Source organism: Cupressus sempervirens, chromosome 9 (assembly GCF_028749045.1).
Source record: "Cupressus sempervirens isolate cs-2001-9-10 chromosome 9, ASM2874904v1, whole genome shotgun sequence".
In the NCBI taxonomy this organism is placed as follows: Eukaryota; Viridiplantae; Streptophyta; class Pinopsida; order Cupressales; family Cupressaceae; genus Cupressus; species Cupressus sempervirens.
This window is the reverse complement of record NC_143126.1, coordinates 657,870,524-657,942,612: the sequence shown is the minus strand read 5'-3', so window position 1 is coordinate 657,942,612 and position 72,089 is coordinate 657,870,524. Positions and strand designations below refer to the sequence as shown.

At 33.5% G+C, this 72,089-nt stretch overlaps 3 protein-coding genes and 1 pseudogene across 16 annotated transcripts; 2 read left to right on the top strand and 2 right to left on the bottom strand.

Moving 5' to 3' along the window:
* Nucleotides 1–14,571: 14,571 nt before the first annotated feature.
* Nucleotides 14,572–17,962, bottom strand: LOC149540457 (uncharacterized). The gene is made up of 6 exons (XM_089799604.1): nt 15,869–17,962; nt 15,686–15,763; nt 15,514–15,584; nt 15,255–15,389; nt 15,073–15,123; nt 14,572–14,970 (listed from the first exon to the last, which is right to left on the bottom strand). Exons 4-6 carry the CDS (start codon nt 15,384–15,386, stop codon nt 14,842–14,844), a joined length of 312 nt encoding a protein of 103 aa, XP_089655730.1. The 5' UTR covers nt 15,387–15,389; nt 15,514–15,584; nt 15,686–15,763; nt 15,869–17,962; the 3' UTR covers nt 14,572–14,841.
* Nucleotides 17,963–28,918: 10,956 nt separating this feature from the next.
* LOC149540454 (uncharacterized) lies at nt 28,919–55,514 on the bottom strand. Of its 14 annotated transcripts, XM_089801565.1 has the most exons (5): nt 54,853–55,493; nt 53,231–53,385; nt 52,812–52,975; nt 51,036–52,642; nt 50,424–50,738 (listed from the first exon to the last, which is right to left on the bottom strand). In XM_089801565.1, exons 1-2 carry the CDS (start codon nt 55,154–55,156, stop codon nt 53,327–53,329), a joined length of 363 nt encoding a protein of 120 aa, XP_089657691.1. In that variant the 5' UTR covers nt 55,157–55,493; the 3' UTR covers nt 50,424–50,738; nt 51,036–52,642; nt 52,812–52,975; nt 53,231–53,326. The 14 variants fall into 14 exon arrangements, with proteins under 14 accessions (XP_089657688.1, XP_089657695.1, XP_089657683.1 ...); XM_089801570.1 differs by having other exon boundaries at nt 51,036–52,975; nt 53,231–53,415; nt 54,853–55,506; XM_089801563.1 differs by having other exon boundaries at nt 51,036–52,975.
* Nucleotides 46,127–47,596, top strand: LOC149540456 (uncharacterized; annotated as a pseudogene).
* LOC149540455 (uncharacterized) lies at nt 47,144–49,536 on the top strand. Its single transcript, XM_089801571.1, has one exon. The coding sequence runs from the start codon at nt 48,604–48,606 to the stop codon at nt 48,997–48,999; it is 396 nt and encodes a 131-aa protein (XP_089657697.1). The 5' UTR covers nt 47,144–48,603; the 3' UTR covers nt 49,000–49,536.
* Nucleotides 55,515–72,089: the final 16,575 nt, after the last annotated feature.

Genomic DNA, 72,089 nt, shown 5'->3' with positions numbered 1-72,089 from the left:
CTATTCTCATCAAGAAAACCTAAATCATTTAAATCGTAACCTACTTCTACAAAATCACCAATTTTGTCATGAGAAAAAATTTGAGGGTTTGCAGACATGCCTTTATTGAATGTTTGATTAGAGTGTGCACCTGAATTTCTTTATATTGGGTTCTCTTCTTCAGCCTCTTCATCCATCATGGTATCCTCAATGTCTTTCTCTTCTAACACATTGCTCAACTCTCTAATTCTTTTTCTTCTCTCTCGTTGACATTGTGCTTCATTCTATTTGGTTTTTGCAATCTCCTCATTTGTCAAAACTTTTATTTTCTTCTTTCTTTGTTGTTTTGATCCCATGTTTGCACTAGTTTTGAATTCAAATCAATAGCTTGCAAATTGTAGAAGATGACAAGAAAATAGAATAATTGTGATAAAAATTCATTTTTGCAGCTCGAAATTGTCATTCAATCATCACCATGATTGATAAGTGCTTTGTGGGGCATCTTTTGGGGCCCAATAGGTACTTAAGAATTGGGTACCCAATTTTAAATCAGGCACCCAATTTTTAAACAATCGGGTACCCGATTCTAAATCGGGTACCCGATTCTAAATCGGGCACCCGATATTTAAATAATTGGGTGCCTGATTCTAAATCGAGCACCCGATATTTTAATAATTGGTTACTCGATTGTTTAAATATTAGGTGCTCGATTCCCATAACGGTTAAATAATTGCAAATTGGGTGCCCAATTCTAATGCCATGGATAGGAATTTCCCTTTTGCATCAGGTTTTTCCTCGGGGAAAGGCATGGCATAGGCTTGGTAGGACCAAGCCCGTGTCTTTATGAACCAAATTTTGACTAAGGTAATTAATCGACAATTTCAAGGACTATCATAATTTTTATGCGGTCTTCCCCATTAAATTTTTGACAAAATGAAAACCCATTATAGGTCTTACTATTTTAATTTCAAAAATGAAAATTTTATAGTGTTATGAGTTCATTTTCTATTTTTGCATTATTTATGAATAAAAAAAGTCTATTAAACATAAAATAGTGAGATTCACTAAAACTTTAATAAATTTTTTAATTTTTCATATTTTTTAAATTAATTTGAATGTCATCAATCTTCGCACAATTCTTTTGAAGTTTTAAAAAAAAATCAAAAAAAGTTAAATTTTGATTAAATTATGGTGTCTATACACAAGAGGTTTTATAAATTAACTTAATCATCAATTAATAATTAATAATAAAAAATATTCATTAGAAAATTTAAGAAAATTATTCTCATCAATCTTTGGTGTGTCAAGCAACTTTTAAAAAAAGGATTCACAAAAATTCATTTATTCATGTCAAATTATGGTGTCCGTACACAAGTGTGGTATGGTCCTGAAATAGACACTTTGAAAAAGTGTTTTTTAAATATCCATACCAAAAAAAAATCTATCATATGGGTATACAAATAAATTACATATTCATAAAGGATATTCTAGGCACTACAATTTTCATTTCTGAAGTTTTTAAATATTTAATCTCTAAATGCCTAAAATGTTGGCATCAATTGACAATATATTTCAAAAATGGGAAAACCACTTCCACTTTTTTGCCAAAAATGAAACCCAACTTCTTGCACTAACCCTATAACTTTCAAACGGTATAAGATTTTTGAAATCCAAAAGTTGCATCACATTCTATGCTTCGCCTAATATAATAAAAAAAAGAGAAAAAATTAATTTTGTAAAGTTTTCAATTAGTTAAGGTGGTCAGGCATAGGAGTTCTTTTTTCTAAAAATTATATAGTAGAAAATTCATAGTTAATTATTTATTTGGAATAAACATACCCAAGATCTGCATCACATTCAAGCACGAGTCTACTTTTTATATGTATAATTATATTAAAAAATATTATCATTTGATTTTGATTAAGGTGGTCTGACATACACCTACTTATATTTTCACCCTAAAATTTTTGTAGTGCTCCATTAAAATCCAAAATTGTGACCAATCAAAGAATTTTTTCTTGAGATAAGGCCTAGTAGTTTAGAAACTACATTCAATTTCCTATAGAATCTTTTCTTACAATATTTTGATATAAAGCCCATAACTACTTTAAAATTACATATCAAGTTAACATAACCTTGATTTGTTGATTTTTCACTACCACTTAATGCCATAGTTTGGTTGACCATGATCCTACGCATACTGTAGATCAAGTGTAGAAGTGATCATGTGTGTGCATGTAAAGATGAAAGAGGAGAAGATCAAAAGTCATTCAAGGGTTTTGTTATCATCTAATAGAACAAGTGACATATTCATAAGCAATGAAAGTGGAAGGGAAAGAGAAGAGCATTAGATCATAGGAGAGGATCAATTAGAAAGGAGAAGACTTGATATTAGCTTGTAGAGAAAATTGAGAGTCAGGTACTGAGTCAGTTTTAACATACTTAAATTAGGGTAAATCTCTTAACAGAGTGGTCTTAATAGATCTTTGTAAATCTCCTAATAGAGTCCTTAGTTATAATTGTCAAATCCTCTAACAAGGTGAAACCTAACAGTTTCTTAAGTCTTTAACATGAAAATGTCCTCACATAGTAGATCATATATTATGGTCAAACATTGTAGCCTTGACTGGTTAACTTTATTACTACAGCAATGAATATTTGTGAGTGTCATCCCCACTCCAATTTTACCTTCACCTTAAAGGGTTTCTAAGTAATAAATACTGTGTTATGTGTTATTACTTTCATGCATGTGATTGAATTGATTTTCATGTTACAACAAGTTTACATTTATATATTTTCATGTATAAGTTATTATTGGATGTGGATGAATATGTGAAAAGATCTAAATTTTTATAGATTTTGATTCACCCCCCCTCCCCCTCAGAATCTAGTTTACTCCTCCATAAATCAACAATTGGTATCAAAGGTTAGTTCTCTAAAGGAAGTTTAAAGGCTTGGAGATTAGGTCTTGGAAGATGGAGGCTTTCAAACTAGACAATTCTATTGAGAATCAGGTGATTAACATCCAACTCACACTGTAGAAACTAGAGTAGGCAAGACAAGATCTGAAGGATTGCTTAAAAAGGAGAAAGGAAATTGCCATCCAGATAAAGTAATTCTCTTATGAAGAAGTTGAAACTAAAGGACTATTTGACCCAATCAACCCTAATGATAAAGAATCTATTGAACTACTTGAACAAAATTTTCAATGAAGAGATAAGCGTACTCAAAAGAGAACATGAAATATCCAATCAATAAGACTATGTGAAGTGATTGAACAAAGAAATAAAGTTGAAGAAGACCAAACTATGGCAGAAGATGACAATAGGGTAATGGCTACCAGACTTGAAGAAAGGATATCAGATGTGTAGAAGCTCACAAATACACAAATGGATCTGATGAATCAACTAATGACTGCAAATCAGATATTGAATCACAAGGATGTGGATATTGCCTACCTAAAATCTCACAATGAGATACTGAAGAATGAACTTAGGAATGGGAAAGAATCTATGGAGAAATTCAACAAACCAAAGTAAGCAATAAAATATTTTTGAAGAACTTATGAAGTCATCAAGTTGTTCTAATGGGTTAGGAAATTTATGCACTGAGAAAGGAGAATCATCCAAGAATGGAGAAATGAGAAATGTAAAGCCAAAAGACAAGCCAACTTGCTATCACTATGGAAAAATTGGTCATACTACAAATATATGTTGAAGAAAACATGGTATGCAAAATTCTAAACCTAAGTTTATTGGTTACTATTTTTACTGCAACAAACAAGGACATGAAATACATGAGTATAGGTCAAAATTGAGATTTAAAGGATATTGCTACAGCTGTTAGAGATATGGGCATAGAGAATTTGAATGCAAATAAGAGATAAAACCCTACTGGCCAAATCAAAGAAAGAAGAATTATGCACCTAATAAAGCATGTTCCAAATGTAACAAGTTTGGACATCAAAGCAAGAATTTTTGGACTCAAGTACATTCAGACAATCAAAAAAAGGGCAAAGGAAAAGGCAAAGTAGACATTGAGCAAGTGAGGAATGAAATGAACCAGAAGTGGAAAAAGAAAACAAAACATGGAAATAGTGGAGGTAATCGAGCTAAGGTCACCCAATCCCATAGAGAAGGTGATCATGTCATCTCTAACTGAGCAAAAGAGGTATGTATGAAACTATATTCTTAAATGATACATCATACAATAGTTCCTTACATAAATGTGTGCCAAAAGTTCATATCTACATATATAAGATGCATGAGAAAAAAATTTGTGAAAGGTTGCCAAGTATCAATATATTGTATGTGTTGACCAAGTGTTGCAACATAGATCGAGCATTCTAATAAAGATCAAAGGCTATGGAACAGATCGAGTTGTTATGCTTGTTGGATTCCACTCAATGAAAGACACAACATTAATGACAATCATAATTGATCAAAATATGAGGTATATAATAGATTTCAAATACATTATTTCGTACCTTGCACCCAGATTTTAGAAGAGCTCTGAGTGATTAAGAAATCAAGTGATAAAGAGAATGCAAGAAACCAATAGAGATTTCAAGGAGCAAATTGAACAAAAAGGTTGAACAAGAGTGTGATCAAGGGCCAAGCATCCAGAGAAAGAAATACATCAAACCCTAGTTATGATCATGGCAGCTTCATTGACCACTGGAATGAGTCAAAGGATTAATAAAATTTAACTGGTGAAGAGTGACACCTATCCTCCACCTAAATTTTGTGCTATTCCAAAAATTGTTGTAAAACGAGACTCAATGGTTGTGTTATCCTTGATACCACCTAAATTCATCATGATTCATGATGTCAAAAGTTGCTACATGTACAAAATTGGAGAAGTAGGAGACTATGAAATCAGAGAAACTTATGAGAAGTTGTGTGATAAAGGAACCTTAAAGGATGAATTTAAAATTGTTGAAAGGAAAGGGTTAACTCGAGCCCTATAATTTCAGAGAAATTTTAGAGTGGAATGGATCAAAGTCATCTTGAGCAGAATTCATGATATGAAGTACTAGCTATAGGAAGGACCAGTAGAAATCACAAAGATGACGATGCATAGGGTTACTAACTATCCATCCCTAGATAGGAAGAAAACCATACAATGCTTGAGCCAACAAGAAGTTGAGACTAATATAGGAGTCGAGTGGAATGGGCATAGTCTGTCCATTATAGGCATTTTTGATCCACTTATAGAATTTTTAGTGAGAGTCATTTCTTACAAGTTCTATCAATCTAGAAGATTAAATAGTGTGCCAAGTATGGTTGTGGACCAAGTGTGGAAGATTGTGGTGAAAGATCATGAGTATGATCTTGCCAAGCTACAAATGTTACAACTGGCAGAAAACCTATCATCCATAAGAAAGGCAAAGAATTTAATGTGTAAGTTTGGTTCCCTAATTGTTTGTACATTATTTTATATTCAGAAGCATTTTCCTAGCATAGAAAATATTGTATGGGAAGAAGGCAAACCAATTACAAGGAAAATCAGTGAGTTTATTACTCAATTGGGAGACAATTTTGATAATGAAATGAATACATATTTTGATGAATTCAAGTTGAGAATGAAAAGGAGAATGAGAATTCTAGAGGAATTGGTCACAAAATATTATTGTGACATTTTTTTCTTGTTGATATAGATAACACATGTTTGCAAGTAGTAAAGCCTAGGAAGGCATGGCTATAAAGTTTTGGTTATGAAATAGAGAGTGATGATGTTTGTGCAAACATTGACGCACTATTAAAAGAAGAGATAGATGTCGAGGTAGAACATTTTGGAAGATATGAAGAAGAAAAGGAAAGGATAACAATAAACATAAAGATGGCTTCCAAAGAAAAGAACATGAAGAAGATGATTCAAGACCTAGAAGATAAATTAGACACCCTAGGCAAGGGAAAAGAGTCATTGCAATTGACTCAAGGTCATGGTGAAGATGAAGAACAAGAAAGTGGTGATGAGGAAGATGAAGAAGTTGACAAGGGTAAAGCCTTAGTTATTGTTATGCCATTGAGAAAGAAGACCAAAAGAATAGAAGAAAACAAAGCAATGACATATCCACCACCAAATAAGCCAAGGACTAGGGTAGTTGCTATTGCCGAGTAGTCTATGAAGCTAAAAGTAGAAAAGACTACTGATTCAAGTGAACCTAGGACCAGGAGAAGGAGATTGGTCAGAGGACCACTTGTCAAGAAGATCAAAACTATTGAAGAGGTATGTGACAGCCTAAGAAGATCTATAAGGTTATCTATTTTCAGATATGTGAGATATGACACACTAGATAATGATGATTGAAATACAGTTGAGGAAGCTATGGTAGAAATGATTGAAGATAAAAAGATAGCTCCTAGTGCAATAGAGAAGAAGATACCCAAGGATCTATATGATATATTAGAGAGAAGATGACAGCAGGCTGAAGTAACAAAAAATCAGATAAGAACTGACACACTAGTCAGAGTTATCCCTGATCTATCTCAAGAAAAAAAGGATACATTTTTGAAACAAAACAGGAGAAGATTTGTTCCTAAATACAAAAATGTTCTTGATAGTACAAAATAAAGAGGAATTTGTACGACAACAGAGCTAATTGTTGTGGAAAAGCATTTTTGGGCTAGCTACAAAGGAGGTAGAGACTGTGAATATTGATGATGAACACAGTAGTGGAGAAACCTTAGGTGTGCCGAGTCCACAAGGCAGCGTGTCTCCTATACATGTCAACCCCCCTGACACTCTAGAAGCTGAGTAGTCAAGGCTTACAAATAAAGAGGAAAATGGTGAAGATAGAGAAGTTGATAAAAATGATAATATTGTTTCAACACCTCAAATTGAGGAAAACAAAATTGAATAAGGTTGAACTAAGAATTGTTGCTATCTCAAGCATCGATGCACAAGCAAGACTGAGTGGTGAAAACCCCTCACCTACTCCTAAGGCAATGTCAAGTAGCAGCACCCCTTCACCAAATAGGAAGAGAAAAGAAATAAAAGAGATTTCACTAGATATTGAGGTTAGTCTGGATGAACATATTGAGATGCCACAATTTGATCTGGAAAATCTCACCTTGCAGCAAAACTTTTTGCTACAAGAAATCTTGAAGAAGAAAAAGAGGCAAGAAGAACTCAGGAGACAGCTAAAGTAGCAAAAGACTCTACAAGATGTAAAGCATTTTTTTTTTGATGCTTTTGAAAGTGTTATTATAGGGAAAGGTACAAGTAATGATGAATCTGATATAGAGGGTACAACAGGTGTACACAATTTTGTCAGATGTGCCTAGATTTACAGATATTATTTAGGCGCAGGTAGATAAGACTTAGGCTAAGATGAAGGCACCCAATAGTGTTATCTCATAGTCAATAGGATCTAGCATAGATCACTACAATATTCTACTAAATGCTCAAGGAAAAATGGTTGAGCTTGAGGAAGCTAAGATCACTATGAGATATAAATTGATCTCAATTAAGGCAATGTTGATACCTCATTTGGAGGTCATGCAAAGAGAACTGAAAATAGCCCAAGATTTTATCCAAGAAGATCATAACTTATCAGTGGTTGAGATTTTGATTGATTTAGCTGCAAGACTACAATTGCAAAATCAAATTTTGGAGGCAACAAGGACCACATGGAATTAGAGTTCATAAGGAATTCATTGAAACATATGGATTACTTCAACCCTTTCAACCCCAACAATAGTGACATCAAGTGTTCAAAAACAAGGGGGAAATGTATACAAGGGAGAAATGTATATAGAAGGAGTATCATGTACAGGTAATGAATAAAGGTTGTAATGAATTTTTATATTCATTTTTCACAAGTCATAAGACTTAGGGAAGAAGCTCATTTTTGTATTGATATGACAACGTGTAAATATGATAAAATGCTTTTTCCACTAATGTCAAAGGGGGAGATTGTTGGTATCTCTAACCACTATTGTCTAGGTCAGTGCAAGAAGTTGGGTCTCACTTTTGGCCAAAAACTAGAAGTGTTTTTCCTGTTTTTGAAATATATTATCAATTGATGCCAAAATTTGAGCCATTTAGATATTAAATATTTAAAAAAATTAAAAATAAAAATTGTAGTGTCTGTGATCTTCTTTTTGAATATGTAATTTATTTGTATACCCATATGATAGATTATTTTTTTGGTATCGATCTTTAAAAACCACTTTTTCAAAATGCCTGTTTCAAGACCATACCACGCTCGTGTACGGACACCATAATTTGAAACAATTAAATGAATTTTTGGGAATCCTTTTAAAGAAAGTTACCTGACACACCAAAGATTGATGAGAATATTTTTCTTGAATTTTTTAATAATTTTTTTTATTAACTTTAATTGACGATTAAGATAATATCTAAAACCTCTTGTGTACGGACACCATAATTTAATCAATTTTTTTTAATTTAAATTTTTAATTTATTTAAGTTTAAAAGAATTGTGTGAGGATTGATCACATGTAAATTAATTTACAAAATATGAAAATTTAAAAAGAAATTAAAGTTTTAGTGAATGTCACTATTTAACATTTAAGAGATACTTTTGATTAATAACTAATGAAAAAATAGCAAATGAACTCATAACACTATAAAATTTACATTTTTGGTCAAAACAGTAAGACCTATAATGGGCTTTTGTTTGTTCAAAAATTTTAATGGGGACGACCATATAAAAATTATGACAATCCCTAAATTGTCGATTAAATGCCTTAGAAAAAATGGTTCATAAAGGCATAGGCTTGGTGGGACCAAGCCTATGCCATGCCTTTCCCCAAGGCAAAACCCCATGCAAGTTTGTAGCCATTCCAAATTCCTGCCCATATCACTAGAATCGGGCACCCGATTTGTAATTCAAAAATTAGGTGCATGATTTGGTTTTAGCTGTTAACCGAAATGGGCACCCAATTTTTAAATAATCGAGTATTCAATTTTTAAGAATCAGGTGCCTGATTTAGAATCAAGTGCTCGATTTAGAATCGGGTGCCCGATTCTAATCTACCCATTGGGCCCCAAAAGATGCCCCATAGACCAATTTTCAATGATTGCAATGATTGAATGATAGTTTCGATTTGTAACAATGAATTTCTATCATAGTTATTCTATTTTCTTGTCTTCTTCTACAATTTGCAAGCTGTCGATTCAAATTCAAAACTGGTGTAAACATGGGATCAAAACAACAAAGAAAGAAGAAAATAAGAGTTCTGACAAATGAGGAGATTGCAACAAATAAAGAGAATGAAGCACAACATCAATGTGAGAGAAGACAAAGAATTAGAGAATTGAGCAATGTTTCAAAGGAGAAAGACATTGCGGATACCACGATGGATGAAGAGGCTGAAGAGGAGAACCCAATACAAGGAGATTTAGGTGCACATTCTAATCAAACATTCAATACAAGTGTGTCTCCAAACTCTCAAATTTTCTCTCATGATGAAATTGGTGATTTTTTAGAAGTAGGTTACGATTTAAATGATTTAGATTTTCTTCATGAGAATAGATTGTCAAATGATCATGCACAAAAAAATCCAATGAAAATGCATGTCCCGAAATAAATACCAAGAAAAATTGAAAATGAGATTGAAATTCCAAATGATAGTGAAAATGAAATGCCAATTGAAAATAACAATTGTATGAATGTAGACATAGAAACACCAATTATTGAACAAACATGTTAGAATGATACTAAAGTGCCTGAAAATAATTTTCATATTCCTAATGATGTGCTAGATAATCTTGAGGGATTAGTTTCATGGAGACAAATTAGGATGCATGCTAATAGATTATATAGACATTTTTTTTATAATAAGAAATTTGGGTTTCAATGTCAGTTGATGTTGCAACTAATTAAAATGTCTAAAATGCAAAAAGTAACGAAAAGGTTAGGAATATATGCAAAACCTAAGAATAAAAATGAGTCTTTAAAACAAGTTTTATCCAATATTGCTAGTTCCTTTGATATTATCGGAAAAAGAAGTCGCTCTAAAGATAAGAATGCAACACAACGAGCAATAACAACTTTAGTTAACAAATCAACAACTGATAAAAGATTGATTAGCAACATAAGTGGATATCTTAATGTGAATCATAAGACTTTAGAAAGAGCTATAAAGAGAAGGGTTAACTTTGAATGTGATGCAACAAATATTTTGTGAACTTCTAGTTGTGGACTCCCAAGATGTGATATGAAACTTACTAGTGAAGTCAAAAGTTTGGTTGAATTTTTTTGGCATTATAATACAAGAGTATCACCTAATTCAAGAGACATTTTGAAATTGAGAGTTGGCTCAAAGATACGTGATCCACATCCTAAACACCTTTTGGACATGACTTAAACTGAATTATTTAGAAAATTTGTAGATGGTAAGGTGTTAACTATTACCATTAGTCAAAGATCTTTTGAAAAGTGTAAACCATGGTATGTAAGGATTAACAAGGAAAGAATCACATGTTGTTGTAAAACTCATGTTCAATTTCATTATCATTATGATGTATTTCGATCTATACATCGTAACATGCATAGTAAAGAAATGTTGTAGGAATGTAGTATAAAAATACCACCTCAAACTATAAAGGATTTCATATCAGGTTTGTTTTGTAAGCCACCTAATGATCAATACTTTCTTTTCAGTACATGTCTTTCTAGTACATGTGATATGTGTGGAAATCTTTATTTGTTAGATGGATGTTTGCATGAAAATAGTTTGACTACTTTTGGACAAAAATTAGTTGATGTAAAAAGATTCAAAACTATTGAATATCTATTGAAGTATAAGAAGATTGGAAGAAGGTGTGATCTAGTTAAAGATAAAGTTAGTTGTCATGCTTTTATGGATGATTTTAAGAGTGTGATCATACTAAAATATGTTAAACACTCTCAATATGCTAGATGGCTTGATGGACAATTTCACATATGTAAGAATACATTTCCAAATGGTACTATACTTTCAGCTGTTGACTTTGCAGAGAACTACACACTTGCACCACAAGATGAGGTACAACCACAATATTACAATTCAATGCAAGTAACAATTTATGTTCATATAGTTTATAGGCATGCACTTGATAGTACATAGGACAATCAAAAAATATTGAGAGAGTACCATTTCTATATGAGTGATAATAAACTTCATTCATCTGAATTTGTTCAATATTGTTTCAAGTTCTTTTATGATAATTTAAAATATAGACAAATTCAAATGACATAACATTAGATATGGTAAGATAATTGTACATGACAATTCAAGAATGCTAGAATGTTCTATTTGTTGAGTAGGACACATAGGCAAACTAATATCCAACATGTGTGGAGTTTTTTTGAGGCTGGACATGGTAAAGGAGAACATGATGGTGTTGTGCATGCATGAAGAGAGCCCTTAGTAGAGAGCAATTAAAATTCAAAAATGCACATGAGATTGTCGAATGGTGTAACAAATATTTATACGCAGGATCGAGTCAGAGCTCTACAATCAAACATTTCTTCTACCTAGTTGAAGAGAAGAATATCCTTTCAAGATATGACTATGATACAATTAGTGGGTCAACTAAATGGCATTCATTTAGGAGTTCAAATTTTAACACTTGGACTATATGGACTAGGGAGGTTGCTTGTTTTTGTTAGTTTTGTCTTGCAGGTGAATGGGAAGAATGTGAGAATACAGAATGGGTTGAAGATTGGAAACAAAAATCATTAGCACCTACTAACACACATTTTCAAGATGATATAGTAAATGAAGGCTGGAATGTTACTTTTGCATCAAAAGACTATGGTCGTATTTCAGACCTCATACAACCTGGTATGCACAATTAAATTAGATTTTGTTGTGAACATGCTTCAATTTATATTATTTATTTATGTACATGTCATTAATATAATTCAAGTACATGTCTTTAATATATTATTTATATATGTACACATGTGATTAAAGTGTTTATGTACTTTATCTTATCTTGTAGGGCATGTTTGTGTTGTTATTGCACCTAATGATAACAATGAACATACTGAGTATTGGCTAGCTAGATGTGTGGAACCTAAGAAAAAATTGATATGTCATCAAGTAGATTATGATGGTTTTGAGTATCCAATTGGGTCTGTCGTTGTAGCTGGCACCTGGCTACGTACATACCTAACAAAAAGAAATGGTTTACTGGCATTTAAAGACTACCAATCTAAAAAGAAGATTTTACACTATTCGGATTTGGTTGTGGCAATGAATATTAAATTAGAAAGACACAAAGGGAGACCCGCCAATAAGGTATTATGGATAATTTCAATGGATGAGCATGAGACAATCATAGATGCATTGCAAAAGAGAGAGGGTGCAGATGGTACAGTAGGATGACTACATTTAAATCAAACACATATAAGTTTTTTCTTTATTGTACTATTTTTATTTATGTACTTATATAATTTAATTACATGTATGTATGCATTGTCAATAGCAAATCAAAGAACTTATATATACCTCTTATTCAAGTCTCAATTACAATTTATGAAAATTTAAATGTTAAGGTGGATCGAACATCAACATCTTGTGTAATTACACATAGTGAGTACATACAAATTACAAATATTTACATAGTTTAGATAGCTCATATTAATTTATGCTTTTATTAACATTTTTTTTTGTTTTATAATTTTATTTTACAGGACCTCATTTGAAGATATGTGTTGAACCAATTTTATATTTTGAGCTCACTTCTATTTATGTCATTGACATTGTCTTACATATATTGTGAAACATGTTGTAAACATTTCAAAATAGGAGTTTACTTCTATTTGAAAGTTAAAGGTGTGCACTTGATATTATAAATTAATTTTCAATTCAAGTAATGACCTCCTTTTTTTTCCATTACTTTTACATTCAAACATGTTTAAATTAATGTTTGTATATAAATAGTTAAAATTATTAAAATTATTGTTCATGTACCATATGTAGACACCTAAAAATCTTTTAGAAAATAATATTTTTATTTTCTGAAAAAAAGTCCCTAATGACATCATCATTTATTAATTTATTTATTTATTTTTATGCCATTAAATCCCTTTATCTTAATTAAAAATATTTGATTAAGGAATCCTTCCCAAAAATGTTTAAATCTTATTTAAACATTATTTCTTTATTTATTAATTATTTAATTAATAAATTGACCAAAAAAATTCAAAATAAATAAAAAATTTATTTTTTGCCCAAAACTTGGCCAATTTCCTTAAGACCACTAACCTCTTCCAAAATCTTCAATCCTTCTTTAATTTTGATTAAAGGCTAATCCCATCATTTCCTACCCCTAATCCCAACTCAAAATATTTAATTAAGATTAAATATTAATCCTCATGTTTATTAAAAAAGTTTTAATAAATATCTCCTCAACCCAAACCCTTGAAATAAATAAAACTTTATTTATTTCCTAAAATCTAATTTATCCTCATCCTAAGAAGTTCTAGACTCTTCTAGAAAGTCTTCATCCTCATCCTAGTAAGTTCTAGACTATTCTAGAAAGTCTTTATCCTCATCCAAAGTCTAGACTCTTCTAAAAGATGTCTTTAAACCTAATCCTAATCCCCTCCTAACCTTGTCACATTCCCTAAAAATGGGTTAAGACTTACTAATCCAAGCCAAAGTTAACAAATATCTCCTCCTTCACCCACCCTCATTTATTGCCATCCACTTGCCCATCTCTAACAAGCCTAATCTAATCTTAACCCAAGCCTAATCTAAGCCTTAATCATTTGCACATTCTTAAGTCAAGCTTAAGACTTTTTTAATCCAACCCAAGTCAAATATCTCAATTCTCTCACAAATATCCCAATCATAAAACTTTATGAAGCCCACAAACCCATAAATGACTCTTACAAGCCCATTCATTGCTCTTACAAGCCATTATGAGGGTCTTTATGAGCTTTGAGCCTCCTTTGTTGACCCCTCAACCCCTCTTGCTCTAACCAATGACCTTGTGACATGTGGCACCCCCTGATTGGTTGTAAAGAAGCACAATCCATGTGCTCTCCTCTCATTCAATCTAAACCTTCCATAAGCTTTCTCCCATCCTTGCATCTTAGCCCTTGATCCCTCAAGCCCTTTGCCTATTTAAAGAATCCTCTCCCAAGCCATTTTAACACAATCCATGAAGTAAAGTCATAATGTCATTTTAAGAAGCCATTTTACATCAAAACCATACACTCACACCCAAATTCCAACTCCATTTGAAGCACTTTTTGAAGCATAAGCTTGAGCATACATCCTATCTATTTAGACAAAGCCACTCAACAAGAGAGCTTATCATTGAGAGAGCCCATTAATGGCTCATATTCTCAATTGAGAGCTCATCTTAGTCTATCTTGAAGTTTATGAATTTTGTTTAGTTTGTAGAAGCTTTATTTAAATTTGGTTTCTATTAGCATACTAACATTGCTAATATACACCATATACTTACAAAATGTGTCATAACATGAATAAAATATGTCGCAATAAAGAAAACAGTTCATACTTACAACATGATAACATTATAATATATACTACATACACTAGCATGATAAGAAGTCATAAAAAAATAGTACATGGTTTAACATGTCATAACATGATCTATGAAATCAAAAAACACATATAATATAGTTAACTGTCCTAATACAAAGTGTATTAAAATAAACAATATGTGTCATAAAAGCACAATCTAAAGGTGCCAAAAAGACCTAATCTATCTTATCTGTAGTCCTCTTTAGTCCACGCGAAGAGGACTCGAATGGATCATCTTGTGTAACATGAGTTGTCTCATCATGTGAGACACCCCATGAGGCAGATGGATCATCTTGTGTAACATGAGGTGTCTCATCATGTACGTGCTTAATTGAAATGGGTTTCAAAATCTAGCTTGCAAATAATTTAAATATTCACTACATAATAAAAATAATACCACATGAGATGGATGTCCCTCTGTAATGGGAGGAGGTGCACTATGAAAGCTACCAAATGTGGCAGTGGTGAGGTCCTGTAATTTACAATACATACATTTTTAAAATTTGATATAGAGCATAATGAACTATGTATGTACTTGAATCACAATACTGATCTCAAAGGATGATGTAGGTACCTCCATCTGGCTTAGTCCCATACTCTCAACAACACTCATGGCGACATAGTCCTAAAATTATGGATACATAAATGTTGACTCAAAATTATATATACATGAATTACAAAGTATGTAAACTAAAAAGTACATAATTTGTACACTACATTTTTTATAAACTATAAAAACATGTATATGTATCATACCTGAGTAGTAGCTAATGTCACAGATGTGTCTAAAGATATGCTACCACAATGATCATCAGCATGTCTCACATGGTCAAAAGATGGAGTTGAAAATAAACTATACCGAGGCCTATATGGATAAGTATGATCCATCTCCTATTCGTAAAACCAAAACACATAAAATTATACACATGAATCAAAGTTGAAGATTATAAGTTGATAACAATGTACATACATAAAAAATAGTACAAATTATTTTTCTTGAGTCAAAAGTTCATACTGTAAATATTTGAGGCTGTGCCTCAGTGGTCAATGGATCATGACCTGTACTGACATCAAACTGTGTAGCAACTGACATTCCGTACAAAATCAGATAAAAAGAACATATGAGCACATGTTATTAAATTCAAGTTCAAATGTACATTATTTATAGTGTAATTCAAAGTGCATACCGTATGAGGTAAGCCAATGTCTTTAGGTCTTGAAAAAAGACTATACTGCCTCCTAGGACGAACAGTATCATCCATCCTCTGTTATTTCAAAATCAACATACATTAATATGGTTAATACAATTACACATGTATGTAGAAAGTAAATAATTATGTAGTTTATTTAAATTTTAATTAAAATTTTACCTGCTACTCCTGACTGTCTCCGGGCTCTCCCTGCATGAGCTCAACAAATGATGCCACATCAATATCATCACTACCATCACCATGGGGAGAATATGTGTCATCATTCAAATCAGCACCCTCAGCATAATGCTCATCATGTGCTGCATCAACATCGCTCTGGGGGCCTCTGCATATATCTCCACAACTAGTACAAATGTGTCCAAGTGGATGAATATCTCTCACCTGTGTCCACTACTCTGCTAAATTGCTCGAAAGGGCTTGCTCGAAAGGGCACTCAATGAGGTAAGAGTGGATGACACTACTGGATGATGGTGTGGCACTGAGACAACTAGTATGGGAAGAGGTACAAGAGGATGAGGCCATATGTGATTCCTCATTCTATGGCTCAGCTTTGCCCCAAGCCTACCCTAAGGCATCCCTCAACCAACCCCCTGAAATGATCTAATATCAAAATAATTAGCTTTCAAACCCAATTCAAATTCATCCCATAGCTTCCTAAGGAAGTACATAGGCACCTCTTGATTTGCGTGTGGTGGATGGTCAAATATCATCTACCAGCACTCCCAAAAGTGTGCTGATATACATGGATGCGTGCACCATCTAATAGAAATGTGAGGCTTCTTCTCGCTAATCTCATCACCCATCTTAGGGTTTACAAAATATCTTGTAAAATGTTGTTTAACTATTTTCAGCTTATGGACCTCTCTATGGGATAGGCCATCAGAATAAAATGCACGCATGTTTTGCCTCCATAATCTAAAACTATCAATATCAGAATCCAAATGTTGTGTAAAGTGAACGACACCTTGCATGCTATCCGTAAGGTGTAGTAGCTGAGGAGGGGGGTGGGCCTTGTGCCTAATATTCTCAATATCTCACATGAGGTTGCTAAGATTACGCCTCATGCTCTCCCGTAGATCCTTTGTGGTAGGTGCTGGAGGAGGACTAGGTGGTCGTGGAGGTGGGGGTGGAGGTGGAGGTGGAGATGAAGAGGGTGGAGGTGAGGGTGGGGGAGGGGGAGGGGGTGGAGGTGGGTCCATCAAATATAATCTCCATATATGTTTAAACAACATAAAAAATCACAAAATTACTATTTAATAAAATAAATCTAAAATATCAATTATATAAATGCACAGATCTTTAAAACCATATCAATTAAATAAATAAAGTTAAACACTTAAAAGTAAACTTTATTGTTAAGGCTAATTGAACATTATACAAAATTTAAGCCTAATCTTAAAATAATACTCCAAAAAACTATATTAATAAATCAACTTAAATGTGAATTCTAAAAATATCTTATATAAATATGTTTATGATTATGCCTTAGCAAATTTGTTCGATTAAGGTTCAATATTAAAACAATTAGGATTGAACATATAAATAAGATTGTGGTTTGGGTTAGGATTGAACATATTATAATAACACACATAATTAGCCTTTCAAATGGTGACATTTATAGGGAAATGTGTTGGTTGCCAATAATTGAATAAATAACTCTTTAAGTAGACTTAAATAACTCTTTAAGTAGTTATGTTTTAAGTAGATGTAGATGGTACATTTTTATCTGTGTGTCTCTGTTATAAGGAGGAACTAGAAATCTGGTTTTTATGTTACATATGAACTTGTTTTGTCTATGCAAGTTCAAGGGAACATGTTTTTGATATTAAAAGGAAAAGGATGTGAAAGTGCCCAATAGTTTAACCGTTGTTTTGTTATGCACCAAGTCCCTTTATATTAACTACTTTAATATAAAAACTGTAAAGTTTCTGCTAATTCCTTATCTCTGAATCAAACTTTTAACGCAGTCTTTAAATTCTGAGAATGGTATTCTAAGAATTCTGAATATTGATGAAGTTGATGCCTATTTTAATTGCAAATCCAATAATGAATATTCAACCTTTGATTGTGAGGGAGTATCTCTAATATAGATCACAGGATATAGATGCTTAGGGAGCAGACTTTGTTGTAACTGTGTGTCCTTAATCTGCATCTATAACCTCCCTATATATCCTTCCTAAAGGGTATGTCCCTCAAAGGGACTTAACCCTTCCTAAACTAGCACTTAACTAAACTTCCTCTATGTCGGCGATTTTGGGAAGACAAATTAATAACACCTAATTAACTATGTGTTAGTTTAGTTAAGCATCATATTATTGCTTCATGAGAAGTCACTGGCTCCTAGAAAGAGTTATATATATAATATACTACTAGTTTAGCTTGATATATAATCATAAGAAGAGGAAGTACGGGCTGTACTATCAAACCTATAGGTTATCTGGCTAATATTCATAACACTCCCTCTTAACTTGATAATCCTATAGAGAGATATTATATCTAGCAACACCATTATAGATGAATAAGCAATAATTAATACTCTATATCTATCTGTTTCTTCTTAGTAAGTGTTATCATAGAACACATCATACAAAGTCATATTACTAATCCTGTGATATGACAAGTCACTACTACTAGTGATATTATACAGGATGAATTTGAAGAGTAATCTCTTCATTTATCCAAGGTGTGATTTCATAGAACCTGGTATTTCTATATCACAACAAGATCCTGAGTTTTAAGATCTACCAGAATACAAGATAAACCCAGAGAATACTAAGATTCTTCCTTTATCCAATTTGTGACCCATGAACATAGCAATGTCAACATCACAATATGATCTAAAACTCATCTAGATGTTACAGTAAAATCTATTGTTTAGAACATTATCTAAAAGATCATCATCTCTCATAATGTCTTCTATGCAAGTGTTCATTATCTCGGAGATCGTCACCTCTTAAATAATGAATACAAATGGTGAAGCCCATAACAATCAATAGCCTGACAAATAAAATCATTTTATTAATAATTTGAAAAATACAAATGAATTACATTTCAACCATACCAAGCCTTCTCCTGAAGTGGTCTATCTTTACTCTAGACAGAGGTTTGGTGAGAATATCTGCTGTCTGATTTGCAGTGTAAATGTATTCCAATTTTACAGAATTCTTGTCTACATATCTCTGACATAATGGTAAGGAATTTCAATATGTTTGGACCTATCATGGAAAACTGGATTCACTAAAAGCTTGAAGGAACTCTGATTATCACAATGAATAATCGTAGGATTCATGGCTTGCCCAAATAATCCTACAAGTAACTTCCTTAGCCAGACTACTTGTTAATAGGCCATTGCTATTGCAATGTAGTCGACTTCTGTGGAACTCTGAGCTACTAAAGACTGCTTTCTGCATGTCCAAGATATCATAGTTGATCCTAAACCGAAACAACATCCTGAAGTACTTTTTCTATCTTTAACACTTCCACTCCAATCTAAATCGGGGAATCCATGAAAATCTAAAGAAACTTTCTCATATTTGAGTCCAAAATTAAGATTGCCTTGTATCTCGTAAAGTGTTTAACCACAATTATGTGAATCTCCTTTGGTTCACACATAAACTGACTTAAGGCATTAACTACATAGCAAATATCCGATCTTGTATTTACTAAGTACATAAGGGACCCAATCATCTTTCTGTAGAGAGTAGAATCTATAGAAGGTGATTTTGTTGCTGCTTCTTTAAGTTTATGTAAATTAGTTTCTATTAGAGAAGACATAGACTTGAAATTCCACATTCCAAATCTCTTTAAAATATATCATGTGTACTTCCCTTGATTAAGTATGATACTGTCAGAATTCTGTCATACTTCCAATCCTAGGAAATAATGGAGAAGCCCCAAGTCTTTCATCTCAAATTCTCTAGTTAGATCTTTCTTGCACTGATCTATAAGATGGTCATCACTTGTGATTAATAAATCATCAACATACAATATCAGAATTACCATATCATCTTTATCTCTTTTATAATATAAGTTTGGATCGGCTTCATTCTTGGAGAATCCTAAGCCGGTGAGATATTTATCAATTATTTCATACCAAGCCCTGGGAGCCTGTTTAAGCCCATAGAGAGCTTTCTTGAGCTTGCAAACAAAAAGGTTAGGATCATGAGTTTCAAATCCTTTGGGTTGCTCTAGATATACTTCTTCTATAATCTTTCCATTTAGGAATGTTGTTTTTACATCCATTTGATGTACCTTCCATCCCTTTGATGTGGCAATTGCTAATATTGCTCTTAGGGAGGTATATCTGGCAATAGGAGCAAATGTTTCTTCATAATCAATCCCTTCTTTCTGAGAAAATACTCCGGCTACAAATTTGGCTTTATACTTCTCAATACTACCATCAGTTGCATGCTTTATTTTATATATCCACTTGGAAGAAACAACAGATTTTCCTTTAGGTCTTGGAACAATTTCCCAAACATCATTTTTCATAATAGATTGGTATTCTTCTGTCATAGCTTCTTTCTAAGCTATATGTTTAATAGCATCAAAAGGATTGGTTGGTTCTTATTTGGATAAATCACTCATGTTTACTGTATAATTAGAAAATCTTTTAGGTCTTTTGCTTTCTTTGACTGTTTTGGAAGGTGCAGCAAAGTCTTGAGCTGCCTCGACTATTTTAATGGCCCAAAGTGGTCTTTTCTTAGAATTTTGATTTTCTTCAAAATTTAGGTTTTGAATTTTATGTTCAATTTCTTATTAGTTCTCCCTCTAGGACCTAGATTCACTATTTTTTTTAGAACTAGATAAAGAGGAAAGCTCTTCAGAACTTAGGGCTCTTTTGAATGCAAGATCTTCTTCAAAAATCACATCCCTACTAAGTTCAATACTTTTCTATCCAGGTATGAAAATATTGTATGATTTAGATGTTTCACTATACCCTAAAAAAATACCTTTCCTCCCAGAGGGTTTCAACTTGGTTCTCTTTTCTTTTGGAACATGGATATATATGAGGCACCCAAAAATCCTAAGATGACTTATATTGGGTTTGACCTTAGTAAAAACTTCTTCAGGAGTTTTATCTCTAAGGTAAGAGTGAGGGCTTTTATTTTGAATATATACAATAGTACAAGAGGCTTCTACCCAAAGATAATATTCTAGATTTTGACAAAAAATCATAGCTCTAGCAACTTCTATAATTTTTCTATTCTTTCTTTCTGCTACCCCATTTTTTTTCTAGATTATAAGGAATAGTGTACTCCCTCTTAATCCCTGATTCTTTACAAAAAAATTTAAACAAGTCTAAGGTATATTCCTCTTTGTTATCAATTCTAAGGGTTTTAATCTTATGTCCTGAAAAGTTTTCAGTTAATGTCTTGACTTCTTTGAATCTCTTTAGGATTTCTTCTTATTCTTTTCATTTTAAGAAGTAAATCCATGTTTTCCTAGAGAAGTCATCTATGAAAAAAATGTAATACCAAAATCCTCCAAGAGAAGGAACAGACATAGCTCCACATAAATCTGAATGAATTAATTTTAATACATTATTTGTTTTTCTATTACTATCATGAAATGGACTTCTGGTGTTCTTACCCAGAGCACACCCTTTGCAAATACTTGAGTGGTCTTTATTTATTTTAGGTAACCCAGTAACCATCTTCTCCATAGTTGATAGGGTTTTGAAATTTAGATGCCCTAATCTTATATGCCATATCTCATTTATGTCTGCAGCTTCATGAATTAAGGCTTGAATAGGTCGGCTTGATTCAGTATTTAGTTCATATAAATATCCTTTTCTTTGACCAATTAAGTTTTCTTTTTTGATGGAGGAGTTCTTAGCCCAAGTTAATGCTTTTCCATCCATGAATGCAACATTGTGCCTATCATCTTCAAGTGTTGTAATTGAGATTAGGTTTCTTTTAATTCTTGGTACATAGAGTACACCTTTAAGAATAAGAGTATTTCCTAATTTTAGTTTCAAAGTACAATTTCCAATTCCTTCAATAGAGCATGCTAAGTTATCACCAATGGTAACTTCACCATTAACCTTCTCTGATAAAGAATCTAAAATTTCTTTATATCCTGTTATATGTCTAGAAGATCCACTATCAATTACCCATGCTTTATTTGAAATTTCATTTGATAGAGAGGAATACAAAACACGGTTCTCAGGATCATACGTATCTTCTTCTCTAATAACATTTGTACAATTTGCTTGTTGTTTGGAATTTTTAGGATAATTGGATCTATAGTGTCCAAATTTTTCATATTTGAAACTCTTTATTTTAAATAGCTCTTTCTTGGGTTTTCCATTCTTTTGATTTCCCTTTTTCTTCTTGCCCTTATAGGAGTTTGTATTAAGGACATGAAGTTCTTCATCTTCTGCTTTCGATTTCCCTCCTTTCTTTAGTTTTCTGGATTCTTCTTTAAGATAATCGTTCTTCAATCTGTTGAAGTCAAGAAGTTGATCTCTTGCACTTATTCCTTGTGCAAAAGTCTCCCATGAATCTGGCAATCCATCTATAGCCATTAGTGTTAAATCTGAGTCACTAATAATGGTTCCTATACTTGACAGTTCATCTCTAATGCCGACAACCCTTACGAAGTAGGAATTCATTAATTATCCTTTCTTTATCTAAATGTGATTTAGTTGTCTTTTTAGTGCGAGAACCCTTGTTGTATTGTTGACCTCATATGCATTTCGTAATGCATTCATCACATCAAATGCATTTTGATGTTTTGTAAGCATGGGTACGATATCATTTTTAACTCTGTCTAATATGATTTGAATTGCCTTTCTACTTCCTTTGCTCTAGATAGATTTGTGAGGTTCAACTAAAGGTTGTTTGGATGCTCTCTCAACAAATTGTTTTACATCATTCTCTTCAAGAATCATCATGATTTTGAATTTCTAAGCATCAAAATGTTCCTTCCCATCAAACTTGTCCTTAGGTCTGATTGTGTATGCCATTGAAGATAGGAGATTGTTGTTAGATATATACAAAGTTCGATTACTAAATTTTGTAGAGCCTAGGTTTGACTACCAGAGCTCTGATACCATGTAAAGTTTCTGCTAATTCCTAATCTCTAGATCAAACTTTTAACCCAGTCTTTAAATGCTAAGAATGGTATTCTAAGAATTCTGAATATTGATGAAGTTGATGCCTATTTTAATTGCAGTTCCAATAATGAATATTCAACCTTTGATTGTGAGTATCTCTGATATAAATCGTAGGATATAGATGCTTAGGGAGCAGACTTTGTTGTAACTACGTGTCCTTAATCTGCATCTATAAGCTCCCTATATATCCTTCCTAAAGGGTATGTCCCTCAAAGGGACATAACCCTTCCTAAACTAGCACTTAACTAAACTTCCTCTAAGTCGGCAATTTCGGGAAGACAGATTAATAACACCTAACTAACTATGTGTTAGTTTAGTTAAGCATCATATTATTGCTTCATGAGAAGTTGCCAGCTCCTAGGAAGAGTTATATATATAATATACTGCCAGTTTAGAGATATATTATCATAAGAAGAGGAAGTACGGTCTATACTATCAAACCTATAGGTTATCTGGTTAATATTCTTAACAAAAATAATATTATTTAGATGTTAATTTATTGAATAATTGTATAATATATTATTTACGTTAAATTTAATTTATATTGATCAGTAAATATTAATTATTAACAAATATATATTATAACTTATAGATTAATATTTCCATGTACACTAATTATACATTCCACAGGTGAATTATATTCTAGCTGCTATCTCTCTGCCGAGTGTCCCTCTCATGGGTTGCCCGATTTCTTTTCCTCCTGTAAATACTCCCTTTCCTAGTGGAAGAATAATGGTCCCATCTAATAATGGGACTTTAGAAACCAATTTAATCATTATCAAGTAACATATAGTGAAGGTTATAAATATCATGGGCCAGGTAGAAATATTAATTTTCCTTTACATTCCAGTAGTGACACTCTACACTTAAGGTGCCATCATATGGATATGTTGATTAGGATTAAACTCATTTAAGACAAAAAAAAAAAATTTCTTTTCTTAGGAGTGATTTTGGAGAATAGTATTAAAAAGGTTGATTTTTAGACATGACCTAGTAATTTACATACAATGCATGTGAACACTATCATTGCCACATTTTTTGTAGTCCTATTGGATCTTAGTAAACCAAAGGAAATGACATGTGCTCTATGAATTAAACTATTCAAAAGGGTTTCTCAAGAGGTTTCTAAAGAACTATCATGTGATATGTAGAAAATAAAAGGAGGTGAATTTTTTTCCCTTCTCAACTAGGTGATGTTTCAAGAATTGAATAGAGGTGTCCATGGTGGTGAGATTTAGTGCCCTTTTCTTTAAGAAATTGTTGGACCTATTAATGGACGATAGAAGAAGGTGGTCCCAAAAGTAATGGTTTCAGAGGTCTTTTTATAGTCAAAAGTAACCAAAATATTGGTTCTCCCTCTAGTATAAATTTTAGTAAAGAGGCTAAGTTGGAGACTCATGTAGATCGTGACCTTAGATGTTCAGTGAAGATTTGTGTAACCAAGAATGTGTATCAAAAAGTGGTGTTTACTTATAGGCAACTTCATGTTTGATTACTAGATCACAATTATGTTTAGTGTAAATGTCATAGTAATAGTTAGGGTGATACAAGATCTTAGTTGGAAGATATTATTGGATGTCCATGTATTTTTCTTTCTTATGGAAGATTGGATTCTTTGTCAAATTTATGACACTCTAGTTATGTCCAATGCAAACAAACCTCGTGCTAAAAGAATTAAAAACAAATCTAAAGATAAAATCCATATCAATTGAAATGCATTATCTACATAAATTATGGTGAAAAGTTAAGTCCTACATATTGTGTGGAGAAATTAAAAGAATATAAATCATATTTAAATATCATTATCAAGAGAAATATTAACAAATTAATATAATTAGATTATAAGTGTACAAAATATGTTTTTCTTGAAGTACTATTTTATAGTTTATCATTTAAGATTTTAACATTTCTTCAACCCAATTTAAAATCATTAAATAAATTTTTCAAACCTAGGATTAAGATTACTTTCCATTATGGACCTACTGTTATGGTTACCTGGCTAGGGATCAAGTGTTAGGTTTAAGATTTGAAGTTACAATTAGAATTAGGGCTTAACATTTAGGGTTAAGTTTATTAATGATTAGGGTTAGGTTTCTCAATTTTAATTATATAATTTGGTTAAAATTTTAATCAGTGTTAGAGGTAGGCTTAGAATTATGGTGGGAGTGAGATTTTACATCAAGGTTAATACTATGTTTACAGTCAGTGTGTAGTTTTATTAAAAAAGATATGGTTTTAAAGTAAGGGAACACATTATGTAACGCCCCACCAAGGGATCCAAAGAACTAACCTAAAGTTTTACTAAGTAAGCAATAACATATAATAATACATAAGCAAACATAACAGATTACATGCCTTAAGGATCCCAACACGCTGAGTCACATTTAATTTTTAAATAATACTAAGTAAAATAAATAACACATCCACATCAAAGAATAACTACAAGTTCAACCCATTTAAATAATATAAATTTTATTCTGAATGCCACTTGGCATTAATTCGGAATGCACAATTATCCACTGTACATGTCACAGGGTATGAAGGCTGAAAGAATATATATTTATAAAATAGATTACATCATCCCTTTCCGATCCATGAAACAAAGTACAATACAATAAGTAAAAAATCATTAAATACTTAGTTTTGCACGTTTGGATCCCTTGGCGAGGCGTTACACATTAAATACTTAATTTTATGTTTAGGGTTTAGATTAAATTATTGTACAATTATGGTTAGATTGAGGTTAGACTTAGGAATATAGTTAGTTTTACTTTCTTTGTTATATGGTTTACAAACTAATTTATAATTAATTACTATTTAGTTGAAATAAATATAAAATATTGAATGTAATTACATGTTTAAACAATCTAATTTACATCTATCCAATCATTCAACATTGTAATTTTTATTAAATACATTGAAACATCTAAAATAGTAATTTTTAAATGAACATCTACAAATTTAAAAAATTAAAACATATGAAATTATTTAAATGAACAGATACAATAATCTAAAGATAATACTATTAACAATTGAAATTTATAATTTTACATATTAAAAATGAAAAAAACAATAATAAATTGATGGAATTATAAAGCATAAAATTGAAAGCAATGAAATAAAATAGTAGAAAATAAAGTAAAATCCCTGGTATGCCGAAAAAGAGCAACATGGGGTCAATAGAAATTCGAAAATAGGCTCTCGTATCTAGCTAAAATTGAGCTCACATTTTGCAAACAATAAAAATGGACCAAAAAACCCCCCAAAATTGGCTTTTGTAGTTTTCCACAATTGGGTATCCAATTCTAAAAAAAGTCTCATTCCGCAGAATTGCAACTCAACATTGTGCTCTTACCCATCTATTAGTGTCAATCACTTAGTCATTTACAAGGTAGAGTCAGAAGGTCATCACTACAATCGAGCTACTCTACATAGGCCGAGTCACATGTGTATAAGATGGTATGTACCGATTAATTCTATAGAAGTCAAGTAAGTACGGTCACAGAGCAATTTTTGATATGGACCAAGCTCATTCAGCGACCGAGCAAGTCATCACCAACCAGTGAAATTCCAAGTATATAAGTACCGATTAATATAGTATGTGCCAAGCACAGTATATGTTGAGCATCAGGAAGTTAATAAAGGTCAAGCAACATCAATGTCAAGCACCAGTAATAGGTTAGGCCGAGCAATGTAGAGTCTACATAAAAGTTAGGAATGGAACAGAGTTTTAGGCAAAATGATTATCAGGTTGACTTGGAAGGATTTGTTAAGTTTTGAAGAGGTTGTTATAGAACATTTACATGGCATGGATCACATATCCCTATGTGTATGTTCAATGATCAGGATGAAGAAGAAAAATATGGAACCCTCTAGAAGACTGTTCATGGAATTTGTATATAGTGATGATCTTAACCTAGATCAAGTGTGGAAGTGATCGTGTGTGTGCGTGTGAATATCAGAGAGGAGAAGATCAGAAGTCATTCAAGGGTTATGTTATCATCTAACAAAACAAGTGACCTATTCATAAGCAGTGAAAGTGGAAGGGAAAGAAAAGAGTATTAGGTCAGAGGAGAGGATCAGTTGGAAAGGAGAAGACTCAAAATCATCTTGCAGAGCAAACTAAGAGTCAGGTACTAAGTTAGTTTTAACATACTTGAATAAGGGTAAATCTCTTAACATAGTGGTCTTAACAGATCTTTGTAAATCTCTTAAGAGAGTCCTTACTTAGTTGAAGTGTCAAATCCTTTAACAAAGTGAAACCTAACAGTTTCTTAAGTCTTTAACAAGACAAACCTTTTACAGAGTAGATCATATATTATGGTCCAACATTGTAACCTTAATTGGTTAACTTTATTACTACAGTAGTGAAGATTTGTGTGTCATCCCCACCCCAATTTTACCTTCACCTTGGAGGGTTTCTAAGTAACAAATATTGTGCTATGTGTTATTACTTTCATGCATGTGATTGAATTGATTTACATGTTACAACAAGTTTACATTTAATGATTTGCATGCATAAGTTATTATTGGATGTGGATGAATTTGTGAAAAGACATACATAGTTATAGATTTTGATTCACCCCACCCCCCGCCCTCAATATCTAGTTTACTCCTCCATAAATCAACAATGTATACTTTTTAAAATTATAATCACATTTAATTAGTTAGAGAATGATATCATAAAAAATAAATCCTTATAAATACAAATTTAAACACGATAAAAAATAATTTAAATATAAACTAAAGTGACAATACATAAATAATTTGGGTGAGAATGAGTATAATAAATAATAAAATAATTTAAAACTGTTTATTTTATTTTATAAATGAAATAATCAAAATATCCTTGTTCTGATCTTTTTTGTAAGTATTTATTTTTCCCTTCCTATTTATAATTAGTTAATAATTTATTTTTCATTTAGATTTAATTTAGACAATTTAATAATAGGAAAAAAAAACCTGCATGTTCCACTTCCACTAAACCTAATAACAATTTTTATATTATGAAAACAAAATGTATATGAAAATACATAAGGACTAATTAGAACTTTAAAACATAAATACTATTGAAAGTTCTTTAGAGACATTTACCCAAAACAGAAGCCTACTTACTCAATCTTTGATTAATTCTTCAACCAAGATTATCAAAAACCCAAATTGAAAATGATACTTAGATGACACTCATATAATAGCCTGATTCTAAATGAAATCCCATCAATCATTTATTACATATCTCATCTTTTATAAGAAATAACCATATTATTGTAATTACTTCAACTAAGAAATTATTTCAAGCAATAATATCTAAGTATTTTTATTTTTATTTTATTTTATTTAGCGAATTTCAAGGAAGCACTACCGCAATATTTTTTTTGGATGCAACTTATAAAACATATTCAAAAAAATTATTCACTAGAATTAAAAATGAATACATTAAATACAATAATAGTAATTAAAAATAATAATATGATAAGTTAGCAAGTATTTTGAATTATAAATATTATGCGTATTTTTAAAAAATGATAATTTTAAAAATATTTTTAATTTTTGTATATAAAATCTTAATCTAAAAATATGAAAATGTTAATTAAATGTTAAATTATTAACTACTTGTAATATTAAGTATTATCAATTAAGCTCACTCATTTTATACTAAAATAACTATTATAAATATTCTTATATAAACAAAAAAATATTTTTCAAATAGTTATATGTATGTATTTTAAATAAAAATGATTTAAAAAATTAGTTTGTTTTAAGAAATTATATAAAACTTTCATTTAAAAATATGAAAATTTTAATCAAAAATTAAAATATTAATTAATTAATATTAAATATTATCATGAAATTTAATTCAATTTATTTTACTATAACCATTAAACTTTTATTTTTACTACTTTATCAAATTAAACTACTATAACTTTAAAGCAAATACAAGTTGGCACTTGTTATTTGTATAGTTCTTAAACATTACTTATGTTATGTAATTAAAGATTCAATAGAAAAAGTATAGCAATAATAAACATATCTTCGATTCTACTATATGTTAATTTATCTACACTTATGACCATTTGGCAACCAGAATATGAGTGGAATAGGCATATGTAAATTCTTAAAAATTTAAATTCTCTGTTTGGGTGCACCAAATCAAAATTATGAATAGGAATACGTATTCCAATTTTGGCCAAAAATGAGCATTTACAATTCCACCTAAATAGGTGGAATTGAAATATGTATTCCTATTCCAGTTTTATTTATTTTAGAAAACATAAATTTTTGGGTCTGTGAATTTCGCATCAAATTCTGACTGAACCAAACAAGAATAGGTAATTCCAGAATACGTATTTCTATTTCCATATTCTTATTCCCACAGCCAAACATATGCTTAATGCAATACTTTTCTCATCCCCAAATAAATTGTTGAAATTGATGAAAGATCAACCCCACAGCGCCCAAGAATCACCTGCATGCAAACACCTATCATGGAAAGAGAGAAGCAAAAAGCTATGGAGACAGAAAATGTCAGATGCATAGATGAGACATTCTTGATGAGCAAAAAAGAAGATTGCTATAATCAACAATGAATTAATCTCAGTTCTCAAGTGAATTTACAATGAGAGATTGTCCTTACAAAGGAGATTGAAACCCTAAAAAGGTCTAACCTAGGTTACATCAAATAATTAGTAAAAGAATTAATTATTAGATGCCTAAAGTTTAACTTAAGAAACTAGAGTTAATTAGGACATATATAATTACTCTAACTCCACCCCTTAAGATAAACTTAGGGGGTAGCTAAAAACCTAGAAACTACTACTGAAAGTAGAAAATGGGTCCCGACAAACAAGGTCTGATGAGGTACTTAAGCATAATCAAATCTCTGAAAAGAGGAGAAATAGAGAAAACCACATGGGGAAAAACCCTACTCCAAAAAGAGATGGAAAACATGCTAAAAAGACTAGTGAAGTACTGAAGAATCCTCCAAACTAGGGAATGTCCCAAAAGATAAGAACAAGAGATGATCATGAAGAACATCACTAAAGCATGTAGAAGCTACAAAGCTCTGTCAAAAGTAACTACTGATATGAAGAACCTCCACTGAAATAGAACCTGACCAGGTAGAGAAGACTGTAATTTGCATTGAATCAAGAGGCACACAAAGACAAACAACTGAACTCAAAAATACAAGTGGCATGAAACACCAAAGCTTGAAGAGTTGATCAATCAAACTAAGGAAGCATGAGAAACAATAGAAGAACCAACAGAAGAACCCCCACCCCCCCTCCAATGCAGACAAGGGTGAGGTGACAAGCAACTGGAAAAGTGGGCAAAAGAATTACATGTCAAGGAACCATGATCAAGATGCACAAAATAGTACATATGGGTGTACTGAGGTGATCAATCCCAGACATGTCATGAGGCTAATGTCACGAAAGGGACACTCACTGGACAAAAGAAGATAGCAACCAAAGGCTTTTAAAACATCAACCCCCCATGGCACCTTATCAGAGTAGTGCATGTACAATAAGGCAGAAGATACGATACCCAAGAATACAATAATCTACACGAGTGTTCTTAGATGACACTGCTCGAATCAAAAGGCAAAACAAGACAAACAATTGAAATGAAAATATAAATGTAGTAAGACACTTTATCTTTGTGCATGTGCAAGAATGCATAGAAATGATGTCTAAATAGACTAGAAGAGACATAAGACTAATACAAACGATAGTACAAGTCATGACGAATCACTTGAAGCAAAGAAATTGATCCTCGGACCTGAAACAACCAAGTTATCCACCAGAATGCAAAAATATAGAAGACTAAATAGAATGTGCCTAGAGCGAGATCTGGAAGAACAACCAACATCACTGGAAAGAGCTCAGAAAGAGCTTTCTAATGATATAAAAATTTCCCAAATTGGAGATCGGATGCTCAAGATATGTCTCGTAGAGTGCAAAAAGGAACTCCAAACTTTGACAGTAGGAAAAACCATAAAACAACAACAAAACTGAAAACTATCAATACCGTTGTGACAGGCTCGAAACCAACTTTCCAACGATATCTCATTTTCATTAAACTAAGTCCGTATGTCCTAGATATGAGCAAAAATGTGAAGGTAAGTCAAAATAGAACTCGAGGAGGTGACAGGAACGACGATGCAATGTTGATGTGGTGCTGATATCAGCAAGTGACGAGCTCAAATTTGACTGTCAAACGACTGTCGAGGAAAAAAAAATGCCTGAAAATGACCCCTATCAAAAAAATTATGCGACCGCCAAATACAATGCAGGATGGCAAAAAAGTCAGTCACCGGATCAAAGGGCCGGTGCCGGATTAAAAAACCAGTGGCCAAAAAATACCCATGTGTTTGAAAAATACACCGTGCAAAATCATGGTGTCGGCATGACATATCATGGCAGAGGCATTCACGCAGCCTTAAAAACTATTCTTCCTCCAAAAAGTTGCCAAAGTGGCATGGAGATTGATCACAGGCCGACGTGGGAGGAAGCACGGGCCCACAGTGGTGAAGTTGGAGGCGACAAGGGAGCGAAACTAACAGCGCTCACCACAAAACCACCGTCTCTCCCCAAAATAAAATTGGCCAGTCTCCAAAGTCGAATGAGCTTCTCCTCACAACCAATGAAATTTCACTAGAAATAGGAGATGATTGTGCCATCCTTCCTTGTTCGCTCTATGTCTCTGTCTTTGAAAATGCACCATGAAGTGCACTTTTAATGTAGCCACAGACCCAGAGGGGGCCACTTAGATACCCGAGGTGGGCCGGAGGAAGGAACATTCAGATTTGGCAGGGGTCGGCCTCTCCACAAATTTGCTTTGTTATGCAGGCCGACACATGTAATACATTTGAGAACACGTCTTCAAATGATCTTCCCAAAAAACACATCCTCGTACAGCACCAAGCCTTCCTCCCTCGTGATGGATCGAAGTTCAATTAGCATGCTGACGTGGGAAATTTCATGCGCAGCCCCCCAATGAAGTGCAAAGAGCCAAAACATTCGTAAATTACCAAAAATTGAAATAGAGATGGCATTGACACCCATAAATAAAGACGTTGAAATGGCGAATGGGAGTTGCAAGAGTCTTCAGTGACATAGCTGCTCAGAATTTGTAGCACCAAATCTAAGACGTGGAAGACACTTGTTAGAAACAGAGGCCGGAGAGAAGAAAAAGCCTGAGCCATACATTGAAACCTGCAGCAAACGAACTCCAAACCGCCCCCAATCAAAGGCATGTGATTGAATGAGGGTGCGCGATTAGTGAACAAGATTGCCATCAATCCCACTGACCATGGAGGAGGGGTCGATGATTCCAAACAACAAGAATCGGCGTGCCCCAAGATCAACGCATGACGAGGGATCACTTGGTGTTGACAGAAGTTGTACAAGCACGCCAAACACTTGTAACCACGACCTCTCCAAATGTTAAAGCGCACCCTCCAATATTTTAAACGCAACACCGAGGCAAATAGAGGACTGCGATTAAACCTGCAGGCAGATGCCAAAGAAAATTGTGCCATCCAGACAAATAGAGGCTAATTCACGGATAAAAGAATGCTTGCAAACTATTGGGCACATATCATGCCAAAAAATGGTGTTGATAGATATCCACACAAATGCGCTGTCATCCACAAGAAGTCAGAGGGCCCACTCCAAAAATGTGGGCTTCAATCTTGTGTGAAGGGCTCGAGAAAGAAAAGTTTGTGGATCAAGTAAAAATGGTCCATAAAAAATGGACTTGCACCAAAAAAAGAGCATCCAAGCTTGATGCAGAGATGGTACACATATGCGCGAGCACCTTCAAATAAAAAAGAACTCCCCTCTCCACATGCACCCGAGAAACAAAAACAAATCACCGCAGTCCATTAATACAATAAGCTTTCAAACAAAAAAACAATATTTTGATTAAATAAAATTGCTGCCTTGATTTGCGTGCTCAGCTTAGTTGTAAATTTTTTTGGCCCCAGATTTCAACAATGTCCCAATTAGACGTATTTTATATGGAAATGGAGGTTTTTGAGCATTCTAAGCTCAACAGTGATGTCTGTTTGGGCTCACAGTGCCCCGAAAATAGGTCCCCTCCAAATCCAATATAAAATCCTCTAAAAGCCACATATCTGAAAACTGATGCCAAATCTCTCAAGAATAGAACAAGGGCATGAATATCTAGAGCTCCTATACCATGTTGAAGTTGATGAAAGATCAACCCCACAACTCTCAAGAATCACCTACATGCAAACACTTGTTAGAGAAAAACAGAAGCAAAAAGCTATGGAGACAAAAAAATGTCAGATCCATAGACGAGACATTCTTGATGAGCTAGAAAAAAGATTGCTCTAATCAACAATGAATTAATTTCGGTTCTCAGGTGAATTTACAATGAGAGATCGTCCTTATAAAGGAGATCGAAACCCTAAAAAGGTCTAACCTAGGTTACATCAAAATAATTAATAAAAGAATTAATTATTAGATGCTTAAAGTTTAGCTTAAGCAACTAGAATTAATTAGGAAATATCTAATTACTCTAATATAAATGACTTTTTTTCATACAGAAAATTGTGTGAATCTGCATATGACATCCACATAAATACTTGTCATCCCCTATAGGGTGCGTTAAACTAAAAAAAATCAAGTAGAAGAAGCCTACCAGCGTAATTACAAATCACCATAAAATTTGCAATTATACATGTATAAGTTTTGTATCACTAATTTTGGAGATATTCATGTGATCTAATAGAATGAGGCTTCACTAAGCCAATAGATAATTTCTATTTTGCATACATAAAGTTTTACTATTTTTTCTTTTCTTTTACCAATATGTAGCAAGTTTACAATAGATTATAATTTATCCTTAGATTTCTAGATTTCTTTAGATCACAGATAGTAGTAGTTTAATTAATAAAAAATGCTCAAACATTTTGTAATTGATCTTAAGATAAAAAGAATTATAAAATTTTTTCCTGCAATATTTGCATACATATCTTTTTTCTAGAGACAAGTAACATATCATGAGAATGAGATAGATCAAATTGTTTAATATAGGTTTGAAACCAAGTGATTTATCCATGCATACAAGTAGGTAAAATTTAATAAATAGAAGATATTTTTCAAGTGGTAGTACATTTTCAAAATATTCGTATTGTCAATGGACCCTTGGTCTACTAGAGAAGTTGAATAGCTCACAAATAACTCATACTTCTAAGAAAATAATATATTACCTTCTACAAATTTCTACAAGGTGCCTATAGCACACTAAGATGCCATTGTTAGTTTGCTAGTGTATAAAATTTTAATTTCCTAACCTTACGAAAAAACATCAGCTTCCAAACTCAAAATAAAACGAGTGCCACATTTTGGCATGTACTTGCCTTTAAAGTAATAAAAATAGTATGTATAGGATCAATAAATTGTTGAAATACAAAGTTGCCTTGATCTAAAGATAATTTTCTAAAATTCTAATTATGAAAAATTGAATAAAAGATAACAAATATAGAGTATAATAAATTATTATATTAACTTTATGTATGAAAGATATTTATGTTGTAAAAAGTTATAAAAAAATTAAATATATGTACATTAAGTATTACTTTTAATAAAAATTAAAAGATTTGCTAAGATTAACCAAAAAATAATTTTTAAATCATAATGTATTATATGGTTTTGAAGGAAAAAGTGGATAGTAAGTATTTAAATTGAGCTAATATATTTAAACATAAAAAGAAATATATTATAAAATATTAATAATTATCCATTTTGACATAAAAGGTAATAAATTATATAGAAAAATATTAATATTAATAAAAATATAATACAAATTTAATGATGAGTTGTTCAACACTTTTATTATAATTTATATTCTATGATCATGATATGAAGATACAAGATGATATGATTAAAGTACACAGAGTTCATCATATTTATGGAAAATAATCAATCTAAATTAATTAAGTCATTGTAAATCTTTTGTTTTTTAACTAAAGTTTATACCTGCATATAACAATATTTAGCCTCTATTTTTATTTTGGTTAATTGGCTTCGTTCTAGGCTGAAGGAAAATATGTGTTCATTGAAATTAATTCAAAATGGACATTTTAAAGTAGGTTTAAGACTTTTCAACATGCATTGGTTCCCATTGGTTTAAGAATTTACATTCCATTGATATGATGTGAAAGCTTCCCAACTTTGTTTAAGGAAATCTGTAGTTTTAAGTAAGAAATATATTTCCGGTGGATATATTATAGATATGTCACAAATTGGAAAATAATTTAAATTTCACATTAGAAATAAATACAGAAAAATGATTTCCACACAGTCAAATCTATATGTTCTAATATAGTTTTGAATGAAATATAACAATATTCGAAGATACAAAAGCGTTTTGTATGCATGATTATGCAATGCAATTAACAGAGCTCCATTACTCATGTAATTCTTAAAATTATACAAATACATCACTTGTCTAGTTTAATAATGATTCACTTCAAACTAACTTCTATGTAAATTTTTTGATGAATAGTCTCGTTCTATTAAAAAATATACTTAGAATACAATTCACAAAAAAGGGGTCAAGGGATACAAGATCACCCCACGAGAGAGTTTTAGCAACCTAAGCCGGAACTAAACACACGACATCAGCTAAAAAAAGCAACTATTCATAAAAATATATATATAACAACCTCAAGCTGCCAAAGCAGTGGCAACCGAGGGGGGAGGATCATCTTTGTCATTAAAACCCCAATCATTTCTGGGATTGGGGGGCGGGCTGGGCACAGACCAACCGTCATCAAGAGCAACAGCAGCATGGGGATCAGTGGCAGCCTCCGCATCTTTGACCTCAGGCCGTGGAGGAGAAATCGCCAGCGCCAAGCGGGGCCATTTGCCAGCATTATCTCAACGAGCGCTAGGAGGAAGAGGCGGGGACTAGCTAGAGCCACCATAGGGTGGGGAGGCAGAGCAGCACCTCTAGCTACCAGCCCCACCAATGGGAGAGCGGTGGTGGGAGGCTTGTGAGCGCGGAGTGTGAGAGTGGTGGCCTGAGGAATGGTGCCGCTGTCGACGGCCACGAGGCATCGAGGTGTCTGCCGAGGCATTTGGAGGTACTCGAGCCACAGTGCAAGGGGCATTGCCCCAGTGGTTGAGCAGCTCCTGCAGGTGAGCAACTTCCAGGGAAACTTTGTTAGCTTGCACCTGTATCTGCATAATAACATTGTTACAAATACAAGCTTTAGTGTACATTGCAATGTTAACATCCAAAAAGCTGTGTGTGAATAAAACAACATTTCTATCTTTCCACAGAGTAAACAAAATTTCCATCCTGAATGTATGCCAGATCTAGGAGTACTTTCTGGGAATTCTGGGGGAATCACCCAGCAAGATCATGTGCCATGAAAATGGTTCGGGCCTAAAGGGCTTGAAAAAATCATGAATCCAGTGCTAGTAATTCTGCGCAGGTTTACAAAACCAAAAAATATGCAAAAAGGACTCAGGTTGACCACAGAAGGGGCATCTGGGATCAAGAACCCCTATGTGCTTGAGCCGAGGCCCCAGGGGAAGACCTTGGAAGGCAAGGCACCAAGCAAAGTGGGCAATCTTGGGCTTAATAATAGTGCACCAGATGGTATCAAAGCGTTTTCGCCATTGAGAAAGCGAAGATTACAAATGCCATCTCTTGTTGAACGTGTCTACCATCGGAAGATGGGGCAAAAGCCATCGGTATCCCTTATTGGGCTTGTAGTTGGCAAAAGGAGTGTCAGGATACCACTTCCAGTCATGCTACCAAGGACGACCAGATTGAACTCCAACCTTGTGCACCAAATGTACAGGTATGGAGGAAAGTAATAGGTCAAAAGTCTGCCAATCTGCACGGACAAGGCGATACTGAACCTGCATGTCTTCCCAGGTCCTAAAACTCATAGTGACTCTAGAAAAGAGATCTCTGAAAGTTCTGATGCCACGTTTGAAAAAACGAAGAGCACTGGCACCTTGGGTTTTAGCAAGAGGGTTACCCTGAATGGCAAACAGGGGAGACCACCAAATATTCTGTTGATTCAAGGAGAGACCATTACGAAAGTCATCCCTAGCCTAATGAAGTCAGGGCTTGATAGCCTCCCAAGCTTTCCAGAGGCTCTTGATAACAAATGAGCCCTGTATGACAACAGGATCACACATGATGAGAAGGGTTTGAAAACCAATCCCCTTCCACGCAGGTCTGTTGACAGGGAAGCCAGAAGAAATGCAATGGCGAACCAGAATCTTCCAAGCTTCGTCTCCAGTAATAGCTTGAATGATCCACTTGGCACAAAGCACAAGGCCTTGTTTGTGAGTGGAAAGCAGACCGAGGCCACCAGATTCTTTAGGGAGACAACAAAATTCTCAAGTGACTCTATGAAATCCATGTTGATCGGAACTAGAAGCCCAGAGGAAATCTCTGAGCAGGCATTCCAGCTTAAGATAGGAAGCTTTGGAAGGAGCCCAATAGGAAGAATAATAAACATGGGTGGCTGCCAGAATCTTAGAACAAATTTGGAATTTACCAGTAAGAGAGAGCGGCTTGGTAATCCAGTAATCAAGTTTTTTCGCAATCTTAGCAAGGACAGCATTCCAAAGCTCCAGAGGGGAAGCTTGAAAGGAAAAAGGGATGCCAAGAAAACGAAAAACTTCACCGTGAGTGACCCATTTCCACTCAAACTGGCTGAGCCAGTGAGGAGCTGGCACAAAAGACTGGCGATAGCAGAGCATTTTATGCCATTGAATGGTAGAGCCAGAGGCTTGACAAAAAGTCTTCAGACAAGATAGCGCATTGTTGATGCTTTCCTCCTCTTCAAGAAGAGTAAGGAAGGAATCATCAGCAAAATGCCCATTAACAAGCTGGGAAGTAGAATCAGGCAAGGTAATGCCATGAACCAATCCTGAGGAAACAAAATGAGCAAGTAGGTACACAAACCCTTCAGCAGCAAGAACGTAAAGCGCTGGAGCGAAAGAGCCTAAAGGCCTCAGACTGCGAATTATTAATGGAAATGCAAGCATTAGCATCACCAAAAAACATCTCCACAGATTGAATAAAGTTGGAACCAAATCCCAGGGCCTAGAGCATAGCTAGGATGAAGGGCCATTCAATGTAGTCATATGCTTTGGAAAAATCTATCTTCAAAAAGATAGCCTTCTGTTTGGACTTGCGAGCCCATTCCATCCCTTCCCAGATAGCAATAATGTTATCAAGAATGTATCTGGATTTGATGAAGCTAGTTTGCTCAGGCCGCACAATTAGAGGCAACATGTGCTTGATTTTGAGAGAGAGTGCCTTGGCAATTATCTTATAAGCCACATTCAGAAGGGTGATGGGCCTCCAATTGCATATGTCCTCCAGATCACCAGCCTTAGGTATGAATTTAATATTTCCTTCATTTATAATGGCTCCTAAGCTTTTAGAATGATATGCTTCAAGATAGACTCTGTGCAGATTAGGGCCAATTTGCTCCCAGAGGTGTTTGTAAAACTCACAGGGAAATCCATCACACCCAGGGGACTTGTCATCTGCCATAGAAAAGGCAGCTTCTTTAAGATCGCTGAGGGAAAGAAGTTGCTCACAGAAAGCACGTTGCTCCCCCACAAGGCAGTTGGGAGTAACAGAGATGCATTTTCGAAGAGCATCTTCCTGGGCAACCGAACTTCCCTGCGAAGCAAAGACGTTCTCATAATGATGAACGAATGCTTGCAAGATGTCGGGGAGACTGGACAAAACAGTCGTGCCCTATTTGAGTTTCTGAATCCCAACTTTGGTATGACGAGCTCGGAGAGCATGAAAAAACTCCTTTGAGGCTTTGTCTCCAACCTTCAACCAGTGGAGACGAGCCTTGAGTTGAGCTCCACGGGCAACATAGTTGTCAGCAACTTGCTTGTTATGTCAAATCTTGGCAAGATGAACTTGCAGATCCATATCAAAGGGGTTAAGAGTGAGAGCCTCACAAGCTTTTCTGAGGGACGGGTTGTTAGCTACATAAGCCCTTTTTCTGAAAATGGCAACTTGATGCCCATAGATGCGCATGAATCACACAGTTCTAGCAATGGCATCATTCCACCATTGAATCCATCCCCTTTGAGAGTGTGGATGTGGCTCCAAATTCCAGACACGTAGGATATGTGAGATGGTGGAAGCATGCATCAACACTAACGTGTTGAGGTAAAACTGAGACTTAGCCACCTTGGGGACAGTTGTTTGCCAAGTAATGCCAAAATAAATAGGATAGTGGTCAGATAAAGTGACATCTGATAGGGGAATGACAGGCAAATCTCGATCCTCAGAAAAGGAGAAAAAAGATTGCGTAGAGATCATGGCATGATCAAGACATTTTAATATACGATCTGGGCCAGCTCGAAAGTTGGACCAAGTGTGCCAAACCCCACTACTCTAGCAGCAGTCAGTGTTGGGATCAAACAGGCCCAATTTATTACGCATGTGGTACCAAGTTGCTCTTTCCCTAGCTGTCCAACGAAAAGGCAGAATGCCTTTTTTGTTAGATGCCACTTCAACCATATTGAAGTCCCCACACATGACCCAAGTAGCTGGAGGCAAATTGTTAGCCAGCCAGGCCCACAACTGGGCTCTTTCAACAGCGTCATTGGAAGCATAAACATTAATGACTCCAAAAGAGTGATTGTTAATGGAAAGTAAAAGCCAAACAATTCTATGCATAGGGTCAGTATCGTGTGAAATAATAGCAGAATGAAGGTGAGGTGACAGGAGAGTAACTACACCACCTCTGCCAGCATCATGTTGCGATGAAAACATAACGCCATCCGGCCAAATGACACAGCATGCAACATCAAGCATGAAACCAGAGATCTTTACTTCTTGTAAACACAAAAAATCCAAATTACCAAGTCTATGACGAGTATCCCAGACATAGTACTTTTTGGTGAGGTCTGTAAGACCTCTAACATTCCATGAAAGGCAGTTCATGAGAACTCTTCCATGTCATCCTCGTCCTCGAGAGAGGAGCAACTATTTTGCAAGAAGGTAGGAGCCAGGTGAAAGTCAGACAGGAAATCCTCTGAACTTACAGCCTGTCGCTTTATCTCTAGTACCTTTGCACGTCCAGGAGGACTGCAAGAATGTCGTGTTGCTGGTGGCACAATGGAAGAGACCGCAAGCAGGGTGCGAGCCCCGATCAAGGCAGAAGCCCTGGTGGCAGCCTTGATCCCCTACGTAATAGCAGGGTTTGAAACTTGCGAACCCCAAGGAAGAGGAACTGTCGAAGCCGCCTACGTCACCATGCTAGCTGGTGTAGACCTTCTTATGGGAATAGGAGGAACAGCGACAACTGCCGCATAAAATTGTTTGGGCTGCAAAGGGGTCGAGGCAGCCTTGCCCTTGCGTCCAACAATAACCCAATCTTCTTTTTTCCCTTTGGCTTGTTTGGCAGGCGCATCTTTAGGTGTGGGTTTTGCCCTAGAGGTAACTAAGGGGCAATCTCGAATCTTGTGTTCCACCGACTGGCACCTATAGAAGGTGTTAGGAAGATTCAAGTAAAGCACCTTCTGAGAGAAGGTCTGCGCCCCAATCTGAATTTCCACAGAATCACGAAGATCCTTGGAAAGATCAACTTCAATGCAAATGCGACGTTGAGGGCGAGCATTAAAGAATTTCTCAGGCTCCTTGGTGATAACCTTGCCAAGGGTTTGGGCAATAGACTCAATGAAATGCCAAAATGGCAAGGGTAAACCTGGGAACTCAACCCACACAGGGACCCTAAGCTTTTTATCATCTGAGACAGCAAAGTCTCGAGACCATTTTTGGAAAACAAGCAGAGAAGAACGGATAGACCAAGGGTCGTTGGTGAAAATCGCCTCTACTTGTGACGGGTTGGCGAAATGAAATTAAAAAAAACCTTTGGTAAGGTTTTGCACGGCATCAAGGCGGACCCCATGAGGGGTCCAACTCTTGTTAACCCATTCTCTGAGCATAGCTTCAGGAGTCGTCTGACCCACAAAATATCCTATCAAGGTGTAGTGCTCTAACCAGTCACATGCAGCATCAAATTCTTGCAAAGGAAGGATAATATCAGGATTACCTCATGAAAGGCCTTCGGGACAAACTTGCGTGGGCATTTTTTCGAAGGTGCCACCATGGCAGTCCGAAGCAGTAGCGTGCACACCAGAAACAACTGGGTCACCACTAGCCGGAGCCATGATAAAAAAGCCTAAAGACTCTTGCAGTAAATGCGATTTGACAGGTGTTGCTTGGAGAAGGCAAGTTCACACGAAGAGACGTACTCAAGAAAACTGAAAAATCGCATGAGGCAAGAAACCCTAGCAGCCTAAATACAAATAATAAGACGCTAACACTCATTTAAAACACGACGAAGAACAATGAAAAAAATGATCCCTATAATGCACAGTCCATTTGTTTATAAACTAGCCATGGAAAACAACGATATGAGGGAGAATTTTATAGCTACAAATATAATGCAATCCATATGTTGCATATGCAAGCTTTTAACATTGCACCTATGTTGGGCATTGAATAGAAACCATCGGTAGTGGTTGAAGATATACTATTTCTATCGCAAGTATGCATTTACATTGAGAGTCTCTATTTTGAACAAAAAAAATTAATCATAATGGCCATGCTGAAATAAGTTTATTTAATGAAATACAAACATATTTCAAGTCATATCCCATTTCAGGCATAGGCAATGGTTTTGGTCAAACCGATTTTAATGACCTAATTGTTTCTTGGTTACCCAAAAAAAATTATACTTATCCTCGAACTGCTCGAAGAAATCGCTGCTTTAGGCAGAGTAAGAGTATTTATCATATTCCTTACAGATTAGCTTGGCAGAATTTATCAAGTCAAATTTTAATAACCGTGGCAATAGTTCAAAATGTTTCACATGTACAAGAAGGTTTTGGTTTTCAAGAAATGTCGCAAAGGGCTTCTTTATTATAGATTGTATTAGTCTACTCACTCCGAGTTATGTGAATGCAATCCCTATAGACTTTGTTATCCTAAGAGGAGCTATGTTACCAGAAATGAGAAACGCGAAATACGACGACAACGGCAAGTGACGAGAAACGCAATCTATGAAAAGTTGCGCATAAGAAACGTGTATATATATATATTATAAATTATTAGTATCTATATAAAATGTGATGTGTAAGAAGTCTAATAAATTTACTAAATATTGAAATTGAAAATAAATTATTTAATCTTACTTTTATAATTAATTATTTTTAATAAAATGTATAAATTAAATTAATAGATAGTTAATTCATACTTAAATATTATAAATTAATATAATTAACTCATACTTAAAACATTCCAAAAAAATAATAATAAATGAAACTGTTGTTAACTGATTCTAAACTGTAACAAATTAAAACTAAATGCTAAATAATTATAAATGAAACTATATACTTAACTGATCATAAACTGAGGAAGATTTAATATTTTTTTAATTTGATTGAGATTATTAACAACTGAAATTATCTCTTGAAACGGCGGTTTCGTGACGGGAAACCCGTTTCGGCCGTCGCAACGGGAAACGGAGGTCTCCCGTCACGTTTCTGGTAACTATGAAAAGGAGTGAAGTTTTCAAAGGAAGAGAATAGTTTTTTCCAAAAGCAATAAAGAATGGCAAACACTTGTTCAGAATTCCATTTTTGTTTCATCTTCTTTGACCTTTACAAAATACGTCTTCTTACAGCATTTACACTTAATCAAAAGCAAATTTCAAAATAAAGAATAAGAATCCAGTGTAATCGCTGGTCCAACCCTCCTATTGCTTGCTTTCCAATTCCTTTTCCAGTCTAGCAGTCAATGTAGGAACATGTTGAATATCGTTGTGGCTCAATCTCTTGCAGAGTTCGCTTCTCCAAAACCTTCCTTCAACAACAAATGTTCTTGATCTCCAGTTCTGTGTGTGCTTGTTGAGCCATAACCGTATATTTTATTCCGCTTTTTGGGTGTAACTGACCCCATCTCATGTATCGGCCAAAAAACTATTTCTTCTATTAAATATGTTTATGAAAATGAAAACTATTTTTACTAATGTATTAATTGAAAAATTTCATTAGAAGATTTAACCAATCTTAAAATCTTGTCGATAAATAATGAATATGGAGTGCTGGTCCGAAAAAAAGGTCCTATAAGAACAAATTGAGTGAGCCAATCATAATTGAAATAAATCAATTATATAACATTTCAAACTAATAAATATTTATCACAACTTTAGTAATAATCAAATAAGAAAAAAATATTAATATATGGTTGATTCGTGAGTGAATAACTATTGATTAATTGAATAGAGCGGCAAGTACAATAAATAAAATGTAGTGAATCGGGATGATTAATGGATGAGTCTATACACTGATCATAACCCTAACAATCTATCTTAATTTGGCAACAGACACAAAACTGGTTGGATGCTCTTATGTTATCCTAGGTTGTATCACTCTAATATATTCCAACCTAATACCGCGTTTTGTTTTGCCAATAGAAGATACGTTGATGGGGTTGAAAAGATTTGGTCTTGATATAAGATCCAAAAATACACATTTAAAAAGGTTGATGATTTAAATAATTCACTGGAACGGTTAGATCCTCGTCATTAGTAAGAGAATGAATCAAGAGCCAAAAGACAACGATAATGAAGTAAGATACGACAAGGAGAGGGAAACGAGGATTCGCACGCCAATCCATTTGAAAGGGATACAATTATTTTCGTCTGTGCATGTGGAATTTTCTTACTTTGTCTAGTTATTCAAGGAAACTCATTTTTGTGTTGACAATGTGAACTAGATGAAAAAGCTTAGGAACCTCCAAATACTGATATTTTAATCTAATGGCTCTCTTCCCATAAAAAGACGGGGAACAAACAATAGTGGAAGTGAAGTTCAACGGCCACTGGTGCAGAACACTGTACCGATTTATCCGGCAAGTTGCAAAAGATGCTTTCGCACCTGCTTTTTTTTGGCGAGCCGTTGCCCTTTTTCTTTGGCCTTTACAGCTGGAGAACATACATCTATTAAAGATTGTGAATCTCCTCTTTTGTGCACATACATTTGTTTAACCCTAAGTCATATCTTGTTCAAATCTCATTTACACAGCTTCCCTCTTTCAAAAATTCTGTGAGATTAGAATGGGCAACACTTGCTCCTGCTGTTCAAGCTCTGCCCTTGGTCAAGTAAATTATCAAGATTTTCTTGATAATTTGGCGGCAGTGAAAGAGATGAGTCATATTGATGAATTGATTTCTTACATAGACCAGCTCTTAACTGACATTGATCAGGGAAACCTTCAATCAAATATTGCCGACCTTGCCAAGACCAATCGAGTGACTGCTTCTCTCAATTTGAGCGGCGATTTACTGGAGAAGATATTGAAGCGATCTGAACATATATGCAAGGTATACAGCTATTCTAATTCAGAAAATTCATATTCTAATTCAGAAAATTCATTTCCTTATCATAGTTAAGCTTCTTGATGTACACAATTGAATGTATTGACGTACAGAGAAATTACAATTTATTTTTTTAAATATGTTTTTGAGTGCAGAAGAGCATTGTTCCAAATCTTAATCGTGAAACACGCGTATTTGTGATTGATGTGACAAAGCAAGCATCGCAGATTCAGTGGGTGGAAATAGCGCTGTCAATTGTGGGTTTTGTGTTGGAAAGAATAGAGCAAGTTTCTTCCAACAGAGAGGAATGCATAGTGCTGCTGAAATACATGTTTAACCTTGCAAAATACATCAAGCGATTAGAGGATCATTTGGATAATCAAGAGAAGCTGAAGAGGGTTCTCCAATTCATAGTAGAAGGCTCACTTCCCTGCATATCGCAAATGCAGTCTCATCCGCTTTCCAAGTAACTCATAGCCATGCATTGTCAATTTTCTTTAGTCACCATGTGTTCGTATTTCGACTCTACAATGATTGAAAATCTTTATTTACTTTTGATGGGTAAATAGGTTTTCCGGTGCTCCGGTTGCGGCTAATGATTTGCGGAGTTTACAAGCACGACTTGAGCAGGAGTTTACAATCGCTTGGATGCCTCGTGTAAAGAGGCATTTCTTGATATTGTCTTCTTTCTTTGTAATTGGAAGCGAGAGAGGGTGGTCTCTAGTGTTGGAGCAACAGAGTTTGATGAACTTCAAAGGGCAGCACATTTCAATGTTACAGATGAAGGCATGGTGAATGTTCATGATATAGTGAAAGCACGAGGAAGAATGTTGTCGAGAGATGGGGAGAGAATCACCGACTTACAATCTCTCACTGGTGCTCTCCAAGATGTAGAGGTATGTTTTTCTTGTTTTTCTTGTTACTAGATTTATAGATTTTATATATAAACAATTTAACAATCAAAATTCTGCATATATCTTTATAGAATTAGTTTTGGGAAATATTTTAAAGATCAATTAGTGCTCTACATTTTATTGTACTTTTGAGTTACAAACATTTTTGCAGAGCATAAAGAAAATAAAGGGGATCGCTCTTAATGAAGCATTCGAGCTGGAAGCACATCATCTGAATATGATGAAGAGATCTTTAAGAGTTTTGAGATTGACAGGAAACACAAGAATAGTAAATGGAGAATGCAGAGGAGCCTTTGAAAATCTAAGGCTGCTTAGCATCGAGAATCATAATGATTATTCATGGATGGATGTAACTAAACATCCAAGATTATCAGCAATCATTTTGAGAAATAAAAAAGATTCCTTCTTCTCCGAAATAGACTCTGAGGATTCCAATGTCCATGACATAGACTACGACGTCCCTGAGGCAAGATCTACAACTTCTACCTGATTTATAATATTATTTTTGGAAAAACAAATTAATTTTAATATTTTTTTAAAGACAGTGCTAACTAGAAACAATGAAATTGTTTTGCAGTTTGCGGCCACCATCCCGTCTTCATTGAGATATGTATATATAGAACGTGTTAGATTAATTAATCTTATCACTACACTTTACCAATTCAATTTCTAAATTGTCTAACATTACGATACTGTAGTGGGTTGAATAGCCTTCCCGAAAGCATTAGTAACCTATTTATTTTAGAATATTTGAATTTAGGCTCTTGTTCTAGTTTGGGGAGCCTTATAAACAATTTTGGTAGTTTGTTTTATTTACAACGTTTGGATTTAAACTCTTGTTCCAGCTTGGGGAGCCTTCCAAACAATTTTGGTAGTTTGTCTTGTTTACAACATTTGGATTTAAGCTATTGTTCCAGCTTGTGGAGCCTTCCAAACAATTTTGGTAGTTTGTCTTGTTTACAATGTTTGAATTTAAGCTATTGTTACAGCTTGGGGAGCCTTCCAAACAGTTTTGGTAGTTTGTCTTGTTTACAACGTTTGAATTTAAGCTCTTGTTCTAGCTTGGGGAGCCTTCCAAATAGTTTTGGTAGTTTGGCTTGTTTACAACGTTTGGATTTATGGTCTTGTTCCAGCTTGGGGAGCCTTCCAAACAGTTTTGGTAGTTTGGCTTGTTTACAACGTTTGGATTTAAGCTCTTGTTCCAGCTTGGGGAGCCTTCCAAACAGTTTTGGTGGTTTGTCTTGTTTACAACGTTTGAATTTAAGCTATTGTTCCAGCTTGGGGAGCCTTCCAAACAATTTTGGTAGTTTGTCTTATTTACAACATTTGAATTTATGGTCTTGTTCTAGCTTGGAGCCATCCAAACAGTTTTGGTAGTTTGTCTTGTTTACAAGATTTGGATTTAAGGTATTGTTCTAGCTTGGGGAGCCTTCAAAACAGTTTTGGTAGTTTGTCTTGTTCCAGCTTGGGGAGCCTTCCAAAGAGTTTTGGTAGTTTTTCTTGTTTACAATGTTTGGATTTAAGGTCTTGTTCCAGCTTGGGGAACCTTCCAAACAGTTTTGGTATTTTGTTTGTCTTGTTTACAACGTTTGAATTTAAGCTATTGTTCCAGCTTGGGGAGCCTTCCAAACAGTTTTGGTAGTTTGTCTTGTTTACAACATTTGAATTTATGGTCTTGTTCCAGCTTGGGGAGCCTTCCACACAGTTTTGGTAGTTTGTCTTGTTTACAAGATTTGGATTTAAGATATTGTTCTAGCTTGGGGAGCCTTCCAAACAGTTTTGGTAGTTTGTCTTGTTTACAATATTTGGATTTAAGCTCTTGTTCCAGCTTGGGGAGCCTTCCAAATAGTTTTAGTAGTTTATATAAGTTGTTGAAACTATATTTAGTCAACTGTACACAACTATCTTTGTTGCCTGAAAGTTTTGGAAATCTTGCTTCCCTGAAACATTTGGAGTTGCAAGACTGTGAGAAGCTCATGAATCTACCTTAAAATTTTGGTCAGCTTAAGTATTTAGAATATGAGAGCATGCATGGATGCAGTGCATTACAGAGCCTCTCTAGTGATTTCGAATGTTTGAGTTCATTTATTGCCATGAAGGCTTCAGAATGTTCTCAGTTAGAGGAAAATAAAATTGATACGTTAGCCAAGATGAAGGGATTGATGGTGGTGGATATAGACAAAAGCCCTAAATTGAAAGAGCGGTGGGAACAAGTGAAGGAGCATTATTCCTTAGCAATAGTGGAGTGCGGAAGACATGTAATTTGTCTTGTGTTTAACTAAGGAATTTATTTCAGAGGTTATGCTCATCGTGTTCTTAATTTGAGCGTCTTTCTTACATTGCAGAGATTGAGTGATGAAATATACCGAGATGCAGATGTGATGAGTAGAGCATTTTTTCAAAGCGACTCAAAATGCTCGGGGGTGGCCTAGTTCGGCAGGTGGGGTGATGCGAAGAGTTCACAATAATGAAAATAAAATAATAAATGACACAATTTACAAGGGAACCATATGGCAGACTCCTCCTAGCACTTCTTACTCTTGAACTAGGGCTTTCTCAATCACCTGATTACACACACTTCCAATCCCAACTAACAATGGATTCACCTTCAAATGGACATTGTTTAATGTCTCCAATCAACAAATAAACCCCTTGTTCGGGTAGAATCTCTATCTTGTTTAATTCTGCACGTGCTTGGTTAGTAATATATCATACATGTTAGATTAACTCTTTCCATGAGTATCAGGCCTTCATCCTCATGGAAAGATCTTCATTTCCTTTAAAACCTACTACAGCAAATAAATAATTAAAAGAAATCTACTGGTTCTGTAATAGGCGTAATAGCAAACCTATAATAACATGAAACTTATCAACAAAGTACTTGGAATGACGAAGGAAACCTTATTAATGCATTTGTAGAGCCAACTAATCGGTTTGCGGACCACAATATGGAATTTGAGTTGCAGAATATTGCTGTTCACTAGTCTGTACATACCAGTCTTTCAATATATTCTCTCCTCCTTTACATCAAAGACTCTTTCCAATTTATAAGACACCCTAAAATAACTGATTCCAACCAATTATCATCGTTGAGTTGGGTATTTTAAAACTATTACAAACTAAACTTCCCTTTAAACCAGTAGTTACCTTTTTTTATTTAATGTTTGAACTTGAAAAGCCAAACCTATCTTGAAGACCTAATATTATTTTAGCATCACTATAGGTTCCAAGACTGCCCAATTGATTTGATGACCTTGTTTATACATTCCTTCTTTCTGATTTGTTTTGAGGATCTTTGCGGTCTTTATAATCTTCAACTGTGGCTTGAATATTTGAGGTGCTCCTGCACCATGGAGTAAAGCTGTAGGTGTTATTAAAGGAGAGGGATGTGACATCATCATCAAATAGAAGGTGGTGGGAAGCGGTGAAAAGGAAGTGGATGGAGGTGGTTGCTTGGGAGGGTGGGCAGATGATATTTGTGGATGTGGGAGGGTCGTGGGAGGAAAGAGAGGGGCATGTTGAGGAAGCTCTGCCACATTTGCCCTACGGCACAGTTGCCTGGATGCCTCCTGACAACAGGGCAAGGCTACTCTTCGCCTATTCCGTGCAGCGTTATTACAATAGACAGAGTGTCAGGAGGCGGATTTTTGGAGTCGGGAATTGCATCCTGGGCACATCAGTGTGTGTGGATGAAGAGGGGAGGAGACTTGAACTCGATCACCTCCAATTCATACTGCCCGACCTTCAAACAGCTCCTCTTGCTCAATCTGAGTGCGAACACATTTCTGACCAATTGTTGTTCCCTATTTCAAACGCAATGCAATACACGTTTTAATATCTACCGGTATCGTGTACCCGACTTTCTGGCAGGCAGCCGTTAGTAGTGCACCAAAATCCAATCATTTCGAAGCAATTCAAGACAAACAGTTGTGTCAAATTATACATCTCCCTTCTTTACAAATTATCTAGGCACCTATTGGATGTTGTCCTACTGAATATTGCATGAGAACAAATAATCTCCCTAAATAATCTTCCTTGTTTTCATAGTGAAGAAAACCCAAATGGAATAAAATTGAGCATTTCTGAACTTGGATTCTTTAATTTTATAAACTTATATTTGTAAAAATGATCAATCTCGATAACAATTCCTGAAATGTTAACTAGTTCTGGTGACAAATTTTTAAAATAGATCTTGAGTTCAGATTACAGGCAGAGGATCAACTTGTCCAAACCAGAACTCAAAAATATTTGATCAGTTAGAATAGGTTTTTTTAAAACATTAGTTAGAAATAAATTATATTTATTATTATCTAACTTTTTTTAATTATATTAATTTGAATTAGATATTTTTATCTTTTTTAATAGAAAATCTATTAGAATACCTGTAATTTCTACTTAAATCATATTTCTTTCTCATTTTCTATATTTATTTGTGAAATTTTTGAAAATTTGAAATTTACCATATTTTTTTACTTAATCTTTTAAAATGATATATGTATGTTGTTAATATGAAAATGTATTATTTTCCTTAATGTAATTGAGCCGATAGGCTCATTTCTGTGAGGATTCTCGTCCGATTGTTTTGATAATCCGAGCTTTTAAAACAAGGTTTTTCATCTATGTCCGGACAAGGGTTATCAGTTGCAAATCACTGCGAAGACCTGTATTATCAAAGATACTTTTAAAAAAATTGGAAAGAATTTGCCCAGTTTTATCTCTCCATTTTCAGCATTCGGGGAAAACAATTTTAGAAACAAGCACACATTGGTAATAATAACAAGAGCTGCAAGGCAGCATAGTTCCTGCCAAGTGTAGACAGGACAGGTTAATTTAGTAAGTTCAGAAGTGTAGACATGACAGATTAATCTAGTAAATTTAGTAGGAACAATGTATGGGAAAGAGTAGACATGACAGGTTAATTTAGTAGGATAACGCAATAAAAGAGAGATATGTTCTCAAACTGAAAATGAGCATTTATATACACATCATTAGCAGTATAGTAAATTCTCAAATTGAACTCTAGCTTCGGTATTGATCTGCACATATTCTCACTGCTCTTGTGTAGCGCTACACAACTATGGCTTCCGAAGCCTTACGCTCTTTCACATTGTACATATATAGAGGGAAATTGAGTCTTGATAATATAATTGCAATACCAAATAGACTTCAACACAGTGACCTACAACAATAGTAACTATGTACAGCCAGGAAACTCAATAAAACGAGGAAAAGTATTAATGCAAAAGGTGAATAATTGCAGAAGGAAAACATGCAGAAAAAAACACTATATGATGAGAGGTGATAGAAATTGAAATGAATAATTGTGCACCAGATTTATGGTGATTAAAGTCACAATCACACTCTTTATCTCCAGCACTTAGCCTTTATTGAAAAGAACTTGTAAGATTTCAATATACATCGGCTTTGAGCAATGTACAGGTTTGGTAGGTCACAAAAAGAAGAAGGAATATCATGCTTTTGGAATAAGAAGGCACAGAGAAAGATCAGTGATAATGTGCTTCAGAATCAATCCACTCTCTGCATCTGCTTTCGAGGACACTGTTCTCTTTGAAACTGTAACACATTCCTCAAGAAAAGTATGAATATAAGATATCATGGTAAAACCAGTTTTGTAAGAAGACGCAAAATTATCAGATATGATGTTTGATGCCATAAAAATGTAACACCTCCTGATCACAACATTGAGAAAACAAGGATCCAAGATCCATGCACAAATCTTAACTGAAAGACCACACGTCAGACTTGCATGAAGGAGAAGAATCCCTAATAGCCAGTTGTTGTTTCCCATTTTTACAGGGAAATGAGACACCTAAGACTTTTTTAGTCATGCCAACACATGCCAGCAATTACCTTTATTTATGTCAACAGTAACGCTAATTTGGAGAGTATTACGCTGATTTTCTCGTCTTCTCTTATCTTGAAATCTGTGGAAGCATTCATCTGCACAGTTTCTTGTTAAGTTTCGATCATTTTGTTCAATTTAAAAAGAAGAATTATTGAAATTGAGCATTGGCCGAGAAAAATAAAGCATTGTGATTGGTGGTAGTTAAGAACATTAATCATGCATTAAGCTTGAGCCTAAGGAATAGTTCTGAAAGGAAGAAGACCTTTAATTATGGAAATCACAAAACTGGCAAATAATTTAAAATGGAAGCCTGCAAATTCTTAAGGTTCAACAAAACTATAACTCTGATATTCCAGCTTGTAATAGACACAGACGCACACGGGTCTAAGCTGATGGACACTACTATCGGTGAAGATGGGAGAATGATATCTTATGGATATTGTCAACAATAATTTTATCTTGTCAAGACAAAGAAAAAACTACCTCTGCTAGAAGGAACGACAAATAGCTCTGTTGGCTTCTCCTCGGCTTTGTCCAAGGTTGCAGAGTCCTACACTGTAATGCATAACAGAGAGAACATGATTGATGATGCTATTTTGAGGAAGATTTTCGAAAGGTGGAATTTAAGGTTTTCTGCTTTCCTTTAGTGATAGAAAAATGTTATTTCATAATTTCTACTACTATTTTGGCCTTCGTAATGTTTTCTTGCCTTATCAGACCACGAGATGAGAAAAATTTGTATCCTGCTCTCTCAACAATCACATAATAGTGACAGAATGTTTGAACAGAAATCATAACATAGCGAGGGAATGTTTGAACAGTAATCACAACGATCACATAATAGGGAGTGAATGTTTGAATAACTAATATAAAATAGTGAATGAATGTTTGAACAACAATCACATAACACTGAATGAATGTTTGAATAGCTAACATGAAAGAGTGAATGACTTAGTAAGGGCTACATCAATTTAGAATGCTAAAAGGACTATGAGTATCAGTTAGATTATCCACAGATACACTGTGGATATTCCGGTAAATCAATTTGACAATGTATATAATCTTGATAGATTGAGTAAAACGTGACCTAAATAATTCCTTCCAACAACTAGCTGCCAAAGTTGTCCTAACTAAGTCATGTTTTGGATCATTTATCCCTATTGATAGATATATCAGGTCGAATGAATTCCTTCCAACAACTAGCTGCCAAAGTTGTCCTAACTAAGTCATGTTTTGGATCATTTATCCCTATTGATAGATACATCAAGTCGAATGGCTCACAGTTCTATTCAAGCCGTAATGAATGTAGCAAGGAAAAGTTGTTTTGGATAAATGCAGTGAAGGTCAAATTGTGTAAACTATACTCAACATGAAATCTCACGGGAGTCACACCCAAAAGCATAAAGAAGGGCTCTTCGGACTATCGTAACTTCCTCTAGAAATTTTATGGGAAATAGAGAAACATAAATAAGCTGCATGAATTGTTCTATAGACTGCAATTCTAGAATGAGATCTAGAAGTTGCTTCAAGAAATTTTGAATTCCTGTACTAAGTCCCACATGTCTTGCAGAGACACCAAGATGAAGAACAGGGGCAGGATTAGGCATCCAACCTGTAAGCAAATTAATTAGAAGGATTGTTAGGCGTCCGCTGGAATGGCTGGTTACAAACATGCTCAAGAGGATATTGAACTGAATTCATTGCAAACACATACAGTAACTTAGAAGTTAATGAAACATCATTTTTAAATGTACAATAAGAATAGGTCCAGTTTTAATTACTGTATGACTGGTTACTGCTGGGGGAAAGGGTGTTGCTATAGCAAATGCTCCCTTAAAAATGTTTGCACGCAATGGGGCTGTGCTCCATCTTCTTGATCACAATTATGACCAACAAAAAGGCTTTTAATATTAGGACGAGGCCTTGGGTTTTTGCAGAGCAGATGCTGTCAATTATAACAGCAAAAATTGAACAAGAATAAACACCCATGAAATTTAGAATTACTGTGAGATACTGCTGAGCAGAAGGCTAGACTCAACTAGATTAAATGAAGGTTAATAATATGCAACTGTGAAAGTGTATTCCTCACGTATCAGAGTAAAAAGAACATTTTTAAAAGAAGAAAACCAAAACTTCTGTATGCTAGTATTTCGAAACTAAACAATAGTGAAAAGCTAACACCATAAAGTTTTAGACATACCTTTGATTGATAAGCTAGTCTATATAATACCAGAATTGTTTGGAGTCTTTGAACATTCTGCTAGAATACCGTTATTGACCTTCCACAGTAAATTGTTCAGACCTCATTCTTTTTTGTTTGATTTGCAATTGCTTCTAGTCCTTTGTAGTTGAATTCTGGTCAAAACTGTTATTGATAAGTTCTAGCTGAAGAGATTTTTGAACAAACAAAGTTGTTACTCTGTATACCATTTTCAATCAACATATAATAGCAATTGTTGTTGTTTCTTATCAAAATATAATAAGTTAAAAGTCATTTTATTTATAAAAGTATGACGTCTTATATCCATAAAATACTTTATTTAATTTAAGGGAAAAAAATCAAACTACTTTAACTATTACATAGGAAACATAACTACAAACAAAAGATCCCATCTATGTTTGATAATCTAAAACTTTATAATCATAGTAAAAAGTCTATATTATTGTGTCGATGCAAATGTACATATGAACAACTCAGTCACGTACAGATTTACACATTTACACAGTCACAATCATAAATATACAGCTCTAGCAGATTTATATCAATGCAATCATCCATATACATCTACAATAGACTTACGTAGAGATAACATATGCAAGGTTCTCTCACTCACACAAGGTAGCTTCAGATAATATCAAGCTAATCCAAGAAGAGTTGCCTAGTCTTCTAGGTGTAGTCAAATGCACATACTGGTTTCATATCCCATCAACTATTTCAAGAAGAGTTGGTTATTAAGTGCACCATATTTTTTGCCTCATAAAACCTACAGGCCCATATATCTATTCATAAGAATCTTGAGAACTCAAATATCAACTATCTCTAATAGATAGGAGTCAACGAGCTTTCTCTCACTCATTTCAACTGCAGTAGGATTGCAAAAGCGGCAAATAAATGAAGTTGAAAAAATAGAGATTCATCCCAGCATCCAAATTCAAGAGGCCGGGTTACAAAATTTAGATTTGTTTTTCTCATTCCTTCACAGTGCTGGATTATTGTGCAGGCTCTTGGACCTAAAAGCCAAGATGTCTGAGGCATGAAGTATGTGAACTATTTGAAGAAATCTATAAAGGCAGGTGATCTCAATTAATGCAATGATTGTAGAATAAGCAGATATAAAATTTGTAGAGAAAGGCTTAGGAGCTAAAAGCAGATTCCAGCCAGGTCTTTGAAGAAAGCAAAAAAAAAAAAAGTGCACAAGTTGTCCACGCCGTTGATCAAATGCCCACAACAGAAGGGTTTGAATAGGAATTTTCCAGAAATCTAGTTTGTGCGGAATGATGCATGCTGGAGTAAAATGGGCGTCATCAACCAAAATCAATAAACTGATGAACAACTGAAAGTAAAAAATATATCTAAAATGGTAACCCTGATACATTTTTCTTATCTATTTTCTAGCATTTTTAGGTATTTGAGTGAACATTGAAAACAAGAATCACATACAAAAGCCTTTCTAAAATGTGGAACACAAGGAGGCATGAATAGACACAGACGCGCTGGGTTCTGTAGCAGCGAGAACAAAGAAACCCTAGACAATAGTTTCGTCAGAAGACAAGTAAACCTCCAAAACCGGGTGCAGAATGAAATGACAGTTGACACCATACCTGGCAGGGGCACAGAATGATCTGGTCCTTGTGAGTTGCAATTGGTAGTGCCTGGACAACTTGTGTGTTGCAGTTGGAAGAGCCTGGAGAACCGTTCGAAGGGTCCGGAGAACCTTGGTGCGTGGCAAATAACAAACAACAATAACCGAGAAGTTTTAGAATAAGACATTCCTCCACTCTGCTTTAATGCCTTCTCACCTAATCTCCGAGCATTCTGCATCACGAGAAACCATGCAAGAAGCCATTTAGCAATTGCAGCAACTGGAGCCTGGATGGCTGTGAAAAAAGCTTCTCTGACCACCATTTATTTTCTGCCGTCGAATTTGGGGATATCTGATGCGGGCACTTTGAGGATCGCGCCTTTTTTATGCATAGAAACCTTCGCAGGCATTTAGAACTTACCCGAGGAAGAGGACACGTCTGAAATCAGGCAGAAATTAGTAAAAACCAAGCAACTCTTGCTTAGGTACATTGCAAATTGCCATTGTCGGAATAGTAATGAGGAGACGTGATTGGCAGGAAGTAAAAGGAACTAATCACGACTTAAGTAAAACCCTAAGCAATAGTTCCGCCATGCAATGGCAGGAACTAATAAGATGAAAAGTGAATTTCTTTGCATTTATATAAAATTGAATAAAATAATCTTTGGAAATGTGTCAAGTGAGAAGTGAAACAGTTTCAAATGTATTATCCAAATTAAATATAAAGTTCACTATATAGATGTATGTAAAAGTAGAATCTATTAGAGATATTGATATTGTTAAGGTTTGCCATTCATTGGAGAATGTATTATCTTTACACAAGTCAAATAAAATGGGCTGTACCCTTTCCGTGGGACTCCAGCAACTCGTGGCAGCTATTTCTTGGAGTATTAATATGAAATACACTGCTTTTACTTGCCCAGTGATGCATCTTCTGTTCATATTAGAGCCCTTCCACCTCTCCTTGATAAATTTCACGATTGGCTCCAATTTTATGAATATCAGTAAAAATAGGTTATTTTATTTATTTATGAATTAGTTTTTTTATTCTTTTAAGTTGCTTGATTTATTATATAATCAATTTTAAATTTATTGTATTTTTGTTTGAAGAGTTTATATATTTTCGCACAAAAAAAATTATATTATTTTTAAAAAGTTTTGTATTTAATATTTCAATAGTTATTCTATTTCTTATTTTTAATTTTAAAAGTAGTAAATGTTATATATTAATATATCATTTCTAAATTTATATTTGTCAATTGTAATTATTTAAGATGTGGGTAACTAATTTATGGTGATAGTGATATGACAAAAAATGTTAAAAGTGGGAACATAATCAGACTCAATGTTTGTATGGGTGTGAGAGATGTATAATTAGATAAGAAATGATGTAGAGGGAAAAATAAAGAGGAAGAGTTATATGGGAGTGTTAGAAACAAATAAATTATAGAATAGAGTATTCATAGGGATAAGAGCATGGATCTGAAAATGATTCTCTTCCTTCATAAGACATTTTTCTTTCATACATTTTTTTACTCCTCTTAGGTGGAGTCTCACCATTAAAAATATCCAGTTTTTAAGGGTTCTCTCTCATTTTTTTCTTGTTCTTTACTAAGAAATTAACTTTAATTATTTATTATTTAAAAATATAAGATATTTTTGATAATGAAAACAAAATACTCTCTATTATAATTACTCATCGTGTGATCAACACTCATCATACTTTTGTTTTGCTAAAAATAAATAAACTAGCACTTGCACCAAAGAGGTGCAAGGGGTACGCCGATAGGTCTTTTTGTCTTAAAATCAAAATAAAAGAGATGTAATATTAAAAGAAGGATTTCTAGAATACAATTTAGTTGTTATATATAATTTAGTCATTTACACGCGCGAGTAACCTCTTTGGATGTTCAAAAATTGTACAACTTTAATGTTCTATTTAGTGCACAACATCCTAATTCAAGAGTTGGTTTGAGTTGTACAATTGTCTAAATATATTCTTTTGTATGTAAATACAAACATAGTTTGAGTCAGATGCATGGCTAGCGTGAGTAAAAGGAAAATGATGCAAATTGATAAGAGGAAGTGCATATGATTAAATGGTGTAAAATTGAGAACTAATTTCAATTATAAAAGTGTTGAAAAGGTTACTTGACATAGTTGAAATTGCGTTGTTCTTTTTTGTTATTGTGTGTGAAAACCTTTTTAAATACAACAAATGTCAATCTATAGAATGAAACAAGAATAATATAATATTAGAATGTCAAATATTACCATTTTCTATAGATGTAGCAGCATAGATGTGGGTATAGCTTCACATAGCCTCAAATCAATTTGGGTAGTAGTTTGGGACCTATAATTTGAGGGTGAAAATTTCTATATTTAAAATCTTATATTTAATATATTTTTTTGTACATTTCAATTCATTGAGTATTAAAATAAGCATATGTCCACTTCTATATCTATTTTCAATATTTATCATCTCCATTTTAATAAGAGGAAAAATAATAAACTTCCATCTCCATTTGTGAATTAGGGATAAGAAGTTTGAAAAATACATAGAAAATTTATTAATTTAAAGAACAATTAAATAAAAAAGCAAAAATAATTGTTTAATTTATCAATATTTAAATATTTAAATAATATGTACTTTAAAAGTAGTTGATATATTATACAAACAATATTTTTTATATTAATAAATATTGGAAAGTAAATATTATTACAAAAGTGGAGCAAAATATAGTTAAATTCTTTAATAAATTAAATTTTTAAAAAAAAAATTATGCTTAATATAAAATAATATAATTTTTTTAAAACTAAATTTTAAATTTTTAGATGAAAATTTATAAGATCATCTTACAAAATAAAAAATAAGATAGAACATTGAAAATTATTAGTCTAATTTAAATTATTATTATTATTATTAATTTAATCACAATTGAATTCAAATAAATTAAGAATTAAAGAATAAATAAATATAAAAGAAACTAAATATGTTTAATCAATAAGAAAGGAAGAATGAATTTCTCGTAATAACTATTTTAGTTTTCCATACTTATTACTAACTATTTAATGTAGAAAACAAAAAGAAAACAAAAAGTATGTTTTTTTAATTTAATTAATCAACAATAAAATTTAATGCTGAAACAGTCAAATAATCTGGGCACAACGAATGCACCCGATAATGCATTGTCGAGAAGCCAATGTCAAAATGTAACTCATTGGAAACACCTCGATAGTCATTACTCATAACAAGTATCTTCACAAAATCATTCAAAAATACAACATAAGTACACCTCAAAGGCGTGCCACACCTCACCAGAAGATTCCATGCAATGGATTATAGCATATGAATCATCATTAAATTACATTGTTTATAATTCAATTCCGAGTGCTTTCTGCCATTGTTCCTCAACCCAGTCGGCTAATTTGCTGCTAAAGAACCAATGAACGTTGATTTGCCTCAGAGAAAGGCTATTTTTTGATGTTTCTAATTGCGGACGAGGCGGGGTTTCGAGGGCTAAATTTAGCAGCGACTCCGCTATTTCGGCGACTTCCCGGAAAATAAACCTCGCGTGGAGCAAATTTCTGCAAGGGGAAAGGTTTTAGGGTTTAGCGGAGGGAAATTTTTTCGGTCGCGCGGAGGTCTCAGGATCCAGTCCCTGTTTAGCTGTTCGGTGACGATTAGTTTGGGAAGTATCAACATTATGTGCGGATCATTTGAAAACCACATCAGCAAATGGTTTACCGACGATTATTTTTCAGCGTGAGACAAATTCCGGTTGGAGTAAACTCCAAAAGAAAAGCCTATCGGCTAAATACTATTTTACTTCTTGATTAATAGGGTGTACAAGTGTATTATAACATCTATATGAATAATCACTCTAATAATAAGTATTCTTTGAAACAATTTTTAATCTTTAATCTTGTTATAAGTGCCTATGATATATTCAATTCCCCTTAAAAAATAGTTGGTATCTCTTAATCTTGTTTATGTAAGTCTTACTTTACATAATTATTATAATATTATATTATATGGTTATCTATCTTTATTCTATTATAGTATATAGTTATTGATTTTAAATATGAAGTATGATTATGGTTATATATTTGGATTATATCAATATAGTAAAAAAATTGTATTAAAATTGTCTTCACAAAAGTAATTTAATCTTAGTGTTCTAGGTAAGATTTAGTATTATTAGCATTAGATATTATTAAATATGGATTATGTATTCATGGTCACATTTTCTTGGAAAATAATTTTCTAATTCTTTTATAAAGTAAATTATTAGTAAAATTTCTAGATAAATAAACCACTAGTTAAGATGGAAGTTCTCATTATGTGCTCTAATTAGTGAAGACATCATGTGTTCTAGCTATGCTATTTAGTGAAAAATAAATAATTAAGTGAACCATTTTGTAGTTTTGACTAATGCATTGTTTATTCCAGTGTAGTATTTCTATGTGCATACTACTCAGTGCTCTAAGTTGACATTTCAATATTTTCGTACTACCACTTCAACAATTTACTTTTAATGCATTAGATCTATAAATTTAACATAGTCAGACCTTTGCAATTTGGCCATTTCTATAGCATGTGACTAAAAAAAAATTGTATCCATCCTTCCAACTTTACCTCGTAAGTAAATGAAAATTGAACTACAATCCCACTTTCATTATCATCTTCATATATGACAAGATAATTTTCAACTAGCCATGTGTTTAACTTATAAATTTTACTTTATTTGTATTTTAAATTTATTTATCTTGAATATTCTAGGTGTTTTACTCTATTCTTTTATAGAAAAAAATTCCTCCCCTTGTAGAGAGTTTTCAAGAGTGGTAAAATATTGTGTATCTCCTTCATCACATGGAAATAGGCACCCTATGAACGTAGTAATGAGATAGGTATTTTGGGGGGGACTTATTAGTGTGTTGGGTGAGATAAGTAGTACCAAAGTTTCCCAAAGAAAAGATGGCTTCATTTATTTTTGGAACGAGTTAAGGACTTTTTCCTTTTTCATTTATGTATCTATTTTGATAAAGTATGATGCAGATTTGTGTTTTAAGGAGAATAAAGTTGAAGGACAATAAGAAAGATATATAGAGAAGGATGCCATCATTTTCTCTGTAGATACCACATACAATGAATCATGTCACCCAAGCATTATAGAATTTTTTATTCACATTAAAAAATGAGAAAGTTGAAAAATTAGTAGGGATTTTGGTTTAGAGGTACGGATACCTAAAGCTATTTGACACTTGCAAAATGATAATTAATACTATTTTTCTCTATATTTAAGTTAAATAATTTTAATTCTTCTAACTAATATTCTTCATCTAGACAGACTTCTTGACAAAATTGATTTGAAACAAACAAAGGTGGGAGCAAATTAGGGTATGGAGACAAGGTTTCAATGAGTAGTAGAGAGGAAGGGGAGACACTACTTCACATGAAAATGAGGATGACAAGAGTGACAGTTGTTATGATACCTTTAGCAATTAAATATTTGACACTATTGGTCATTTATTGCTACTTTGAAGGCCCAAAGGTGCAGTTTCCATTCAGGTCATTATGCCCCTACAAGGTACATCACATGCCTATGGGTTGCTCTAACTATCAAGGAAGACATGTGGAAATGGAAGGAGACAAAAACCCAGAGGTCTTATGAGATGAATGGAAGTAATCTGAGTATTATCAACTCTCAATTACTAGGGCAATTTTGGTGTTGTCTAGTTGACCATACTTTCTGATCTTACACAACGTACATTGGTAGATAGTCTTGTGTCGTTGCATCTTGCATTCAAAGGCAGAATAGATCGCATTTTAGGTGTTAGATGAGATTAATTGTGACTTATATTCATTCATAGTGGTGGAAGTTGTGAGTCATAATCTAAAGTTGGCCTAGATTGCTTGAAGTGTTGGGCAATCTGGTTATACCTCTTTTGCTCTTTGGTTAAGAGCATACCCCCAAAAGTAACTAATCTACCAAAAAAAATTCTTTGCAAATCTTTGTACCACAAGAGAGTTGTACCTTTCAATTTAGGGGTCTCTGATAGATTGCTACATTGACCCATTCTATCATTAATTATTTTGTTTTCCACCACTTTGGGCACAATAAAGAGTCAAGGTATAAACTAAAATCTAAGGAAGACAAACTGTTAACCAACACAATTATAGAGAATGCTAAGTGAAATTTCATCAATCGTTTATTATATATCTCGTATTTTATAAGAAATAAACATATTATTCTATTTGTATAGTTCTTAAACATTACTCTTGTTTTTTTTTTTTTATCGGTAAATGGTCGTAGCCTTTAAATCTTTTATATTAATAAAATTAAAAAATACAAGAGTTCCTCCATTCTGATGGGCACTGGTAGGAAAGAATGGAGAAAGAAAACCTCTAGTCTAGCCTGGGATCAAAGTCCTATATTATACATCAATAAAAGGGGCATACCCCAATTTAAACATCAAACATAATGTCTAGGTTCAATTACATCATCAAATGCTTAAATTTGATTTTTAGACCATCTTGGCATGCTGCAATAGAAATCCTGATCTCTATAAGACATCACATAATAAATAGCAAGGGGTGTTAGAGGTTAGGAAACCATAATTAAAAATTAAAAATTAAATTGTGATCATGTTTCACGAAATCTGAAGGAAGAAAACTCCATCATATAGAAGATAATCTTGAGAAATCGAGATTGAGAGAGTAAATTATTACAAATAAATGAATGATCAAGGGGGCTAACATGAATAATCCCTAATTTTAAATGCAAATTATTTTGCTAAGTCAAAGCAAATGAACACGAGAAATGGCGAAAACTAAACATGACAAGAAAATGATCTCGAAAGTGACACATATGCAAACAAAGGAAACCCAAATTAACAAACTAAAATGATGCATGCGTGCCAATTTGTATCCATGGAGAAATAGATATGCAAACCACTAGCTATAGTAAATATAAACACTTCTGAGCCGAAACCACTAGTTATAGATTTAAGAAGGAAAAATCTAGAAACAAAAATAATGAAAAGGACGCCCTAATGGGTTCAAAAATGCCACTTGAAGTCATAATTAAATGGATTTTCATACACAAGAGAGAGAGATATGCCTTATAATCTAGTATAGGCTTGCTTAATGATTAAAAAAATCTTGATAGGGGAATAAGGTGGGAATGAGAGTAAACAACTAAGGTGAAAAGATTATCATAAGTTTTGGTTGTAAATTAATAAGTTTTCTCCATCAATTGCTTTATTAGCTAAGGTATCGGCTTCCTTGTTGCCTTCTCTATATATATGCGAGAATCTTACTTCTTCAAATTTTCCTAGTAGTTTGAGTATCATTTCTAGTCTGGAATTCAGGATCCATTTTGGAGTTTCCCCTTTTTTGAGAGCATTTAATATGATCTGAGAATCCCTTCAATCGTGATCTTTTTTATGCTAAGGCTATTGCATATTTTTATCCCTTCTTCTACTACTTCAAGTTCTGCTACATTATTAGTCAATATTTCCAATGATTTGGATCTTTTTGCTAACTAGTTTCCTGATTCATCCCTTATAGTACATCCTATACCTGCCTTACCTAGATTGCCTCTAGATGCCCTGTTGAAATTCAATTTCTTCCATCCTGGTAGTGGGGGTTCCCATTTACAAGCTTGCCTACCTAGATTGTTTTACTTTTTATAGTAGAGAGTAGGATTAATGATAAGAGGCCATAATCTTTTAATCTCTGCATCCTATTCTATAAATGCTCCTTCTTCTCTTGGTCTCTTCCTAAGATCACTATTCATAACCTCTATAATAGCTACTTCAATCTTTGTAATGAGAGCTTGCACATTAAGATCTTGATTTTGAAAAATACGATGATTTCTTTCTTTCTAGATCTCCTAGATTAGAATTTCTGGGGATATATTCCCCAGTTTCTTGTATATTTTATTAGGAGGGTCTTTGGGCTAACCCATTAGATGATCAATCTATTTACCTGCAAGAGGGGCAGTCTAATTGAGTTTGTATTGGAGCCACCTCCAACACTCCTGAGTATATTTACAAAGGTATAGGAGGTGTTCTGCAGTTTCTTCACTTTCTTTGCGTAATATACATCTTGATGGTCCCTCAAGACCCATTTTTAAAATTTTATCTTCTGTTAGTATTCTCATTTGCATGGCTACCCAAAGAAACATGCCTGCTTTTGGGAGTCCTACTGGATCCCAACATAAATTTATTGGGATGGTACTAGCTTCCCATCTTTGGGAGTTTGTAATCAATCTATACCCTTCTTTAACTTTATAAATCCCATCTTTAGAGGCTACCCAAATTAGTTTGTCCTCCCTATTTTCAATTAAAATTGGGCATTTTTAAAGAATGTTTTCAAGTCTCTCTTGATGCACCTGGTTGAGTCCACAATTAGAGAGAGTTTTCCATTTCCACATCTTTCTTGCCTCAAAATGGTTTTCCTCTAAATAATCTTTCACTTTTGACCCCCATGTTGTCTTAAGGAGATTCATAGCTTATGAGGTGATATCTAAATAGTTTAGTGGTGGATGTTCATTCCATGAGTCTTCCCAAAATAGAGTTTCATCACCTTTCCCTATATCCCAAGTGAGGTATTTGGATATCAGGTTCTGATAGTTAATAATGAAGTTCCAACCTGCAAAACCTTTAGGGGATTCTCTAATTCTGAATAAAGAGGTACTATCCGATGGGTTAAGATATTTTTTAAATAGGATTTTGGCCCATTTCTTGTCCCTTTCTTGGTACAATCTCCACACTTGTTTAGCTCCTAATGCTTCGTTTTGTCATTCTAGAATTTTGACTCCTAGGTCCCCCACTTCTTTAGGTTTGCAGATATTGCTCCAATTGATTAGGGCTACCTTTTTTTAATCCTCTAGTCCATTCCAGAAGAAATCTCACATTTTCTTTTCAATTTTTCAATTTATGTTTTTAGTTAATTTTGTATAAGAGAGCTAGTAGGTGGGAATTGCTGATAAAACTGCTTTGATTTTAGTAGCTCTCCTTGCCTTGATCAGCCATCTTCCTTTCCATGATTCTATTTGGTTATCAATTTTCCCTAGTAAATGCTTGCATCCTAGACTAGATTTACTTCCTTTGTCTAGGAACATTCCTTGATATTATTTAAATGGAAAAGTACTCTTTTTGAACCCAGTTTGTTGCAAATCTGAACTTCTCTTACCTCGGCTGTGTTTAGGAAGAAGATTTTTGATTTCTTAGCATTGATTCTTTGACCTGATGCTTTAGTATATGTCTCTAAAATATGCCACATATGTTCTGCCTCATTCAAAGTGCTGATTCCAACAAGAATAGTATCATCTATGAATTGTTGATGGGTCATATTTTCTACGTCATTTGTTACTTTAACTCCTTAAAAAAAAATTTCTACTTGCATGGATTTGATTTCTCTTCCAAATGATTCTGCCATGATGATGAATAGAAATGGGGATATTAGGTTTCCTTGTCTGATACCCCTTGAAGTTAAAGAATCCTTTCGAAGTACCATTAATGAGGAGAGAAATTTTTGGGGTGGATATACATTGATAGATGATGTTTATCCACTATTTAGAGAAGCCAAAGGCCTCTAAAGTTTTACAAAGGAATCTCCAGTTTACTTTATCATAAGCTTTTTGGATATCTAGCTTTAATAGCATACATGCTTCATTGTTTTTTATTGCAAAGTGGATAGTTTCTTGTATGATAGAAATCTTGTCTAAGATAGATCTGCCTGGGACAAAACCAGTTTGTTCTTCTGAAATAAGTTTAGGAAGGAATTTTTTGAGATGGTTGGATAATTTTTTTTAAAACACTTTATAAATAGTATTACAAAGAGTGATTGGTCTAAAGTTCCCTGGTTCTACACATTCCTTTTTTTTGGGAATAAGATTAAGTAAAGTTTGGTTAATTTTTGTTAAGAGAGATCCTCCATTTCTGGAGGCTTCCAAAGCTTTCCATAGATTTACTCCTAGTATATCCCAACATTTTTGAAAGAAAAATGCTTGAAACCCATCTTGACTTGGGGATTTGTTTGGGTTAATATTGAAAAGCGTAGATTTGACTTCTTGAAGAGTAAAAGGTTTATTTAAGGATTTATTATCCTCATTTGTGATCAACTTGGGAATACATTTTAACATTTCCTCTTGATCTATTCTATTGGAAGAGTCAAAATTATTAAGGGTATTGTTAAAATAATTGACAAAGATATCAACTATTTCTTCTGGATTTTCAGTTTTCTCACCTTGCAGATTCTTTATCTTTGTTATGATATTGCGGTTTCTATTGTAAATGGTGTTGTTATGAAAAAAATTGTGTTGTGATCTCCTTCTAACAACCACTTTTCTTTGGATTTCTATTTCTAGAATATTTCTTCTTGTTTTATTAGGTACTATTTCTCTAATAGGTAAGATTCATTATTCATCCCCTTAGTTATAATTTGTTTGTTTAATTTACTTATTTTTTCTTCTATATCTCATTTTTCTTTGAAGATATTCTTTAATTGCGTTTTATTCCATTTAAATATTTTTTCTTTTATACTTTTTAATTTTGAAACTAAGTAAAACATTTTTTATCCCTGAAATTGTTCTTCCTACCACCATCCTTTTATTTGACCCATAAAAGATTTATCCATAGACCACATCTTTTCACATTTGAATGGATCCCTGTTAGGTTTAAATTGCTCTTTGATTCCCAACTTTACTGGGAAGTGATCTGAACCTGCCATTGGTAGTATTTTTGCATTTACCACTTTATAAATTATGTTGAGCTCGCCTTTCAGGAAAAATCTATCCAAATGTTCTGCTATACAACAAAATCCTTTCCTTCTATTATTCCATGTATATACATCGTTCTTGGTGACAATATCTATAAGGAAGGCCTTCTGGATCCAATTTTTGAAATCTTCCATAGCTCTAGATATTGAATTATTTCCTCCATATTTTTCCTCATTTCTTAAAATGACATTGAAATCTCCTCCTATGATGAAGGTCTCATTTGGCTTTGAGTTGATAAATGTGCCGATTTCATTCCAAATAGCTAATTTCTCTGCTAATTGAGTGGGCTTGTAAACATTTATTATAATCACCTGTATGTTTGATTTTGTGTTAACTGCTCTACTTCCCATCTAGTTAGTGTGGGAGGTTATTTCTTCTATATTCACTTGCCGAGAATTCCAAATGATTCCAAGACCTCCTGAAGCTCCCTATGACTAATTAAATTCTGATTTCCACTTCCCAAGTTTCTGACTTAACTTTATTCCCTCTTCCTTGTTTAGTTTTGATTCTTGTAATAATGTAATGTCTAAATCAAATAAGGTGAGATTACTCTTTAATAAGCATTTTTTGCTAGGGGCATTTAAGCCCCTGGCATTCCAAGTTGTGATTCTCATTGATCCTCAGGAAGGATCTTCCCCTTCCCACTTTGTAGAATATTGGAGATCTTGGTTTGTTCCTTTGCTTGTCCTGCTACCTCCCTAAGTTCTTTTAGTGATTTCCTTCCTCATTTTTGCTTTGTTTTCTTGTAGTTTGGTGTCTTTATTCTTTCCTGATATATTGATATACCTATCCTTTCCAAATTTTGATCCTTTAGCACTTTTTCTACTATCATTGAATCTTCTTTCTCTTGGCTATCTTCTATAATTATTTCTTTGACTATCATCTTATTAATTTGATCATCTTTATGTTCTGAGATTTGGTCTTTCCCTGATACCTTGATCATTTTGTTGTATCTACCTTTATTAAGGTTATCCCCTAAGTCATTCCATATAATTTTCTCTTTAATTAATGTGTTCGTTAACTCTGGAGTTGTTACCCTTATTCCTAATTCTGATTTTGTTCCTTCTGTGATTGATGCAAACATGTCCTTACCATTACTAGGAGTTTACCAAAATTTGTAACTCTTCTTTTTTGCTTTCTTTCTAATAGTGATGTTACTCCGTTGAGCTAAATCTATCGAAGGGATGTTTACTTCTTGTTCTGAGGTCCTTATTTGGTAGGCTTTCCCTTGAACTCTATCATTTGTAGGATCATTTCCTTTATTATTTATTTGTTCCATTGCTCAATTTTTGATTTTTCACCTAGACTTTTAATTGTTCTTCTCCTCAAATACCTATTTCTGTTCTTTGATGTTTCCCCTATTTTTAATAGTTGTATCCTCTTTCCTTTGTGCTCTTGGTGAACAACTTCTACCAATATGCTTTGATCTATTAGATCATTCTGTAGTAGAAAGATTTCATGGAATAGCTTATTTACTTTTTTAATATTGAGTTCCATTTCTTCTACAATCTCTCTTTCCATTTGACAACCCTTGCATCTTTTAAATTTGTCTAGAGAGTGTTCATAGTTTATATTGACCATCCAATCTTTTTCCTCCATTCCTTCTATATCCTTAATCTCTTGTAAGGATTCATCTTTATTCTCTGGATTATTAATCTTTTCTGCTACTCTTTGGCTTCCTCTATTATCCTTTGTTGTTTCAACTTCTTCTGATTTCCTTTCTTTTCCCATACCTTTGCTTCTTTATATTATTATATTATTTTTAATGTTTCTTTTGAAATGCAGTTTAGTTAAGTTTGGATCCTTTATTTTATCTATATCTCCTATGTATTCTCTGAATGATAAGTTGTAAATGGATCTATTGGAAATAATTTTCCTATTTACTATGTTGTTTAGATCTAATTTTACTAGAACCCTAATTTTATTGAATTTAACTATGCTATCTTCAAAACCTATGAGATATCCTAAATATTCACCAATTCTCTTTATAATATTTTTCTCCATTAGTTTTGATGGTATTTCTGAGCATTCCATCCATTTGATAGTTTTTATATTTTAAATGTGGTTTTTGTTAAAATTTGGTTGCCATGTTGAGAAGTTAATGTGATGTCCCTTATAGAAATAATTATCAGAACTTAAAATTTCAGCTTTGTCCTTTGAATTCTAACAAAGAATGAACCAATATTTATTTGCAAAAGAGGTTATATTACTTACCTTGTTGCCCCATTTCTCAGATATGATGCATACTAGCTTGATTCTATATTTTGGTGGTCCGTTCCAGTACATATAGATGCCCTTTTTTGTGCAATCCATCCATCTTCCTTCACTATGCAAATTATTGATGATAATCCCTTCATTATTTTGGTTTTTGATTGGAGATCTTGGATTAGGGTTTCTTGCCCCTCTTTGATTCATTGCTGCTAGATTTTTCTTCTAGTGCAGTGGAATGTATGCCTCTTTTGCTAGGTGGAATGTTGCCTTCCACAGGGTGTTTTTGTAGCTATTCTTTAGTGAGCTATGGGTTTCTAATGTCTTCTACAAGCTCTTCGACGTAGGACCTAAAGGAATTTTATTGGCCTCTAAAATTGTTCTAGGCCGATTTGCTTGCCTTGTCTAGCTAGGCTTCCTTGGACTAGGTTTTTGATTTGATAGAGGAGCATACTTTATTCTACTGAAAAAATCTTTTTGGATTTGTAGTTTTGTTGTAACTCCTTCCTTGTCCTGTTGTCACCGATTTTGATTTCATTTTTTCCTACTGCGCACGATCTGCCATCCATCCTCATTTCTACAGTTTTGACTCTTAATAATTTCCACATTACATTTTTTATGCTATTGGATTAGGTTTTCAAACCCATTTGTGCCTATTTTGGTTTTACTTAATCATTCTTTGTTCTAAGAGAAAAGGCCTTCGAATTTGTTGTTGGTTATCAAAGGACAGAGTTCCTTTTTTTGCTACTGGTGTGCATATTAGAATTCAGTGGACGACTTAGGGTTTCCTTGTGAATTTGTCTTATTCGCTATTTTGCAGAGTAGAGCACTTTTTTATAATCATGCCCCATTTTAGAATTTGTATTTGAAAAAAATACTTAAATTTAATTTAGTTAAACATTACTCATGTTATCGTAATTAAATATTCCACAAAAAAAAGTATAGCAATTATCTTTATACTAAAATATATTCTTTTATCCAAATTCAAATAAACATATCTTGACTTCCTACTCTATGTTAATTTATCTACACTTAAATGCAATACTTTTCTCACTCCCAAATAGATGACCATTTTTCTTTGGATCATAGCAAACTTTTAAAACCCCAACCTTGTAAACAAAATGAGTTCTTATAATATTAATATCTTATATTTATAAAGTGGAAATTAATAACCAATAAAATATTGATTCTCGTGTAACCCTAAATAGGGCTTCTTACATGTGAGCATTTCTCATTATTTCTCTTTAATTTTTGGTGCGGGATGGTGGGTAATGACAAAAAAAAATTATTCATTTTTTTTCTTTTATCAATATTTAGTGAGTTTACAATTAATTATTCTTCACATATAAACTAATATTAATTAAATTGGTTTAAAGATAATATATTTACATTAGATTCTAATTTATCCTTAGGTTTCTTTAGATCATAGATATTAGTAGTTTAATTGCTACAAAATTCTTAAACATTTTTTAATTGATCTTAAGATAAAAATAATTATAAATTTTTTTCTGCAATGTTTATATACATAACTTTTTTTTCAGAGACAAGTAACATATCATGAGAGTGAAGATAGATCAAAATGTTTAATAGAGGTTTGAAACAAAGTGATTTGTTCATGAATAAAAGTAGCTTAAAAGATAGAAGATACTTTTCAAGTGGTAGTACATTTTCAAAGTAATTTTATCTTTTTCATTGTAAGTGTTTCCAATGCATTTTGTGACTTTGTTAGCATTTTCATTGTGTATTGTGTCTCTTAGAGATCTATATACACAACTGGTCTATCATATCTAAATTATTTTATTTTTCACATTTAATACACAAACAACTTTTAAGAAAATAGTATGTTATCTTTTACAAATTTCTACACTACATGTCTATTGCACACTAAGATGCTATTGATAGTTTGCTAGTATATAAGATATCAATTTCCAAACCGTAAGAAAAACATCAATTTCCAAACCCAAAATAAAATAAAATCTTAGTGATCCAAGATGACTAATTTATGAGTGTATACACTCATAATAACCAGGCTAACAATCTATTTTAATTTTGTAGAAGATAGAAAACTAGTTGGACAATGTTGGAGAAGAGAGATTTACAGAGGATTTGTTTCTATCTATGGATTGCTGGTTACTTGAGCTATTTATGGAGAGTACATAATTTGTGTGATTCTCCTTAATTTGTGCCTCTAATTTTGCTACCACTAATTAAGGTTGGTGTATCTCTATATATAGAGTCTTTGTAATCTCCATTATTACTACCATGAATAATAACACTCTCTCTCCCTTCTCCCATGGATGTAGGCTATGACCAAACCACATACATTATGTGTTATGTAACTATTTCACATCTGTGTGTTATGTGACTTGTTTCTTCATGGTATCAGAGAGGATCTGATCCAATTTTTTATTCCACTTGCGTACTTATTCTTTTTTAAAGAATCCTGTGATAGAGGGTTTGTTTGCTTCCTTGTCCTATGATCTCCTCTATTTGACACCAAGCCTGCTCTTTCTACTAGTTCATGCAGAGTTTTTTATCCTCTTCAAAAGAAATCTAGTGTGTTCTGAATCTGCTGCGGAGACTTTCATTGTAAGTGTGTTTAGCAATTTCTTTTTTGTTTGCTCTTTTCATGGCCAAGTTCAACTCGAATCCTAGTTGGAGACTTTCATCAGTTCTGTTAAGTGGTGTTAATTATTTAGCATGGTATAGAGTTGTTACTTTGTCGCTTGGTGGCAAGAAAAAATTGGGTTTCATTAATGGTGATAAAAAGTGTCCTAAAAATACTGAATCAGGATATGACGATTGGATACCCAATGATCATCTTGTTTGATCATGGTTACTCAATTCAATGAAACATCATATTGGGGTAAAAGTACAAAGTTTTGTCACCATTCACGCTGACTTGTTAGAACGACTAAATTTGAGTATTTTCATCTAAAAATCAATTTTGTTCAAACATATGATCTAGATAAATTCATTATAGCTAAGTTAAATATGCTCTCACACTTTTCCAATTGGAAATGTCTATTAAATGCATATTCTCTACTAGTTTGTATCTAATTACTAAAGAAATATAATCATTTCAAAAAACTGACGTTTCAATAACTCTTACTATTTTTTATGATATTTTTTTAATAACTTATAAATGCCATTTTATAGAGCTCAAAGTCAAGAATATTCTCATATAGATTTTATAGTGTTTTAATTAGATATAGTATATTGTAATTAAAAAATTTTACAAACACATATTTTAACACTCGAAAAGATGTCAATTTTGAAAAAATAAATAAATTTAATCATATCAAAAAAATATAAAAATTATATGATGTTCTAGAGGAGACAGTCCTCTTCTAGAATGTATACTTTTTATTCAGGTCAGAATATATTTGTTTTGAAAAATGTGGTGGGGATGAAAACTATCTTTTAGATGTATTGAAATTTGAATCATTATAAAAGAGAAAATATAAGTCTAAAGCCAATTTTTATTTTTCAATGTTCTAAATATATATGTTATGTATATCATAGTCTAAGATCAAAGGGAAATACATTTATTCCCATATAGTTTTGTGGTGGGAACTAGACCCCTAATTTTTCAACGTTTTTCAACAACTAAAAAATCATGTATAAAAAATATGAAAATATATCAATTCCTATTCCAAATAATTGTTAAACATTATAATCCTAAACTTGATCAATTTCTACACATTTCATTAGTTTATTTCATTTTCAAATTCTAAATAATAATACCAATTCTATATCATTGAAGGTGAATAGTTATACTTTTGTTAGCCTTTTCATTTACAAAAGGGTGACACAAGTTTGTGCTTTTACCTATTGCCGAAATTCTCACTTTTTCTAATTCGACAAAAGAATTGTGGGATTCAATCGCTAAATTATATGGGAACCAAAATAATGCTGCCTACATTTTTGAACTCACTCGTGAGATTTTTGAAGCTCAAAAAGGTGAAAAAACCTTTAGTGAACACCTTGGGAATCTAAAAAAATTGTGGGACAAATTGAACCTGTATTGTCTACATAGCACTGATGCCAAAACTCTTTTGAAACAAGTCGAGGAGGATACAATTTTCTCACTACTTAGTAGCTTGAAGCCTAAGTATGAATACATAAGGAGAAAACTTCCAATGGATGCCACATTACCCACCCTTCTTGTTGTTTGTGCTACTATTCAGTGAGAGGAAACTTGTCGAAAGACTATGAGCTCAAAATCCAAAACTTCAACTGAGAAGATCGAATCTAA

Bases quoted from the DNA above. Each gene is read 5' to 3' on its own strand.
- LOC149540457 (XM_089799604.1), bottom strand. From the start codon at position 15,386: ATGGATCATACTTATCCATATAGGCCTCGGTATAGTTTATTTTCAACT. The intron at 15,124-15,254 runs GTATGATACATA...CCATAATTTTAG, and splicing joins TGACATTAGCTACTACTCAG to GACTATGTCGCCATGAGTGT. The intron at 14,971-15,072 runs GTACCTACATCA...TGTAAATTACAG, and splicing joins TGGGACTAAGCCAGATGGAG to GACCTCACCACTGCCACATT.
- LOC149540454 (XM_089801557.1), bottom strand. From the start codon at position 35,973: ATGCCCCTTGCACTGTGGCTCGAGTACCTCCAAATGCCTCGGCAGACA.
- LOC149540455 (XM_089801571.1), top strand. From the start codon at position 48,604: ATGGAGGTGGTTGCTTGGGAGGGTGGGCAGATGATATTTGTGGATGTG.